This window comes from Acomys minous (assembly GCF_964271855.1).
Source record: "Acomys minous genome assembly, chromosome: 9".
In the NCBI taxonomy this organism is placed as follows: domain Eukaryota; kingdom Metazoa; phylum Chordata; class Mammalia; order Rodentia; family Muridae; genus Acomys; species Acomys minous.
In genome coordinates, this window is record NC_140490.1 from 94,494,404 (window position 1) to 94,566,492 (window position 72,089).

Consider the following 72,089-nt stretch of genomic DNA (forward strand, 5'->3'; position numbering starts at 1 on the left):
ATAAATTAATAAAATATATTCTAAAAAGTACTGTTGATGTGACAAGATCTAGAGGGATAACAATTGAGATGTAATATGAATAAATTAATAAAATATATTCTAAAAAGTACTGTTGATGTGACAAGATCTAGAATCACCTAGCAGACCATCCTCTGGGAATGTCCATAAGGATGTCTCCAGATTGCTTTGGTTGAGGTGTGAAGACCCACCCTAACTGTGGACAACATTGTTCCAGGGCCTGGGGTCCTGGACTGAAGAAAAGGGAGAAGATGAGATGAACACAAGCATTTATCTTTGTCTTCCAATTGCAGCCACTAAGCCAACTTAGGGTCTTGACACTGTACCTTCCGCGCCATCTCAAGCTGTGTACTCTCAAAGTGTGAGACAAAAAGAAAATCCTTTATGTTGCTTTTGTTGGGTATTTTCCTTTTATTTCTTTCTACCTTCCTTTTAAAAAAATATAACAATGAGAAAAGTAACTAATGTATCTTCAGAATAATTTAGGTCAGAAATATTCAAACTTAAATTTACATCAAATCTAGAAAATTTGTTAATACATATATTGTTGGCCTCTGTTTCAAAATCTGTATTTCAGTAGGGCTCAGTAGTGGCCTACAATTCCCATTTCTAGCACATTCTGAAGCGTGGTCTGTGGACTGCATTTTGGTTCATCTGCGTGTGTTATAACTGCAGGCAGCATCTCAGTGTTCCAGAAGAGCTTGCCTCTGTTGTTTTAACTCAAACACCCATGGGGGGTATCATCCGAGTTCTAGGTAATATGCAGATTTTGAGCAGGGTGCTCTGAGTTTCTTGTATGCCCCCAGGGATGTTCAGTTGCCTGGTCATTTAACCTATACTGTAAAGACAGAGAGAGTCAAAGAACCATCTGAGAATTGGAAGTACTTGAGGCACTTTCCAAACATATATTGTTCTGGGTCTTGCCATTGAAATTCTGATTTAATATGTTGGGATGGGGACCTAGAATTCACATGTGCCTGTATGTGTGCACATGCATGCATGCATATGTGTGTGTGTGTGTGTGTGTGTGTGTGTGTGTGTGTGTGTGCGCGCGCCTGTGCGTACGTTCACTTGTGTGTGTTCACTCACATGTAAATGTGCATAGGGAAGTCAGAGGTCTATATCAGATGTGCTCTATTGCTCTCCATCTTAATTTTTGAGACAGAGTCTCTCCCTGAACCTGAGACTTGCTATTTTGGTTACTCTGACTGGTCAGTGAATCCATGCAATCCACTTATCTCTGTCTCATGGGATTCAAATCCCTAGCTAGTGTTGAGAGCCTCTACTGTGGGTTTGTTCATCCTCATTTCTCTAGCATGTGTGTCCTCCTGCCCTTCCTCCCGGAAAAACTTTTGCTTAAAATGTAGCCAGACTCTCAACTATCTATCTTGTTGGCTCTTGATTATTATTCAAGCTCTCTCTCGATTAATTAAGACTTCTTATCTTTTAGACATGGTCTCATGTAGCCCAGGCTGAATCTAAGTTTTCTATATTGCTGAAGATGATCCTGAACTTCTGATCCTCCTGCCTCTACCTTTCAGGTACTGGTGTAACAGAGGTGCACACCCCCATCCAGTCTAGGTTTGGTGAAATACTCTGAAGCTATTTTTGAGTAGACTACTATCTTGTAAACTCCTCAATAAGCTCCCCGCAGGGGTAACAAACATCTTATAGTTACCTTATACTCTGGGGGGTAATTCCAGCCTGCCTTTGTAGCCATATCTCTTTTTGGATTGAATTCTGTATCCTTAAAAAAATTCAATGAAATCAGTGCCTTGTACATATGCTAATGGGTTTCCCCATTTCTTGGCTTTTGCTCAGAGCGATGATCCAACTGGTAGACCCTTTACATTCAGGATAGGACCATCCCCCCCTTTCTTTACAGCCTTCTCTGGTTCCTTTTAGCTGTTATCATGTAGTTTCTTCCAGTGCTTTGTTTTTGAATTCCCAAAACACTCACTGCCCCCCACCCTACCCTTATATTTCTGGAATTTGCTTTCTTTTTCTCACCCTCTTGTCGGGATTGTAAACTCTTTAGTGGGGACAGGCCATCTTGTTGCTCATTTTTGTGTCCCCTGCAAGACTTACTGTACTGTTTGGCATGTAGTAGGTATACGAAGAATTGTTACATTAGATCCAATCAAATCATCTGCTTCCATGCTAATTTTAATTGCCATATGATAGCATCTTAATTCCACATTTAGAGAACCCTAAGGGATTTTCTCTAAATAAAGATTTTAGAATGCTCCAAATATTTCTCACATTGTGAGACGTAGCTTTCATGATACTTCAAAAAATCTGCAGCTTTTAAAAAGGTTTGTTGATTTTCTTTTTATTATGTGCATGGATATCTGTGTACAGATGCCTGCAGAGTCCAGAAGGGGCCGTTGGATTCCCTGGAGTTACAAGTAGTTGCGAACCACCTGATATGGTGCTAATATCTGCACTTGTGTCTTCTGGAAGAGCAGCAAGTGCTCTTAACCATTTTTTTATGTCTCTAGTCCATAGATTTGCAGTGTTTTAATTGTGATATCTTTGTGCTGTTAGCATGTAGGCTTCCTTGTGTTCAGAGATGGGATGGGCTCCAGTATGAAGGCAGAGGTCACATTCATTTCACTTTCAAAAACTCATTATATTCCTAAAATCTTTGGAGAACATTGGTAATGGGCCAGGATTCTGGAAATCCGGTCCAGCTCTGACACTTCATCCCTGTCTGGATGTAAACCTCTGTGGTAGTTAAGTGGGTAGTGGGACCTGGGAGGAAATGACGTTTCCAGCAATTAAATCATGCCCAGGGTAGTGGCTCGCAGTCCTGTAGGAACAATTATAAGGAATTCCCTCTCATTTGGCACAATGAGATGTGAACACTTTCTAACACGCTAATTAGTATAGTTATCATTTTTTTTAGCCAAAAATGTCAATGTGTAGGATTTAATTAGTCTGCTCAAGGATTGTAAGATAACTGCTTAGTTTAGTCTGTCTGTCAGCATTTTCAGGATTTGGAAAGATGCCAGGAACTATCACCTACACATTTGCATAAACTTTTCAGCAATTCTAGGAAAATTACTACGTGCAGTGAGTAAAGTTCTCAGAAATAAAAACCCGGATTAGATGGATGAAGGAGTTATGAACAAAAGAATGCGTGGTTAGTTGAAAGTGGATGTAAGCATGGCCTTGCTGTTCTGTTGTTCAGTTCTTTTGTATGTTCGAGGCTTGGCGGGTTCGGGTGGGTGTGGTCCCTGCTTTAGGATTCTTTGCTTTTGAGTAGCAGCATCTTCTTCCAGATGGTTAGCATATGGTAATGTATTGGTAGGATGTTCAAGCCAATGCAGAGTTAGGGGAGATGCTTTCTATTCACCCCTGCAAAATTGGGGTCCAAAGAAGATCATGGAAAATGGATGGTGACCACTTTGGGATTATGCTGGTTGAAGGAATGTATAACGAACAGGTTGTTCTCTTAGTCCTCCAAGGAGGATTGTTTCACCTTGGCTCATGGAAGGAATTGAAGAGTTCCTCTTCCCTATTTATGTTCAGGGAGAACTCCAGAACACTATCTTAGTCAGAGTGAGGGTCTGTGCAGATAAAACAATTGAGCATTGAGGTAAAAGCAGGCTGGGCTATTTGGACCCAACGGCTCTTAAACACGGTAAAGGAACAGGCATGGAATCACAGAATAGACAGTGTGAATTGGAGACAGTTATTGGAGGGAGGTGTCTCTGGGCTGAGGAACACCAGGATTTCCAGCAGTCACCACTAACTAGCATGCAATGGGTTCTCTCTCAGAGCCTCCAGAAAGAACGAAACCTGATACCAGTGGGACTTGTGCGTTTGCCCTCAACGTTGAGAGACTGTGTTCTAGTTGTTTTAAACTATCACATTTGCAGTCATTTGTTCCAGTGCCCCTAGGAAACCAATACAGCACTTATGTTTATTCTTTGCACAAGAGAAGTAGGACACCTTAATTGACAGCCTCATCATAACCGAAGGCTGTGGCGTAGATGATTCTCTCCAAAGGAAATCTAGTGTTTCTCAAAGAAGAGAGCCAGGGTGGTGGCAGGTTGGTGTCTCCTACCTATCCTACATCATAAAAGGCTATGTACTCTACCTCATCCGTATTTCACTGAGCTGCCACAGGGCAAGGGTGAGAAACGGACTATTGTCATCACCTGCCTCAAGCAAGATTGGAAGCTCACCCCTTCACATTTCCCCATTTATAACCAGTGATGTACCGAGTCTTTGGTGGGGGTGGGGGGGGAAGAATTGGTGGTGGTGTGTGGGTGGCAAAAGATCTCGGAAGGCAGTGCGTAGGACAAAGCCATCATTTATATGGGTCAGGAGGAAGATTAAAGTTCACCGTTGTACTAATTGAAAGCAGCTTAGACTAATGATTCCAACCTCACGGCTGACGGGGACATCGTGAAAAATGTAGGTTGAACATAATCAAAAGAGCAGGTTTTAGCCCACATGTAGAGAACGGATGATGGGCTAAATGGGAACTGTTGTCTTTGTGTGGGTGATTCGAGTTTTTTTTAAAAAAGTTTCCTTTAAATTATTAGGCATTTCATAGTTGGGGAGGTTTATATATGTTTATTTCTATTGCAACTATAATAGCAACTATCAGTATCTATTGGAGATTTCCCATGTGCCAGCAACCATGTTAAATGTGCTCTACATACATGGCCTTGCTTAGTCCTCAAACAGCTTCATGTGGTTAGTGGCTCTGAGTCTTGGATGTGGAAATGGAATTTCAGATAGGCTTTTAAAAATTTTATTTTATTAATTTATTCTTATTACATCTCAATGGTTATGCCATCCCTTGTATCCTCCCATTCCTCCCTCCCTCCCATTTTCCCCTTACTCCCCTCCCCTATGACTGTGACTGAGGGGGACTTCCTACCCCTGTATATGCTCATAGGGTATCAAGTCTCTTCTTGGTAGACTGCTATCTTTCCTCTGAATGCCACCAGGTCTCCCCATCCAGGGGACGTGGTCAAATATGAGGTTTTATTACTTATCCAGGGTCACATAGCTGGTAGATGGTGTGATGCGTCACTCTCTGAAGCCTTGACACCAGAACCTACTTTTTCTGGTTTATTAATAGCTCTTAAATATTCCTTCATTATCACTGCATATGTCATTTCACTAGAGAGTTGTCATCACAGGGACCGAGGAGATGGCTCAGTTGTTGAAGTGTTCGCTGTGCTGAGTTCAGATGCCCCAGTACCCAGGTGCAGTGGGCAGTGGTACGCATCTGTAACACCAGCTGTTGGGGGTGCAGAGACAGACAGACATTTGGAACTCACTCCCTGTCCGGCCAGTGAAATGGTAAGATCTAGATCCCATGATAGAATCTGTCTGGAGAGGTGGAAAGCAACAGAGAGGCGTACACAATGTCAACCTTTGGCCTCCATACACACTTGCACATGATGCACCTGTGTACACACTCCCATGGGCACACATCACGCACATGCATAAAATGAACCATCACCATTCTCTTTTGTCATTGTAGTAATCTTTCCTTCTAAAGTCTAGCGTATTTGCTGGAAAGTCTTGAATGCTGGTAGATCACCCAGAGCTTTCTTTGTGCCGTGCAGTGTACTGTCTGCCTGCTAAGCTAATCTCTTTCCTACTGGGGGATATGTATTATACGAACTGGTTTAGCTAGACTGAAAATCAATCACCAAGGCTACTGATGATGTTAAAAAAAATCAAAAGCAGTTAGCATACAAATGGAAGTGATTCCCTATAACTCTGTGCGGGACAAATTTCCCATACCACACCAATAAATCAAGGCTGTTGAGGCTCTGTTATAAAGGAAGATAGATTGAACAATTTTCCCGTTACAAACAAGCTGTTTTGTACTATGTACCTATCAGCCAGTTATTCAGGTCTAATTTAAGGATGCGCAAGTAAACACAGACAAATATATTTAAATACACTGGCATCGGAAGCAGCCAAAGAGTGCTGCTCTGCGTGAACACAACCGGATTATTTTTGTAATCTTGAAAGTGCCTTTTGCAGAACTGTAATTAGAAATTCTTTGTTGCAAAAACATAAGCTGCAAGAACCCTTTGCATCTATTTTTTTTTTCTTCCTTCTTTGAGGTTACATTTTGGCTGTTGTTTGTTAATGGAAGACTTCCTGAATTCTTACTGGAGAACACTGTCTCCCTGGTGCTGAGTGACTTCCCTGTTTGGGTTTTGGAGATACGGGTGAGACAGGTAGATAATGCTTCTGGTTTTCATGGCCCCCCTGGGAAGTTGGCTGACTAGGGGGGCTTGGGGATTCTGTCAAGCGCTTCAGTAATTTGTGTCAGTACTCGGGACCATAAATTAATGCAGAGGATGTGTCTCTTAACTGGTCAGAATTGTCCTCTCTTCTAACTTCTCAGAGTTGGACCAAGACTCTCAAGTGTCCAAGGAAGTTTGTGACTGATGCTCAAGGCAGGAGAGTTTGGGGGCGGGGCCACAGTTTTATACTGGTCCTGTTAAAAACCCTGGGGACACTGGAAACAGATGACCACTGGTGGCAGCTCTAAGCCTTGTTACTGCTTTGAGGTCTCCAACTCTGGCCTCAGACACGTCCTGACTTTATGGCATGGTGCTGTGAATAGAACTCAGGACAGAGATTTTAACTGCCTGGCTTGTATTCCTGGCCTTTTCAGATACTGGCTTGTCACCTTAGGCCAGTTTATCTCCATTGGAAGGGTTACCAAACTTTACTTCTCTATCTTAAGAGTCTCTGGCTGGGCCTGAGAATTACCTTGATAAAGGATGTGTTGACATCACGTGTACTTGGGAGCCTTCCTAGGAGAATGAAGATCCAAGGAAGTGATGCTTGTACCACAGCTTCAACATAGGGCGATGATTGTGGAGAATGAGCTAACTCACGCAGGATGGCTGTCAAGATATTTTTACAAGCTAATATTTTTTCTCAGCTTTTCCCTACCATACACAGTGATCAAAAAAAAAAGTGTTTTTTTTTTCCTGGCCCAGGAAGGCAGATTGTTATTTTCAGATCCCTGGCTTTCAACTGTCTCGAGTTTGAAAAAGTCCTGGTAACAAGCTGGCATATTTGGAGGGTCATACTCTGCCACCTTTCATTGAGATTTCAGTCATGGTATCTACAACCTGCTTGCAACAGTATATAACTTAAAAGGCTCTTTTGACATTTAAGTGTCATTTTCAGAGTGACACTTGTGACTTTCAGAGTCATTAAAGTGTTCCCTGGCACACAGAGAGATTCACTGAAGAGTGTTGCCTATTACTGTGCCAAACAAATGTGGTGGCACCAGTGGAGTTTGTTGGTTTTATGTGTCTGGCATGGGTTCTCTTTCTTTCCCATCTCTGCCTTGGCCTTTACCTGAGACTCTCCCCTTTCAGAGATCAGTTCCTCTGCTTTAGTAGACGGCTTACTCTGTCTTCTCCCTAAATTGTGGCCTCGAGATCTGGGTTTGATCAATCAGACCGCTGCTTGCCTTCCTGACTACAGTGATTCTGTCAAGGTTGGTTGTGTGATTCAAGCTGTCCTCGGCCTTTGACAGAGTATCGAGAAGAAACAGTGGAACTCATTAGGAGGTGAGACATCAACCTGTGCTGTGTGGGTAGGGCCTGTCTCAGAGAGTGGAAGAGAGACAGCCTGAGAGAGACAGTGAGTCTTAGAGAAGCCACCCAGACAGACAGACATTTCAGACATCAGCACCAACAATCGTCCCCTTGCTTGAGCTTGCCAGATGTTATTAACGTGTTTATGTCAACAATTCTTGTTGACACTCGTTATCATGGAGCAAGTATTAATAGCATCCTTTTCACTCTTAGAAGTGTTTTGATAGATGTACCCTCATCTTATTTAAACCAAAAGCGCAGACTCATCCAGGAACACTAGAACAATGCTCCATAGAGTCTCAGTCCCAAAAGCATCTCAAATCAGTCAGCATAGGCTGCACTGTGCTCTCCCACTGCGGTGCTCGAAACAGACAGGTCTCTCCCTCTCTCTGAAACCAGTGACACCTTAGGGCCCATTTTGGACCCAAATCTGCCATGTGATTCCCTTCAGTAGAGCTATGAGAAGAATAGGACAGTGTTCAGGGTCCTTTCTTGTCCTGGTAAGGACAATCTGGACTATTTCAATTAATCAGTTACTTCCCAAGTCTGTCCGTCTGTCTCTCTTTTCTGACTACTAACTCGTGTGGACACACAGACCTTATTTCACCCAGGCCTCATAATAATGTGCTTATACAAAGACATAGACACACAGACACATACACAGATTCACATGTAGGTAGACATGTGCACAGACATTCATACAGACACACACACACACAAACACATGTACACACACAGACACATGTGTATATACACACACGAGACACACACACACACACACACACACACACACACACACACACATCTCTACAGACAGGCAGACACACCAAGCTTAACCCTTGGGATGGATATACGAGATATAATTTACTTATGTGGAAAATATTCTTGATTAGCTCGCATGGATTAATGATCTCCCTGGCTAATACTTTTAATTACATACATTTGCCATGTTTAAGCATGTGATGTTATGTAATCATGTAATCCACACAATTACATTCTACAGTGTGTCAATTTACATCTTTTTCTTAATTTTTCTTTAAAAAATTAAGATATTTATTTATTTCATGTGTACGAGTGGTTTGTCTGTATGTATATATGTGTACTACGTGCATGCCTGGTGCTTGTGACAGTCAAAAGGGGCCACCATCCCCTGGAACCGGAGTCATGGGTGGCTATGAGCTGACCCATGGGTTTTGGGAACTGAACCCTAATCCTCACAAGAGCAGCAAGTGCTCTTAGCTACTGGTCCTTCGCTCGAGCTCTGACATGCATTTTTCAATGAAGAAAGTAAAGCAAATATTGGTAGAGTCAGGATCCCAGCTCAGATGTGTTTGATGCCAAACCTCTCACTTCATGAGGTGATGACGTTCTGTTTACTGTATGTGTTGGACATCACCCTTTGTCTTAAGCAGGGAGCCTTGCTTTCCATTTTCCTATCCCACCTTAACCAGCTAGGTGATCACAAACAGGTCATTTTACCAAATGAACCTTTATTTCCTTATCTGACAAATGAAGGGCCCAATTAATTGACTCTCAAGGTCTCTTGGAGCCCAGTGATCTCTTTGATTTTTATGTATTCAGACATGGGGTCAGGAGTTCAGTTTTTCTTCAATATCTGAATGTCTAAAATCTTCTCTTTGGGAAACACATTCTTTTACGTACAGCAGACACCGAGGCTGCCAACTGCAAATCAAGAATAAAAGACGGGGGTGGGGGTGGGGGTGGTTTGTGGGGGTGATGAAGGAGAAGAATTTTCTCTTGCTAGATATTTAGAAAATGGCAAATTTGCATTGAAAGTATATTATTAGTGGTAGAAAATAATGATTAATGTCATTTCATGTTCCTTTCACAAGTCATGATAGATAATGAACAATGATGGCACTACGCATGATTGCTGATCCTTATGACATTCAAAACAGACTTGAAATTCTTATTCCATAGGCATGGCTGAGTTAGGGCACTATATTAAATTCAAACTTAGGGATCAAATTTAAAATTCAAATGCAGATCCTTTTTGCATATCTATTTTGACACAGCATTACAAATCACTCACTGTAATATGAATTAAAGATGGACTTTTTGCACAATGGGAGAAAACATGAAAAGAAATCCTATTTAAATTTTAATCCCTTTTTACCCTTTTCAGATTTCCTCCCACATTCCCCCTAATATATCTGCTAATTATCAAAAGTATTGCTGTTTAAACAGTGATTTGTTCATTCACGTTTTTATTATTTCCTGCCAGTAGCGACTGCCAAGAATCAGCATTGATGGACTGAACCATACCGATTTCATTGTGATATGCGTGAGAGAAATTCAAAGATTTAATTTATTATTTTACATTTTTGTGTGTGTGTGTATCTACGGATATATGGGCACAAATGTGCAGGTAGCCATGGAACCCAGAAGAGGGCGCTGGATCCCCTGAGGTGGGAGTTGTAGGAAGTTGTAAGCGTCTCAACATGCTTTCTGGGACTTGAACTCTGGTCCTCTGCAAGAGCAGAAAGTGCTTCCTCCCGCAAACATAATATTTGTTAATTAGGAATTCATACAACGCGCTCTGGTCAAACCTGCTCCCCGGTCCTCCCACATCCGCCTTCCCAGCTATGTGTCCCGGTACAATTCATGTTGCCTGCACTCTCAATGGAATGTGGTCAAACTCCTGGTGGCCGGCCTCCCAAAGACAAGCGGGTCTCCTCCCACCCTCCCGCGTGACGTCATCAGCCATGAAGAGCTACACTTCAGCATCCTTTATCCCAATTTTTGAAAGACTCTCGTCAATGGCTTCCTTCTAGACTGTTTCTTTTCTTTTTCTTTTCTTTTTTTTTTCTTTCTTTCTTTGTGGCAGGAGAGCTTGTTACAGAAGCTTTCAACGTCTCTCATTCTCAGTTATGAGTCTGCCGTCATGGACGGGCAAGAACTCAGCAAGCACTCTTACCCACTGAGCAGTAATCAATCCGGCCTCTTAGTGAACAAACCTTAGAAGTACTTTGTGCTACGTACGGTTTTTGTATTTATCGGATGAGGGAGGGATGACATCAGAGAGTGCAGGGAGCAAGTATGCTTCAAACACTAGAACCAGTGAAATGTGCAAAGGAACAAATTAAATTGAATGTTCAGGTGCATTGTCGTTTTGGTTGGGGGAGTGGAATGAAAAACAGAACCCCATGCCACCCCTACAAGAATTAATCAGATTTTAATTACTCCACATGCAACCTGAACTCCTTTGCACATCTATGCAATAATCACTGGGGCGCCTTCCATTCAAACAGCTGAAAAATTTCATTTTCTGTACTGTCATATGGTTCTCCGTTAATTATGTTTGGACCTTGTAATTTTTTTTTTTGTAATTTCATTTCACATCAATAACTTATTTTAGATTTTGGTTCCTAGATGTCAATTAAATTTATTACTTGAGATTTTTTTCTCTCCATTTCTTCCCAATCAGTACCCTTCTTTGCATCCATGCCTTTTGTTTTGTGACACACAACATTTAAGCGAGGTGGTCTGTATGCTTATGGTTTGTACCAGTGGGGACACAACTGGAGGGAATGGTTCCCTCTCCTTCAGGACCCACCAGTAGCCACCTTTCAGTAGATTGGCTATTGATAGGCCCGGTCTTCTCAGGCCCATAGCAAGGAGCTGCTGGAGCTATGAGATTGTCATTGCAACGACCATGTCATGCTCCGAGGACGGCATTTCACAGCTGTTCTTGTTCCCTTTCCGACTGTTGCCCGAGCCTTAGAGTGTGTCTCAGAATGTCCCGTTTTAGGGTTTGGGTATTGCTTTTTAAATAGAGGAGGGAGATGTGAAAAATTTTGTGCAAGGGGAAAGGATGCCGATCTCAGCCTCTCAGGCCCCTGAAATTGTTTGTCTGGTATTATGGGAATAGAGTTCTGTGAGTTCAACTCTTCTCCTTGCTTTCATCAACCTGGGAGGCTCCCTGAGGTTAAAGGCACAGTTTGTCAGTCCGGAGATGGAGGCTGACACTTTGGCCTCATTAGTGTGGTACGGTAGCAAAGCGAGAGAACCTCAAACCTAATTTCGCAGAACAGCCAAACCCATAAAAAAAAAAGGGCAGGGAGAGAATATCTGAGGCGCTTTCAATAAACCTTTGTTATTGAACTTAAAAATTCTTGTTGAAAACGGCTAGAAGTTTTTCGTCTTGGTATTGGTACTTCCGAAGTTGCACCTAGGAACACTTGCAAACTTACTGCACAAGGTCAGTAGAAATAAAGAGACAGGATTTTTTTTAAAAAAAATCTATCTCGGCGTTTCTTCTGTTCCTGTAGGTCCTGGTTCAGCCTTCAGTGAAACCAACTCTGGACTCATCAATGAGATATTGAGGGGAATATGAATGAATGAATCTTTCTGAATCAATAATTTGCACAATCACACAAGGATATTTGGGAATTATGGAAGTGCAGGGTCAAGCAAGTCCCTATGCCAGGCTCCCCAAAACTTTAACATCCACTCAGACAGTGCGAAGACTTGTGTACTTCCCTCTGGTTTAGGGCAGTTCTCACCTTCAAGGGAGAGAATATTGAAAAAAGTTAAAATTTATGAATAGTGAAAAAAATTACAAACACAATATAGTTACTTTAAAATCCAAGTTTAAAACGTTTAGATAGAGTTTTGAAAGGCAAGAGACCCCTTGGTCCTGGGTATAGGGCCCATTGTTTCTTCGGAAATAGCAAATCCATTCTCTTTCACTGTATGTATCACATAGGCAAACCCAGTAAGTCGCTCCCGACTTGGTTTTAGCACTCTATCATGAGAGGGAGTTATGCCCTTCCGTGTTAGCCCTGGTCACTAGTCTCACCATTTTGTCTCAAACCAAGGCTACGGGGTCATGAAGAGAGTATTGAAGCCAGACACCAGAGTAACAATATATTATCTTGGGGTTCTAATCATGTTCATGTCTCCCACATTCTAGGCACTGTGCCTCGTGTTGGGGTGCAGCGGTGAGAGAAAAACCAAGCACAGAGCTCATCGTCTAGTGAGATATGCTATTGTATAGCTAGACATATTGCAAATTTGAGCAGATACATAGGAGAAGGAGACAGTAGTAGTGGGGTGTAAAAGTGCTGGGGTACACAAGGGTCCTCCCTAATCCTGGCTAGGCAGGAGCTCCCTGTTCCTAAAATCTGTGAGGTCCTTTGCTGTCTTTCATTTTCATGGTGGATAATGTATTTTAAAAAATTCTGCCCAGAATAATAATCTCACATTGCCTAAAAATTTCAGAATATTCTTTTAGGGCTGATGGCACCATGACACCTGAGTGGAATAGGTTAGGGAAACGAAATCATAAAAATGTAGCTTAACACATAAAGAATTGATGACGAAGTAAGTATTCTGACGGAATGAAGGAATACACTCCAGTGACACTTTCGTAAAGGCAGGTGGTGAGAAAGGAGGGCAGGCCAGGTTCTCAGGCCACACAAAGTCTTCTTTACCGTGACTAGAAATGAGTTAGAGACTTCCTCAAGGTTTTTGCAAAATGGAATAGTATGGTCTTTCTAGATTCACTGGACTTTATATATCTTAGATTTTGTATGAAATATAGACACTTGTAGATAAGTTTTACTTTGGGAGGGGTAGGAAATAAGAAAATGTTCTGTTTTACTTTGTAGGAGGAGAGAACTTGAAAGGGAATTTATAATGAGACACTTCACTTCGAAGGGATTCCTTTCCGGCTTCCTCAAAGGGCACTTTCACTTTCAGTAACTGCAGGGGTTGAGGAGGTGGGCACCGGTCAGTTAGCAAAGTGTCAGCTACATAGGCACGAGGGTCCCAGCACTCACACGATAGCTGGGCGAACACCTGTAATCCCAATGCTGGTGGGACAAGAGCATCCCTGAAGTTCACAGGACAGTCAGCCTAGCCCATCAGTGAGCTCCAGGTTCAGGGTGAAACCTGTCTTAAGAAGTAAAGTGTTTGGTGATTGAGGAAGAGACCCAGTGTTGATTTCTGGTCTCCATATGTATCCAGACAAATATGCACGCACACCTGCCTGTGTGTGTGTGTGTGTGTGTGTGTGTGTGTGTGTGTGTGTGTACCCCCATATGAACACACACCACATACAACACACACACACACACACACACACACACACACCACATGAGTTTACATTTCACTGTTACAGAATGTTGCTCTCTCGCATACCAGTGTCAGAATGGATGTCACAGAGTGGCCAATCACGTATGTTACAAAGAAAGTATTTTCTAGATTTTAATATTGACAAATGACACCTTAGGAAAGTTTTTTGTTTGTTTGTTTTTGTTTCCCTGTGTAACAGAGACTATCCTTGACTCACTGTTGTAGACCAGGCTGGCCTGGAGCTCACAGCAATCCGCCTGCCTCTGCCTCCTGAGTGCTGAGTGCTGAGATTAAAGGCGTGCGCCACCATGGCTGGTGGGAGTGATTCTTAATATCCTCAAATTATTCTGTTATAGACATCTGTAGATTAAAATAAAGTAGAGAATGCCAGATTGCCTTCTGTGTTTATAGCCATAGATTAATGCTTTAGCCTTCATCACTGCAATGGGGTGTGGTTAGAAAAAAAAAAACCACCAAAAAACCAACCCTAAGTTGCTCCAGTAAATAATCTCTCACCCACGGTCAGGTGAGAAATCCTAATTAAACTTAGTTGGTCACACATGAAATGAGTAAGAGGAGGATTGTTGAGGAGAAGGGCACTAGTGGTAGAGAGGGGAGAAATGAGAGAAGGAACAAGCAGTAGAAATGACTGAAATTCATTATGTGATGTAGGTAACTGTCAACAATAATATATAAAAAGGCAACATGGGCTGGTGAGATGGCTCAATGGGTAAATGCACCTGAGAGCTTAATTTCTGGGAGCCAGATAGAGGAGGGAGAAGTAAAACTCATGCAAGACATCCTCTGAACTCCACTTGTGTGCCATGGCATGTACAAACTTGTGTGCATACACACACATGCATGTGCGTGTATGCGTACACACACACACACACACACACACACACACACACACACACACACACACACACAAACACACCCAGAAAAAAAGATTACAGGTACTAAGACAAGAAAAGCAATTTAAAAAAGTAATGGAATCAGTGAAAATTGGACACACAAAGACGTTCACAGTGTATTCAGTTATTAGAATTTGTTAATCCTCATAACAAGCTCTGGGTCAGTGTTTTTTTAAGTGCTTTTCTTCTTTTGCGTTGTTCACATTTCTTCTTCCTCTGGGCATTGACTTACACGTATGAGAGACTTGCTATCCCACATAGCTCACAGTCTCTTTTATACCCTCCCCCATCTCTGTTGTTTTTGAAACCAAATCATTCAATTTTACCAATGAAAACTCAGGAGCCAGATGCTGGGATGAAAACTTGCCAGCTCAGAGAGAACACGTAGCTGACCTTCCTACTCCATTGACATCCTAGAAGGAAAACAACAACAACAACAACAACAACAACCACTGCCTTTCTCCTTCTTCATGCTGTCTTACTGCCCTTCAAACTGAATGTCACTCTTTTCTACTTCCTGTGCACCTCTCTATCTGTCTTCTGGACTTCCTCTCACTCTCCTTGTTTTTCCCCCATGTTCACTTCCTGTCAACTGGTTGCTTGCTCCAACTCTTGACCTAGGTCTAACTTCATTTAATCTTGTTGATTGAAAGCTCTTGGATTAAAGGTGTGTGGTAGGACTGAACCACACCACAATTAGAAATGGTTTTCTTCAATACACAATCTTGGGGTTCACAGTGTGATCAAATATCTGGCAGCACATCTCTGTCCTTCACATTAGCTGACTGCCATGTTTTTTTCCCCTTCAATTTCATTAACTTTTTCCTCTATTAGCTCACTTTCCCCTCAAGACTATTTAGATGATATAGTAAAAATTTTCATTTTGATATTTCATGGACTTCACTTCCATAATTTCTGTATTTTTTCTAGTCTACATTTCCCTCTCAATTTTCAACTTTTTGTTATAATCATACTTTCCTTGAAATTCCAGAGCATATCTATGGTGTTTGCTTTAAAGTTCTTTGCTGCACCATCTGGGACACCTTGGGTTCTGTTTCTTTTATTTAAAAATTTTTAAATTTATTATAATTTATTCAGATTACATCCCGATTGTTATCCCCTCACTTGTATCTTCCCATGCCCACCATCCCTCCCTCTTCTGCCATATTCCCCTCCTCTAGACCTCTGACAGAAGGAAACCTCCCCCACCATATGGCCACAGCCTATCAGGTCAGGTCTCCTCTGGATAGGTTGCCTGCCCTTCCTGTATGCCTGTGGGCCTTAGATGTATTTTTTTTTCTTTATTTATAGGCAACATTTTCTGGCTTGATCATGTGTTTAATTTTACACCAATGATGAGTATATGCTTTTCAGAGAGCCTTGGTACTAGTTATTAGGTGTGGAATTCTGTTTTGCATAGAAGTTGGATTATTGACTAAACCTTTTGGTCCTACCAGGCTTAGTTTCTTTTTCTTTCTTCTTTTGCTTAGGTTAAATCTTGCAGCTTTGAAATCAGTCCTAAATTCTCAGTTTGTCTTGTAGTTTGATGCTTATCCCCAACATACGACTTTTCTAGTGTTTCAACTGGAGTGCCCTAGATTCTCATAAAATATTTAATTCTGGCTGTACCAGCCTGGTATGATCTATGCTCTCTCTCTCTGTAAAGCTCTACTAAAAAAATCCCCACCAAGCTACCGTCATAAAAATAATAGCTCAGTTAGCCAGGCGTGGTGGTGCACGCCTTTAATCTCAGCACGTGGGAGGCATAGGCAGGCGGGTCGATGTGAGTTCGAGGCCAGCCTGGTCTACAAAGTAAGTCTAGGGCAGCCAAAGCTACACAGAGAAACCCTGTCTCGAAAAACCAAAACAACAACAACAACAACACTACAACCAGAAAACAAACAATAATAAACTGCAAGGGTCTGGAGAGATGGCTCAACAGTTAAGAGCACTTCCTGTTTTTGCAGAGGATCTGGGTTTGGTACCCAGTACAATCTAGTTCTTGTCTAGGAGCCCACAATTAACCTCATCTTCCTTTGAACCATATTTATCTGAGCGGCTCCAATCCCCTGGTCCAATCACTTTAGCTTCTTGGAACTGGAGTCATTGCTGGAGTGAGACTCCTGGTGTCCACTTGGCTCTACACGTGTGTTCTGAGGATCAAACTCAGCTTGTTAGACTTGTGTAGCCAGCGCATTCGCATCCTGAACTAACTCCATGGCCCCACAGTGGCATTCCTGACCTTAAGAATACTCCTCAGTTCTGCTCAGGCTCCTTGAGTTAGAAGATCTCTCAAACCCGGATGTAGAACCAGCTTACACGTGAGGTGAGCGCTCCAGCAACCTTTTAGGTGTTTTAGGGGCACGAGACAGCTAGCTTTTTTTCAAAGAATAAAGCTCTGTGCTGGCTGCCATTTGATGCCTTAAACAGTTGCTATTTATACTTTGTCCAGTTCTAGTGTTGACATCAGCAGCTGGCGAAGCCTGAAACCAATTAGTCTATAACGTTGGAACCAAAAGTCTGTCCATCAAGGTTGCTTTGCTCTAAGTTGTACCAAAACTGCATTTCTGACTTTTTTTTTACACTCCGAGACTTCAGCAATGCCACTACTATGAAAATTCCTAATCAGAAAGTAATTTTGATCTCACAGGCAAACCTCAGAACCATGGAAGATTCTGGTTAGTACAAAAGGAGGCTGCCTAACTAAGAACTAACAAAGACCCTCGGATAGCATTTTCTCTCAACGGCTCGTTCAGGCACAGTGGGTAAATTGACCAACACTTCCGAAGTTTCAAATCAAGTTCCACAAATGTAAATGAGGCTTTCATATTTGTAGACATGCCTCTGTGATTTCACATAGCGTTTTTTTGTTTGTTTGTTTCAGAAACAGGGGCCCAGATGCAACCCAGTTCATGGAGCAGTTACTTAGTATTCACAAAGCCCTAAGCTTAAGATCCAGCATCGAATAAAATGCCTGGTGATGCATGCCTTTAATCACAACACCGTGGGATGGAGAGGCAGGAGGATCAGAAGTTAAAGGTCATCCTTTAATGCGTGATTTTAAGTCCTGTCTGGGCTATAAGAGACCCTTATCTCAAAACAAACACAAACACAAAAAGTACCGAAAAGCATTGAATAATAGAAGAGGAATCTTGTTCTCTTTCCCTCTCTCTGTCTTCCTTTATAGACCAGGATGAGATCAAACTTCTGATTTTTCTGCCTCAGCTTCTCACGTGCAGGCATGTGCTTTATGCCCGGCTCGTTCATCTATCTATCAATCTATCTATCATCTATTATGTATATAAACTCTCTTTCTACCATCTATCTATCAATCATCTATCTGTCTATCGTCTATTTCTACTTATCTATCTACCTAACCCCTTTTACCTACCTGTTACTGCTTCTCTCTCCTTGTAGCTCTTTTTAACACTTTGAGACATTATTATATATATAAAGTATTTTGAATATTATGTTATTAAATTATATGTAATTTTCACAAAAACCCTTTAAGGTTAACTAACTTTCCTAATGTTACCTAGCAACAAACTTAGCTAAATCAAGAAGCAAATCTATATAGTAATATAGGATCGTATTGTTGCTATAAATGATCCAGGTGCAAGGGAGATGATATCATCTCCTGAATGGCAACAAAACTGCTCATGCTTCTGCACGCTAAATTCTTAGCGTTCCTTCTACCTCTTTGGTGAGTTGTGATTTGTGAGTCTGCTTATAGGGATGACATCAATGGAAGCCACTAAATGTGTCCTCATATTTCATAGAAATGACTTAAGATTTGTATATGTGGGAAGAATTATGTTGTTTGAGAAGGGCTGCTCGGCACACCTCAGTTTATTGTTTGCTTGAGGTTATAATGCCCCCTCCCCAAATCTGTCTTGTCTCCTATGAGAATCTTTCAGCAAGTGATATGCTGTGAGAACACACTAACTTAAGTGCAAACATCTGTCCTTAAAAAACCCAGGAGTCTTTCTTTAGCATCTTCATTATCCCACAGTCATCTGTCTTAGTTCAACCTTAAAACCTACGCTATCACTTACTTCTGTGCAAAACAAATAACAAAACATAACCCATATGCCCACAGCCCCTGTATGCTGACAGTATTTCCCCATCCAATGAGTCAAAAATGATTGGAACATTAATTTATTTGGGGAGTTTTATGCCAGATTCTCCCTGAAAAGAGAATCAGTTCATGGTTACTGGTGTGAACTGTAGCAAAAGATTCCCACTGCCTGTGTCATATGGCTAGACGGTGCCTAAGAGTATTGGGTTCATTTTTAAGATGTCTCTCATATTTTCAGCTTTTGTTTTTCTTATTTTTTTCCAGATTATTCACATGTTTTTTTTTCCTGAAATTCAACAGTAGAGAGAAAACAGGGTTAGATGATGTCAGAGAAGCAAGTTGAGGAGATAAGAAATAAAAGCTAAAGCGGGAGTCAGAGGTGAGGTTATTATGGAGGTAGAAGAGACATCCATGTCTGTATTTCATCTGTGTATGAACAGGAGTCACTGGAACAACTTGCTGGTCCATTGAAAAAGGCACATGCCCTTGATCGAAATCCGAACTGAAAACGGTGGACATGCTTCGGGTGTTGACTGAGCCTTAGAGATTTGGTCTGTAGAGGCATGGTCTGGGTGTTGAGGTGGGGGGGGGCACGTGTGATGGGGCCTTCTGGGTCTGGGTGTTGAGGTGGGGGGACCCACGTGTGATGGGGCCTCCTAGAAGCTAGAGCATGGCTCTGTTCTCTCAGTTCTCATGAATGAACTGGTGTGCTCCTGCTGGGATTGGAATAGGAAGGAATTGGTCCCCAGAGAGGAGGCTGTTACATAACATGTAAGCCTGACCCTAGGCTCTCCATTGCTACCCAGGTCACTTGCTGCTTCTGCATGCAGTGGTTTTCTTTTAAAATCTGCTGTCACATTGTGACATTACCAGGATTCCTGCTAGAAAACTGGTACCACGTTAATTTGGACCTTCTAGCCCATGTAATCACGAACCAAATAAACCTTTTTTTTCTTTACATATTACAATATTAATAGCATCAGGTAATTTACTATAGCCACATGAACATGACCAAAACAATGATACGTGTATTTTTCTCTCCTTTAACTAATTAATGGAAATATCTTGGGTAAGAAGCTAAGTGTCAAAGTGTCAGTTGATTTTTGTTTGCTTTGATTGATTCCCCAAAACTGAGTTCCACCACTTCCCACTGAAAGTCAAAGCTATGATGCTGTGGAGGCAACTTTGGAAGGATATTTCCGTCAGCAACCCTAAGAGGCAGAGGCTGGGATTCATTTCCCCAATGGCGTCTCTGTGGCAGGGACCATGTCTTTTGCTGTTGTTCTTACTTCCTCCTGCTTCTCAGAATGAGCTGCATTCTGTATCTGTGGACACAGTTTGTGTCTGTGGACAGAGTTGCAGACTTAGAAATGTAGAACACCAAGAGATCAAGAAGGGCTTGGACACCATGAGAGGGAAGGCTCAAAGTGGGGGGAAAATCCCCTGGTAGGTTTGATGTCTTATTTTTCATTTCAGAGGAAACTACCGTAATGCCGCTGTAGTATACTATGTACTTTGAAGAGCTCTTTTATAAGTGTGATCGAAGTATGCATTTCAGATAGTAAATTCTGTTAGTCGTTCGTTTTTACATCATTTCCTACTCGTCCTTGGCATGTGGTGATATCTGACTGAACTAGATGCCAGCCAAATTCATCTTACCTTAGCTGTGTATCTTCTTAAGTGAGACAGACATCTCATCCTTAAAATGTTGTCTCTCTCTCTTTTGAAAACTAAATTCTGCAAAGAGGTTTCTGCATATTTTCAATGGGAATTGAGCATTCATCTGCATATATATTTTAAATATTCTTTTGGGAACCTTAATGTGGAGTGGTGAACAGAATTATTATTTTTTTCATTCAAGGGACATTGAATCATAGGGGAAAAAAAATCAATTGAGGGTAACATCATTAAAAGCCAACTTGGTGTTATATCATTAGCTTCACAGAAACTAAAAAGCACAAAACTACCGGTAACAACAAGGGTAAAAGTCCCATTTATTTTTACATTTCTACTAAAAAAGAGAAGTGTTGGGAGTGGAATAGATGAGTAGGGGAGGGCGAAAGAGGGAACGAAGGCTTCGGGTCCTTTGGGATTTTCCAAAACTTTGTAGCCCTCATAGAGAACAGAGTTTGATGGTACTTCATGGGGTCCACGTTCCTAACCTAAATTTTATACTGTGGACTGAATTCCACCATTAATTTCTTTGTTAGTTATATAACTGAATCAGGTCCCCAAGTTTCCTATATGACTGATGTTGGAGGATAGTAAATCATATTCTCTATTAATTTTGGTATTCTGTGGCTTCATTTTTTTTTGTACCACGTGTAATACTCCACTTTGAAAAGCTTACTGCTCTAACACCTTATATAAATGTGATTACAGTGAATTTTAATGATCTGTTTTCACGTTGTCTCTTCTATTGCACGCAGAGCTCTTTGAGCTCAGGGACTATATATACACATGTGTGTATATATATATATATATATATATATATATATATATATATATATATATATATATACATACATACATATATATGTATATATATACACACACATACATACATATATATGTATATATATGTATACACACACACACACACACACACACACACACACACACACACACACACGGAATAATAGGCCAGTTTGTTGTAGTGAGAATTTTGGTTTCTTTAAAAACAACCAGTTATGCTGTGTGAATATGTTTTTGTTTTAACCTCAGGTGTGGGATATGGGGTTGCTCCAGGTTGTCCGTAGCTGCTAACTATGATTTGCCCAGTGCACTAGCAGGGGTGTGATGTTTGACAGCTACAGATAGTTTATGTTCGGAATTCCGGGGATTCTACAGAGGGTACAATGCCAGAGAGGGCCAGGGTGCTGTAAGGAGGAAGAAGGCTGCACCCCTAACCTGTGCCCCCCCCCCCCCACGACTGCTCCTGGTTGTTGTTGCAGTTTGACAAGAAGAAGAATTTGGAGATACTCTGAAATGAAGATTGGACTTACCCCCAGTACCCCTAACCAGCAGGAAGTAGTAAAGAGACCTATGCTCCCCTCTCATCATTAACCTTCTGCAGCTCCTACCTGGTATTGTGGTGTTGGAAGGGATTAGGGTACAGAATGTAGAGGTATAAGAATCCAACACGCCAACAGTTTGGGGCCCTGTCAACAGCAGGATGGGTTGTTTGTGAAATACAATGAAGTCAGCTCTCTTCTTTTTCTTCTTCTTCTTCTTCTTCTTCTTCTTCTTCTTCTTCTTCTTCTTCTTCTTCTTCTTCTTCTTCTCCTTCTCCTCCTTTCTCCTTCTTCTCCTTCTTCTTCTTCACTTTAAAAAACTTTTACTAATTCTTTGAAACATTTGTACAATGTGTTTTGATAATATTCACCCTCCCCAAACTCTTTAAAGATCCACTCTCCCTTCTCAGTACACTCAATTTTATGTCCCTATCCCTCCCTTCCCATTAAGACCAGTTTGTGCTGCCCAGCTATTTTTGGATGCATGACTTTCCCTGGAGCAAGTCAAAGTCATCCATGATGCCATGTCACATCAGTACCTCCTCCCCCTTTTGTTGTTGAATAAGTAAATATGTAATGAACAAATAGTTAACAAGCAGGGGCACATATGCAGCTTGATAATGCTGTCAGTGATCAGAGAAACAGATTTAAATCACAATGATATAATGATTTTCACAAGACAGCCTTTTTTTTTTCTTTTCCAAAACAGAAAACCAACATAACCATCATGTTTTAGAAAGGAAATACTCACCTGGATGTCTAGTACATTGTTCTGTAGAATGCAAAATTTCTTGGGAATCTACTTGGTAATTTCTTAAATGCTAAAAAGGTATCTGCCAGCTCACTTCTTACATGTGAACTGTGAAAGGGTCCTGGGATTGAGACATCCTTAATGAACATGGTGGCTGTACTTTGAATCTTGTATGTCTCCCAAAGCCCTTATGTTAAAGGTTTGGCTCCCAGGGTGGTGTTTTTGGGAGGGGGGAAAGCTGTAAGGGTAGAGCCTAGTAGGGAGATCTTAGATTTTTAGGAGCATGTTCCTGGAGTAGTTTTAAAGTTGTGGTGGATTGTGGGGGTCATGATGTGATCAGAAGGGCTTGTCTTTTGCTTAGTTCTAAGTGACATACAAGTCTATAAGCCTCATAAAATATATACCCAAAGTATATAATTCTATGAGGGATACCATAAAAATACCACAGACTACAAGTTTGCAGAATACATTTTCCTACAGGTCTGGAGGTTGGAAAGGCAAGAAAAAATGTTGGGGGGAGCATGATTTCTTCTGAGGCCTTTTGTTCCTGACAGAAGGCTGTATTCTTGCAATGTCTGCATACAGACTTTCCTCTGTTCATTTCTTATGTCTCTTTCTTTTCTCACACGGACACCTTTTATGTACTCTACAATATCATTTAATATCAATATACTCACAGCCTGTACTATCTTTTTAAATATTTTATTAATTTATTCATATTACATCTCAGTTGTTAGCCCATCCCTTGTATCCTCCCATTCTTCCCTCCCTCCCTCTTTCCCCCTACTCCCCTCCCCTATGTCTGTGACTGAGGGGGACTTCCTCCCCCTGTATATGCTCATAGGGTATCAAGTCTCTTCTTGGTAGCCTGCTATCCTTCCTCTGAGTGCCACCAGGCCGCCCCATCCAGGAGACGTGGTCAAATATGGGGCACCAGAGTTTGTGTGAAAGTCAGTCCTCACTCTCCACTCAACTGTGGAGAATGTCCTGTCCATTGGCTAGATCTGGGTAGGGGTTCGAAGTTTACTGCATGTATTGTCCCTGGGCCCAGATCCACCTGTCATAATGTTCTTCTTGTATGTTTCTAGGACCCTCTGGATCCTTCTATTTCCCCATTCTCCCATGCTTCTCTCACCTAAAGTCACAATAGAATGTCCTCACCTCTGACCCACTTTCCTGGTAAGTGAAGACTTTCATGGGACATGCCCCTTGGGCTAGTGTCTGGGTATAAGTGAGTATATACCATTTGACTCTTTCTGCTTCTGGGTGAACTCACTCATTATGATCATTTCTAGTTCAATCCATTTGTCCACAAATTTCGGGAATTCCTTATTTTTAATAGCTGAGTAGTATTCCATAGTGTAAATGTACCACAGTTTCGTTATCCATTCTTCTGCTGAGGGGCACTTAGGTTGTTTCCATGTGCTGGCTATTATGAATAAGGCTGCTATGAACATGGTTGAGCATATGTCCCTGTTGTGTGGTGGAGCATTTTCTGGGTATATTCCAAAGAGTGGAATAGCTGGGTCTTGAGGAAGCCCTATTCCCATTTTTCTGAGAAAGCGCCAGATAGATTTCCAAAATGGTTGATAGCCTGTACTATCTTTAAGTACTGTTATATTGGGGCTGTGTCTTTAACAGAACCTTTAAGGGAATCAAGTGGAGTCTAAACCATAGGTTTAAATAAGAGTTTCTTTTCTTTTTTTAAAATAAGAGTTTCTTACAAATAAGCTGTGAATTGAATTGCTGAAAGTTATCATGTTGTTTCAGGATTCTACAGAATCCAGTTCACGTCTACTATGAGTGTCTGCAGAATGCTTATCTGTGTACTTGTGGCAAATGTCTTTTGCTAACAAAGTCTTAATTGGCCCTTCCTCTTGGCAACCCTGTGACTCATATTCTTATCTTCCGTTGGTTAAAAAGTAAACACATGACCCATGTTATGCTGGTGCAAGATTGTGATTTGGTGAGAAATACACATCCAGTTGTCCTCAGTTATTGATACAGGAGCTTCTGAAATTTCTGGAGTTTCCTGAATGATGACTGAAAAAGAGACTCCTTTGGTATCCACATTCTTTTTTCTTTTCTTTTTCTTTCTTTCTTTCTTTCTTTCTTTCTTTCTTTCTTTTCTTTCTTTTGAGACAGGGTTTCTCTGTGTAATAGCTCTCTCTGTCCGGAACTATCTTTGTAGAGCAGGCTGGCCTTGAACTCACAGAGATCCACCTACCTCTGCCTCCCAAGTGCTGGGATTAAAGGCGTGTGCCACCATGCCAGGCCACATTCTCGTTCAATCTACCCAAGCTTATGCTAATGAAGGGACTTTTGGGTTGCCCTAGATAGCCTTGGAATGATGTTGGTTGCCAAGAGAGCTAATCATATAGTTACAAATAGGCCTAGGATGGGCTGGAGAGGGAAGCAATCGCTACTGAATAATGATTTAGTCAATCAAGCGCACATATTGGAGCTTCCTAATGCTCTTGAATGAACAGGGTGTGGTAGGCTTCTAGGTTGGGGACACCAGAAGAGAATGGAATTATAGGACATTTGGTTGATGTGGGGAATAGGCAATTGGTTGGTAGGAAGAAGAAACTCAGGAATTTGGAAGCAGGAGAGGAGTTAAAGCCCAGACAGTGGATTACTTACTTTTGCATAGCTGTAACCAAAATTATTGAGATAATTTTTTTTTTCCAGAGGACTTCCATGGTCTTTTGTCCCTTTCATTTGGGCAGATATCACCTAGGAGCACGTCACGTGGCAAAATTTCTTAACTTCATAGAAGACAGGAAGCAGCGAGTGAGGAAGGGACTGGAAAGTAGGGGTAACCTTCTTCTAGCTGATAACACCACCAGCTTGAGGCCGCGCACGAACGCGTGAGCCTGTGGGAGACATTTCCTATTAGAGCTGTAACAGGCTGCTTAGATAACGCCCTCCTGAAGTCTCACTGGTGTAGTGTTTGGGGCCAAAACAAAATGGCTGAGTGTTGTCTCCCTGGAGGGTGGTTCACTGAGCACCCGACCATTGCACCCTGCCTCTTAGGCTTGCCCAACTCTTGTTCTTCGCCATGCACATTGGCTTGCCCATCTTCACCTGGCTCCTGCTCTTCACTTTGGTTTCCCTTTCTTTCCTTTTGAATCAGTTCCCTCAATAATTATGTTTGCAAGTAAGTACCCAGAGTTTGTTTTTGATGCTTGAAATGGCAGCAGGAGCCGCAGCAGCAGCAGCAGCGGTAACAACATTCTCACAGCCACACAAGGTTTACCATCTTTATAAATCTCTGGTCTTCCATCTATGAAAGCAGCTACTGGGTAGCATCTCTGAAATTAGAGACAAAAATGCTTCGTCCTCAGTGCCTCACCAATGTGGCTCTGAATGAGTCATGCTGTCGAGTTGCTGTATAGTTACATAAAGGAAGAAATAGACTTTTTTTAAAAAAAAATAAGTTTTCACTTTCATTGGTGATTTTGGAAAATTCCTGCTTATTATCATTTTTAATGCATTCGGCTTGACTCACATTCTTAATTTTCACTGCTATTTTTGTGAACATGGCACAGATTGGAAACTCATGGGTCTTTTTTTTTTTTTCTCTCCTGCCAAAGTAGGATCTGGATCAAAGAACCTCAGTCCCACAGTCCCAGAGGGATGGCCTACCAGGTGCCTGTCCTTTGGAAACTGACTGTGATTATATGTAAGCAGTTAAAGAGTGTGCCCCTTTGTGTACAGACACAAAGCAAGGAAAACAGGAAGCCAAGTGACAGGTGTGAAAGCAATCTGCTTAATGAGTAACCAATCCTTCTGGGATAATAAATAGTTAAGGCATTGGAAGAGGGGCCCACAGATGTCGGCTTCTTTATTTTGACTCAGGAAAAGGCAAGGAGAACAGAAAAGCTCCCATAGTGACTTTGCTTCCCCAGCTGTGGCATTGGCCACCTCCTCAGCCAGTTGGGGCCAAATGCCTTCTGAAGAGAAAGAGCAGATTTCTTATTTTATTTTATTTTTTATTTTTTGAGCTTTCTGGAAGTGGAAGACTGACATAGGTGTCTGTAATGGCAGGAATGCCAGCGTGGGCAGAGCTTCAAAGAGAATTGGGAACTAACAGCACTGTTCACAAGTGAAAAACGGAGAAGTAGAACAGGTTTTGGGGCTCGAAGCCTTGTAGATTCTAAACTTTGTCTTATTTATTATAGTCAAACATTTTTTCCCCTTCAAAGTTTAAATTCGCTTTCAAAGTAGTAGAGCCATTTACATAAATTGATTTGTGGAATGATGTCAAATTCCTGAGCGGGAAGGGTAGCCATAGATCTAGAGTTAGGACAAGACAAACTGTTACTTGTAGTCCTTAATCAGGTGATAGATTCCTGGGGCTCCTCTCTGCCTCCCCCCCACCCCCCGGTCTCTCTCTGTCTCTGTGTCTCTCTGTCTCTCTGTATCTCTCCCTCTCTCTCTGTGTGTAGACAGCCCCAAAGTGTCCGAGACTACATACAATGACAATAAAGGACCAAGGATGATGTTGATGCTTGGCTTTCACTTGGTTTTAGATGGGCACTTTTGCTGAAAACTGTCCCTTCAATATTGAATAGTCACCTTTATTCTTCTGATTTCAAATTCAAAGTTGTATTTTCACAATTAATAGTTTCCGTGGAATTCTAACGAGTCACCTCACGTACCAGTTAAGGTTTGAATTTTGGGAATTTGCTTTTGATGTTAGTATTTCTCAGAAAGGTGAAAGGCTTTTGAATAGTCTTTGTTAAAGACACGTGTTTTTTCCCCCTTTCGAGAAACCGAGGGCTTCTTCATTTATTCGACATCTGAAATTCAATTTAGAAGCCTAGGCCTACCTCTTTCTTCCAATAGTTTTCTTTTGTATTTTACTTAAGCTCATTGCTTGCGGTTCTCAAACCCTTCCAAACCAAACTTGGAAACATTTAATTCCCTGAATTAAAATATAATCTGCTAGAGATATGAGTGGATCCTGCTTTTCTCCCCAGCTCTTGATGGACATGGTGAGCAGAACAAAGCAGGGTGCAGGAAAACAAAGCCACACACCTAAGGGGGACTCCCTTTGACTTTTAATTTTGCATTGGGTCATGTTCACTTTTAATTAGAAGGAGGGGGGACAGGTTAAACTACGTGTACATAGGTTTTCAGGCAGAAATGATCACAGCCGACAAAGAGCCCGTTCTCACCTGGACCATTAACATTTTGTACCCACAGACCCAGGTAGCATTCCTGTTTAGTTTCTGCCCAGCAGAATAATTGACATTTGTTTTGTCCCCAGATAATTTCCTCAGATTTGTGTGAGAAATGAAGAATATTTAGTCACTTCTACGATGTTTACTTAGCTCCTTCATTGGAGCTGGGGTAATGAGAGGACCTTAAAGTTAAAAAGCAAGCAAGCAAACAAAAAGCAAACAAACCCCAACAACCCTCCAAACCCCAGAAAATGAAAAAAAATCTGTTTGCTGATCTAACGGTGTGTTGCTAGTCAAAGTGGATTAGCAAGCCAGCCAGCTGGAGTCGGGTTCTGAGTTGTCCATCCTTACTGTACCATGCCCATTCTATCAGAAGTTGTCCAGTCAGTTAGAAAAGATTTCCAGTAATTTGAAAAGGGACTTTACAATGAACAGGGCAGGCAGTGAACTGTGATCTCTTGCCAGAACAATTAATCATTGTTTGTTTACATGGCCTACTTTTCACTGTAGAGTCATACACTTTTTTTTTTTTTAAAAAAAAGATGGATGCTTTGCCAGCATGTATGTCTGTGTACCAGGTGAATGCCTGGTACCCATGGAGGGTGGAAGACAGCATCAGAGCTTCCGGAAGTGGAGTCACAGGCTGATGTGAGGCACCACGTGGGTTCTGGGAATTGAGTGCAGAGCCTCTGGAAGACCAGCCAGTGCTCTTAGGTGTTGAGCCATCTCTCTAGTGTGGTCATACACTTCACTTATTCATGACCTGTTCACTGATACTCCATGGGAAACAATAGTCCTTTATTTATTCCAATGAGTCAACAACCAAGCATGGACCGTAAACTGTGACACTGCACCAGGCTGAGCCCAGGGGTGTGGTCACGAAGTGACTGAGCATTCTAAATTTCTTGGTGGTCAAACGAGACAAAAATAATCATCGTTTGAAAGAGATGTACTTTGAGGGGGGGAAAAAGCATCCAACCTTTTATTGTATCCAGTGTGTAATAACACGGCTGGAGACTGATAGGGTGCCGGTCCAGCTTGTGTTTTACCTGTTAGAGGAGATTAATAGAGAGCTCAGAGGGGCTCAACAGCTAAACATTTTGCTTATGTTCTAATTGGAAAACTGAATTTAGTTTTCTTGACAATTAGGAGAGACCAAAGTATGCGTTTAAACTGAAATTAAAATGTAGGAGTCAACTAGTTTGGTTTCCTGTGGTACTGTAGCTTCTCTGTTGACTACATCAAGTTGGGTGGTTTATGATAATAAGAATGGCCCTCTATGTAAGAGAACACATTCTTTTTTCTGTGTGTATGGAAAAAAAAAGCAGAGTCTTTAACTCAGGAGGGATTAAGAATTGGGTCACCTTACTCATTTTCTTCGTACTGATGGAATACAGGTCACTGGAGTCTAGCTTTGTTTAGCTTTTCTTGCTCCACTTTGACAAAGTGATAAAGCACCTAATTACCAAACTTCTCGGTAAACAGAGATGGGAGAATCACCTTCTCAAAATCACGGAGATGCACCTTTTCTAGTACATCAAGGGGCCACCAATTTCCGAATTTGAAATTTCGCCTCTGGCACCAGAGCTCATGCCTATAATCACAGTTGCTGAGAGGTCTGGGGGCATCCTGGGCTAGCTAGTGAGCTCCAGATCAGGCTGAGTTCCAGGGTTAGACCTTGTCTACAAAAAAGGTAATATCTTCCATTTAGAGACTGAATGAAGAATTTCCGTGTGCGGGGAGCCAGGTTTCTGGTTCTTCTCAGTCTAGGTACAGGAAGGTAAGAACTCTTCTTGGCATGGGAGATTTTTGAAAATGCTCCAAAAGAAACTCATTATGTGTTTCCTGAAACAATAAACCAAGCATCGGACCTCCTGTTCCGTGAGGCCCGAGGATCCCTGCTTAGTTAATTCTGTGGGCCGTGTTCTCCTGATGTCCTCCAGCCCCTCTGAGGACTATACTCATGCCTCCCGTGTCCAGTGGGGTCCCTACCTCCAAGGAAGAGGGACCCACTGGAGACCTCCAAGTTAGACGTTTTCATGGGATCCGTCTCTTAATTCTTAAGAGAGAATCTCTGTATTCCGCACCTTGGTTCCCCTCTTTGCCCCTGGGGATTTCTGCACAGGTCTCCCTCAGTGTTTCTTCCTTGAAGCTGAGAAGTTAAGTGTCCCCCAGTTTATTCTTCTCTTCTTATCATAGACCATCTCCTTGGTCGATGCTATGCTTTTTTTTTTTTTCCGATATGAGCAGTTGGCCACGCCCCCAAATACATCTCTAGTTTTTGATTCTTGCGTCATCACTGGCAAGCCTTGACTGGCACAGCCAACTATTTGCTGGTTGTTTTCACTTGTGTGTCTGTGGCAGAGAGAGGATAGGTACTTACTGAACCTCGCTCCTCTTTTTGGGGGGTACACAAGAATACAATGGTCTCTCAGCTTCCTAATGCTGAGACCCTTTAATACAGTTCCTCAAGCTGTGATGACCCCAATCCCCAAAATGATTTTCCTTGCTACTTCCTAACTGTAGCTTTCTACTGTTATGAGAACCCTGAGAACCATAATGTAAACATCACATACAGCATGCCGGCTATGCGATCCCCAGAAGGGGTTGCGACCCACAGGTTGAGCACCACTGCGCTAGGCTGCTTAATTTGGGGTCAAATTGGCGAATTGACTTGAATAGGAATAGGCTACAGCAATTCTACACGCCTCTCTTAAAATGGCAGATTCACAACCCTCTGAGCCCTAGGATTCTCAAGTCACAGCCTGAAGGGGAGCGGTTTCCTGGGAGAGCAGTCCACACTGCACAATGCTTCAACAGGAGCAAGCAATCAAAGCGTAAGTCACTGAGACTTGCTGATAGTTCATGCCCGTAGCAGAACTTGGCCTTTCTTTATACGTGGAGTGTGTGAAGAGCTCTGCGAGCTGCTTTCCACTTTAAGTCACTAGATTTACAGATCCATACCCCGTCCAGATGTGGCGAATAGTCAAGCCTTGTGGATTTTAACTTCAGCATCCCCCCGCCCGGCGAATTGGCTTTAAAAAATAATTCAAGAATCACATCACTGCTTCAGGCTCCTGCTATTTCTTACCCAATTGTTGACTTGAATTAATTGAAAACAAACTAGGAAACCATCCTATTAGGATAGTCAGCGAGCATGAACCCAGTGCCACAGTACATTTAATATCTGGAAGTAAGTAAATTTCCAGACCACCAATAAGGAGGGTGGGGGTGGGGGGCTGCCCAGCCTCTGGCCCGTGTCTAGGAGGCTCATATACAAGGCAAAAGAGGACCCCTCACAATGCACCTACAGATCAAGGAAGCTTAATGCAATTAGCTACGGGACACCCAGACACTTCTTAGCCGCAGTCTTCCATTTTATCTTTTCATCCACTCACAGATGCTTTTGATAAAGGGTCAGGAGGCCAGCCGCTTACTGAGCGCAGATCAAAGCTGCAGAGACAGTCTGGCAGGGGTCTTCCCGCTAAGCCTAACCTTACCTGTGAGAGTCAGTTAGCTCAAAACATCCCTAATCATCCCTGATCCCTCTCCGCATCTCCTGCAGAGTATGGGACTGCAGTTGACAGCTCCCCCAACTCTTCTCTTCATTTACGGATGCTCCCTTTGGAAGAGTAACCCTCGCTCCTCTCTTTTGAACCAACCTATATTTCCTCTCTCACAAAAAAGCAAAGCCAGCCTCCCCCGCCCCCCAACCCCCACCCGCTTGGTCAGGCTCCTCTTCAGAGAAGCCCTTCCTGTGATAGCACTAGGCAGGGGTCCTTCGGTCCCTTTACTCCTCCTGGAGGCGCTCTCCCCTCCCTCCACCGCACCTCAGCAGGTGTTGCCTTCAGATGACCCAAGTAACTATCAGCAAGATCACTTAACTTGGGAAGAGCAGGGCACGGGGGTCATAGTAAACTGTGAATGCAGTTTGAAGTTGAGGAGAAGGGGAACTATTTTAGAGGCAAGATGAGGAGCAAGACACGTAATTCTTGGCTGTGAGGGTTAATAGCAAGTGTGGTGTCACTTTAAGATGGAAAAGTTCTAGGCATATGTCCTTACAGAGGTGGTGATGATAAGGTGTGTGTGTCAGAGAGTGTGTGTATGTATGTATGTATGTATGTATGTATGTATGTATGTATATGTATATATATATATGTGTGTGTGTGTGTGTATGTGTACAAATGCATGTGTGAGTGTGTATGTGTGTATATATGTGTGTGTATGTGTGTGTATATATGTGTGTGAATGTGTGTGTATATATGTGTGTATGTGTGTGTATGTGTGTGAATGTGTGTGTGTATGTGTGTGTATATGTGTGTGTATGTGTGTGAATGTGTGTATATATGTGTGTATGTGTGTCAATGTGTGTGTATATGTGTGTGAATGTGTGTGTGTGTGTATAAGGTTGTAGTGGTAGCCTTTAAGAATGTGATTCTAGTAGCCTTCTGAGAACAGTTCCTCACAATCAGACTTACAAGAAATAGGTTCTCCCAAACCCCATCATAACCAACTGGCTTTTTAAATTTTGGTTAGGGTTTGATACAAATGACCCCGTGTTGGTTCTGATAATTCTTATATTTTGTTTTTGTTTTTAAAAATGAAAATCACTAATGGCTAAGCAGTTCCTAGCTTTCTTTCTCATAGAAGACGAGAAAATTCTCATTAAAACCTGGAATGACAGCAAGGAATACAGAACAGTATTGAGGTGTCTTGATGTCTTAGTTGTAGGTACTGTGGAAAGGTCTGTGTCTACTGGAGATGACTGAATTCACCTTGCTTTCACTCAGGCATCTGGGGCCATGTCTGCACCTAAACTGTTTTCTATAGAAATGTAAAGCCTGTCCCATTGGCCATTTTCATCATCGGCCCTCTGGAACCTTCCCTCTGTGCTTGCCTCCTGACTCAAAGCTGAACTCAAACTTTGCTCCTTTGAGTCTGACATCCCATGATGGCTCTAGGACCTTCTTTAGACAGACTGGATGGACATGGACCCGCAGACAGTGATGTCCTCTACCTGAGCAATGGGGTTGTTTTGTAGCCTCTTCACAATCACTGGTTGCAAAATCTGACATTTTTCTCCTCTTAGAGAGTTTTAAAGTAAGCCAAATATAGAGACTCAAAGATTAAAAGTAAAAAAAAAAAAAAAAAAAAAAAAGATGACGAACATTCTCTCTAAGATCTTCCCACAACCCATAACCCTGTGCAGGTGGGGTGTCTACCTTGCATGAAGCTGGCTCCATGCAGAATCTCATTACGTGTCACAGGGAAAGAGATATGTGCTATCTTTCAGCCCCTGAGTGTTGCCCATATGTAGAAAAAGCAAGGGCGTAAAAGCTGAGAGCATAGATGGCAAAGCATCCCTCTGTTTTCTTCTCCTCTACAAAGTGTGCGGCCAGGTACAGTTCTGCTTCCAGGCTTTGGGCATACGGTTTTCATGGTAGGAATACTTCTCCTCATCTCTCCCATCTATCTTTCAAGTGGGGCTCCCTCTCAACAGGCTCTCCCCACTTTCTCTAGCTGCAGAAGCAGTCACTTCTTTCCTCTGACTCTCGATTAGCACACTTAGCAACACTGCACTTTTTAAAAAAATTTTTATTATTAATTTATTCTTGTTACATCTCAATGGTTATCCCATTCCTTGTATCCTCCCATTCCTCTCTCCCTTCCATTTTCTCCCTACTCCCCTCCCCTATGACTGTGACTGAGGGGGACCTCCTCCCCCTGTATATGCTCATAGGGTATCAAGTCTCTTCTTGGTAACCTGCTGTCCTTCCTCTGAGTGCCACCAGGTCTCCCCCTCCAGGGAAAATGGTCAAATATGAGGCACCAGAGTACGTGAGAAAGTCATATCCCACTCTCCACTCAAGTGTAGAGAATGTTCTGACCATTGACTAGATCTGGGTAGGGGTTTAAAGTTTACCGCCTGTATTGTCCTTGGCTGGTGCCTTAGTTTGAGCGGGACCCCTGGGCCCAAATCTGCCTATCATAATGTTCTACTTGTAGGCTTCTAGGACCCTCTGGATCCTTCTACTTTGCTATTCTCCCATGCTTCTCTCATCTAGAGTCCCAATAGGATGTCCTCCCCTCTGAATCTATAGCAATCTCAGGCACTGAGCAGCACGTGGTGAAGTGGGCTACCCATATCATTTCACAAGGCGGTCTTGACCACCGCAGTCGGTGGAGGGGGTCTCCTCTAGCTGAGATTTGTGTATTCACAGTGTCGAAAAATGAGTTCTTCTATCTTGAGGCCAGTATGAAGATAATAAAAATATTAGCCATCTACACTTATCTCTGAGGCAATGTGAGGTATAAATAAGTAAATAATAGTTGAGCTTGTGCTGTCAGAGGAAGACTGTGTGGAGTCAGCAGGTATAATGATTTATAAACAAAGAGCTCTCTATTATATATGGATATTCTGCTGTTGTCAACCCTGCCCCCCCAACCATCATTTTTTTTAACTAAGGAGCTGAGAAATGCTTAGCAGTGTGGCCAGTATTTCTGTTCTGGGCTATTGTTCTTTTTTTCTTTCTTCTTTGTGCATGCAAATTGCACTAGCTCTTGGCTCTTTTTTCTTCCCTGAATGCACCCGGTAGACTTGATCTTTGATCTCTCATCTGTCTTAACGTGTGGTTTTCTTTTCCAGGGGTCTAGACGCCATTTACAGGAATTACCAAATCCTTGACCTTTCATTCACTCTCAGATCACTCCGCTTTTCCTTCTTCCGAAGAGGTAGGAGGCCCCTTCTCCATGTCCCTATATCACAGGAATTGCTGCCTGGTGGAACTCTGAGCTGAAACTTGATTCTCCATTTGGGTGCTCATGTGTTGGCCAGAACACCCCCACTCCTCATCCTCCTCCAGGAGGCATGGCTCAGGAGGCTCCCAGCGAGCTGTGGTATGCTCCTGTCTGTCTCCAGGGAGATATTTGTGGTACCCTTTATCTCCTCTATTAGACGTAACCTCTTGAAGATGTCAACAGCATCTCACTCCATTTGTACCCTCCAGGGCTCCTACCAGGGTTGCATAAGATAGATGCTCATGAAGTGCTTAATGGATTGGATTGCATTAGCTATTACTCTGAGTGCACACACACACACACAAAAAGGGGTGCTGGAACTCTGAAGAGCCTTAATTCACCTCATGGGGCTACCCGGAAATCCTGTCAGGGTTAGTTTATACACTCCGGCTCTCCACGGGTAATGCCAATGCCAATTAACGCCGAGCTTCTGTAGCTGAGAGAAAACACATTTTCACCTACAGACTGATAAGTTCCTTCTCTGCTGTATACTAAGTGATCATAAAGCAAGAAGACCCCTGGGATTCTCCTCTATTTGGGCGAAGGCAGGTGTGCTGGGGGAGCTCTGTGTTTGTACACAAACATGGAGAGCAGGGCTTATTTTTGCAATTACTCGCAAAGGCTGTCCATGCTTTCCAGCATGTAAATTAGGACTTGAAGGAAAACATCTAATTGCATTTCGCTCCAACTAATTGCCAACTCAAAATTTTAGATTAGTGTGCACACCATACTTAATTTTTTTTGTTGCTGTTATTAATAACACACTTAGCTCAGTAAGAAGGGAAATAATGAGCCGGAATGAAAGACTTGAGGGCCGCCCCACTAAGAAAATGCTTAGGGTGATGCGGTAAGGAACCAAGGAGAAATGTGTCAAATCCATGGCTGAAATGCCAGACAAAGATCGCCTGTATGTTGTGCCTCTGAGTTGGTTTGCTGAGAAAGGCTAGAGAGGAAATGGTAAGTGGGATTTGGAGTCATTGCTTGTGTTCCGCCACAAGGAGGGGCCATGGTTACAACCATGAACGCGTTGTCCTTGACTTTGTTATAGTGGTAGCCTTTCCTGTGTGAAAAACAAAACCTGCTTAAAAGGCCTTCTCAGAACTCCCGCGCCTCACATCCGGAGAGAATGGTATGGTCTTTTGTGAGTAGTATAAATGTACTATGATATCCTCGTGTTGTTAAATGAACATTACAAAGCATGACAGCATCACAGTCACACACACAAAATAAGGACACGCTACAATGTTGACTGGAAATGAAAAAAAGAAGCTTTGTCACATGTCACGGCAAGGTAACTGGCAGTTGCAGAATGCTCCTATTTTTTTTTTTCTTCTTTCCAGCAATCATTATTCTCCAAAGGACACAATGAACTTTTTGTCCTTCTAAATACAGAAGAAGTGGCAAAAAAAAAAAAAAATATACATCTCTAAAACTCAATTTAGCAATACAGGTTTGCAAATGTATTTACCATGGAGAAGACTTTATTCAGAGATGGTTATTTCTGGGTTGCTAAGCAAAGAGGCAGAAGGGAGCCTGGCTGAACTTTGGAAAAGCAAAGGAATAAATGTTGTTCTGACCAGTCAGACATCTGCATTTGCCATACCATTCTCCAACTGGCACCTGATATGCCAGGAACGGTGCTAGATGCACTAGATGCACTAGATGTACTGGGTACCCCAGTGAGAAGGCTCAGCAAGATGTCTGTCATTGTCAAGTTTCCAGACAGGTGGAGAGCAGATGTTACACACACAAAAAAATAGACATAAGCAAATATATGCCTATGAATTGTGTTCAGTGCTGTGAGAGAAAGTACAGGGAGCGATTAAGACCACCAAAGTTGCATCTAATTGAAATGGGGAAGGTTCGGGGAAAACCTCTCACAGAAATAACATTTAAGCCAAAACCTGGGGGGATGAGGAGTATTTAGTGAAAGCAGGGGGAACAGATCTTTCTAGACAGATGGGAAGGACAGGTGCGAAGGGCCCCCGCAGTTGGCACATCGTAGAGAGTGGAAGGTAGCTCTTGGGATGGAGCTTGGTGATGGAGAGGGAGAGGGAGCGATTTGAAATCAGCTGGGAAGACTGACTCCCCACCCCCTCAAGCCATGACAGGGAGCTTAAGTTTTTACCTCCAAAGAAACAGGAAGCTGGCTGTGGATGGGGCGGGGAGATGAAACTGGTTTAAAGGCACCTCAGTGCAACACGGGGGTGGGGTGGGGGTGGAGAGATGGAATGAGTAAAACCCAGGGAACCTGTTTGAGAAAAAAAAAATGTCCATGGGGTTGATGAGAAAGTGGGTGGGTAGTTTTCCTCTTCCCTCTCTGTGGTGATTTGAATAAGAATAGGCCCATAAGCGCAGAGATCTGAATACTTGGTCCTCAGTCCCCAGTTGATGGGGGCTGTTCGGGAAGTATTAGGAGTTGTGGCTTTGTTGGAGGAGGTGTGTCACTGGGAGCTGGCTTTTGAAGTTTCAAAAACTCCATTCTGTTTTCTCGCTCTCTGCCTCCTGGTTGTGTCTCAAGATACAAGCTCTCAGGGACTCCTCCAGCACCATGCTTGCCTGCTTACAGTTATGTTCCCTGCCAGGATGGCCATGAACCCTAAATTCCTCCCCCCTCCCCATGAACTCTTTTTTCCTCTAAGTTGCCTTGGTCATAGTATCATATCACAGCAATAGAAGAACAACTAAAACACCCTCTAATCTATTCCGGGTCATCCTGGTGCTGACCAAGATGTGCTTCCCCAGCAACCTGGTCAGGGTGCCTTCTGCGGAGCCGGAGTCATCGGGAGGCTATGGATGAAGACTGAAAGGGATTTTACTCCCTGTCTCTCCTTGCACAGTGAGGCATCATCAACTGTTGCCTGGTGTCAGTTGCTTCTGGACAGAACTAGCAGACAGTGCTGCTGTCCACGGGCTCAGGTCCTACAGCAGACTCTTCTCTAGGTTTCATGGTTCTGCTTGGCTTCGCCAGGTCTTGATCTCTAGCAGCGTTGCCTTCCTTTCTGAGCTGTCAGGCTCACGCTGTTTTCTAGTTTGTATGATCATCCTTTGAGCGGCCTTGAACTCCTCCAACGCCTTTGTAAAAAGGACTCTATCATATCCATCTGTGCAGGGCTTGCACTTTATTTTCCTGAAATGTACTCTAACTGAGACAATGATGATGATGATGATGATGATGATGATGATGATAGCAACAACAACAGCAGCAAGAACAACAGCAACAACAACAACAACAGTTTACCTGCTAACTGATAACAACGTTGAAGAGCAAATGGATGGATTTGAGACAGTGTTTGGAATTCTGGGTGAGCTGAGTGAAGAAGGTAGGGTAATTAGAGCTGTGAGCTACCTATGTGGAATTTCCTAGAACCTTGAGCAGGATTGATTGATCTCTGGCCAAATTTCGCCAGTCTAGACTTGGCCACTGGCTCACATCTCTGTACTCTGGGAGAACCCTGAAAGCCCTCATCAGTGGTCATGACGTAGCCAACAATTGGAGTCAAGCTGGGATTACTGCACCCGAAGTCTCCTTCCTTGACATTCTATTTTCTAAAGTTGAAATCTAGATAATCTTCCTAGGACTACAGAGCAAAAAAGAACTGAATAAAACTCTGTGCAAGAGTCTGTCCTTAACATAAGCCAGCAACTCTTCCTTTGTTAAGAAATGATGTTTTACCTAGGCATTTCCTAGCTCTCGTTTCCTTTTAAAGAAAGATTAATAACCCGCCGTACACTGTGTGCTTAAAAAAAAAAAAAGCACACTATCGCAATTACCATCTGTTTTCCTAACCTCTGCTCATCTCTGGACCTCTGTTCCATCACCCATGACTGGACTGCTTGTCTGTGTAGATGATCTACTCTTCTTTTTCCCTGCCTCCCAGTTGAATCACCAGAGGACTTGGGGGGTCTGTGATGCTACAGGATGCGTGGGGGAACAGAGTAAGACACTGATGACTTCCTGATGTGGCCAACAGAAGCCTGGTCATTGGGATGACAGCAAGCCGTGCTGTGTCTGTTGCCCTTTCTTTGAGTCTCTCAAGCTGCAGAATGAGCCTTCTAGGAAGATTTTTGGAGTTTCTTTTATAGCATATTTATGCATCTCCAGGCTCTGGAAATGATGGCCAAGAGATTAATCTATATATACGGGTGTTATTGGACCACTGAAATTGTTTTAAGAGCTCTGGGCCTGTGAGAATTCCCTTCCCCTCCTCCCTTCCCCGCCTCTCTCTTTCCTTTCCCCATCCCTTTCCTTGCCGTAGCAACTCATCCAACAGGAATTGAGAGCATGTATCATTTGATTATTAGAGACAAATGACGTCAAGCGTTCTGAAGTTTGTAAAAAAAAAAAAAAAAAAAGTAGAAGGCAGAGATTTAGTCTGAAATATCCAGTGTATTAGATCAGGAGTGAGGAGACCAACTTTTTTTTCTTTTTAAAATAATTTATTCAGATTACATCCTGATTGGTATCCCCTTACGTGTGTCCTCCCATTCCCCCTCCCTCCCTCTTTCAGCCTGTGACATATGGTCACAGCCTATCACGTCTCATCTGAATAGCCTGCTTTCCCTTCCTCTGAGTGCCACCAGGCCTCCCTACCATGGGGAAGTAATCAAAAAGGGGGTGCTAGAGTTCATGTCAGAGTCAGTCCCTGCTCTCCACATGACTGTGGAGAATGCACTGTCCATTGGCTACATCTGAATAGGGTGTCTAGGTTTACTGGATGCATTGTCCTTGGTTGGTACAGTAGTTTGTGCAGGCCCCTCTGGGTCCGGATCCATCAACCTTGATGATCTTCTTGTAGAGTTTCAGGACCCTCTGGGTCTTTTTATGTCCCCATTCTCCCATATCTCTCTCACCTGGAGTCCCAATAGCAAGTCCCAGTATCTGTCCCAATCCCCCGCTGAGTGAAGACTCTCAGAGGACATCCTGTTGGGCTAGTCTCCAATTATAAGTGAGTATATACCATGTGTGTCTTTCTGGGTCTGGGTTAACTCACTCACGATGAGGAGACCAACCTTTTGATTTCAGGGACATTCTTTGTTAGCTGAGCTCTTGAGCAGGTTGCACAGCAGTAGCCACCCTGTCTCAGTTTTTCTGTCATATGAAAGGACTGAGTTCTACATTCACCAAGCCCCTTTGCTATTCTATGCTAATAGGCCCAGTTATGATGGCCTCAGGCACAGGTGAGTATTTTGGCTTCTATCTGCTTAAACAGTTAAAAAGGGTCCCAAGGAATGTTTAAACCACCTTTTTTGATATTTACCATACACTCAATGAGATGGTGTTTTCTGACCAAGGGCCCGCAAGTTGCCTATCTGTTACCCACTGAATTTTGGGTAGACCAAATTTTAATTAGATTTCTCTGCTCCCCTTGCACCTGTAAACTTTAGCTTTCTCCCGAAGTTGAGTGAACACTGAAGGACTAAGGTATGGAACGTGCCCCTTTTATCAGGGTCATCCTGAGACTCAGTAAGCTATTAAAGGAAACATTCCATATATATTTTTAAAAAGATGTATTTATTGTTATGTATACAGTGCTCTACCTGCATGTACACTTGCAGGCCAGAAGAGGGCATCATATCACATTATAGATGGCTGTGAGCCACCATGTGGTTGCCGGGAATTGAACTCAGGACCTCTGGAAGAGCAGTCAGTGCTCTTAACCGCTGAGCCATCTCTCCAGCCCCACATTCCATATTTAGGTGTCATAGTTTTGCCATTTTCTTGCCTCACCTGGTCACCCTTCCCCCTGGCAGGGCTTCTGGGAGCCTTGGCATACTGTATTCCCTTATTTGAGACCTTGTTTCAGGTCTCAGTTTAACCACAATGTAGAAACACTGAATGAAAAGTCCAGAAAGGAGCAATTTGTGAGTTTTACATTGCAAGCTGTCCTGAATAGTATGATGAAAGGTTATAGCTCCCTGCACTGGCTGAGTGGGAGGACATTACCCAATGTATGCAGGACACAGTGTCTGTCCAATAGTATTTAACCATGTCCATTAGAAGGACTGTTGAGGAAGTCTTTGTGATTTTGGTATTTCAGGGACCTCTTGTATTGAATAATGTCCTTAGAGCAGGAGAAAAGTGATGCTGGCAATTTCATCATAGCATAAAATTATAATTATCTTATGTTGTGATTAGCTGTTATCGTGCCTAATTTATAATGCACCTGACTTATACATTAAACTATCATATGGCCTGTTTGATGCTGTCAGCAGTTTCAACCTTCCCTGGGGACTCTTGGGGGCTCTTCCCATATGGATAAAGGAAGTACTCTCTGAGAAAAGCTTTTCTCTTTCTCTTTCCTGTTGGAGTTTGATTCACTGTAGGCCCTCAGACCACAACCTTTTCTTTATTGCAATCGTTTATTCTTGAAACAAAAAATTCTTTACCTAAGTCTAGTTTCCTTTTTATTTGCTTGTTTCAAAAACAAGACAAAAGGCTAGGATGAGCAGCGTGGCATGGCTGTACATCTTTGCAAATCTCCTTAATGCCTGGCTCTCTGCTGTCTTCGGATTTCGTCTGCTATGCTATGTTGCTGGGGTTAGATAGTGGAGAAAGTCTGGCCTCCCAGACTTGGAAGAGGACGACATGAAAGAGCCTTTGAAAGGATTTCAGCATTCTTGGCACCATACTTCAAAGGCCCTTCAGGAAAACTCCGCCACGTCTGCCCTTTCAGCTCTTCCAGGTCTCCCCACAGTGGGCCCCTTCTCCATTCGGCTGTCACTTCAAATGCCATCCCCCTCTCCCCCCCGCTGAAGTAGCGTATTTTCCCTCCCATCTTTAGCTCTCATTTCATGCTTAGCCTCTAGTATTTACTGCCATTTAAAGTGAGAATGTGTGCCTACGTGTGTGAGTATGTGTGCGTGTGTGTGTTTTGTTGTATTTTTATATACTCATTTATTTTCCTCTTCCCTCTAGAGTGTAAGCTCCTGGAGGTCAAGGATTTGTCTAGATCGATCCTGTCGAGATATCTCAGCGGGCATACAGCCAGTGCTCAGCAAATGCTTGAAGAGTGTGTCACCCAGCATGCTATAGAAAGCTCAGTGTTTCACTTAGGAGTGGTGTCCGGAGATAGGATTGCAGAAGTCATGCCAGGGGTAGGAATGCGGTGAGGTTGGGGGAATTTTTTTCTATGAAAGAGTCAAGAGGATACAGTAAGCGGATGTCTGGGGCCGGTGAAGATGATGTAGCTTGTAATAGGCTTAAAGAAAAAAAAATGTTATGCTCTCTTCCGAGGTTTATTGGAATGAGCTGACGAAGGCAGATTAAACAAGAGAAAAGTTATGTAAGTTTATTATTATAAAGAAGGGAAAATTGCAAAATGGGGGACTGTACAGGAATGTGGTTACCCTTTATCCTGGCACAGCTCAAGAAGTACATATTCCTTGAAGAGGACAATTGGACCCGTGAGGAGAAAGTAAATGAGTTTTAAAGGAAACTCAACGGGTTCAAAGAACGCAAAGTCTGCCACAAAGCTTGTTAGGCTGTGGCCACACAATGGATTATAATGATTTCCTATGGACTAGAACTGGAGAAGAATGGTATGTGACAGAAGTCTGTTGATAGACTGCCCTGTTTCTTTGACAATGGGGCCTTAATCTCTTTCCTTTGGCTAATACTATCTTAGTAAGTAAGAAGACGGGGTATTCATGTCGCTCTTTTCCGTGGCTCTGGTCAGGTAGATAAGGGAAGTTTGCTGAAAGCCATTGCGTAGCTGGAAGGTGGAGGAACCAGGAAAATCCGGGCCACCTCGGTGTTGAGGTAGGTTCCAAGGCCTCTAGGCATGCCAAAGCCATAGCTCTTTGGGGTATCATTTTTTTCTAAGTCCCGATGCCAGGGTACCGAGAGGTTAGTGCTAGCATCAAATGCAGTACCTGGGCAGGACCTCCAGCTAAGGGAGGCACCTTACCCTACAGAAATGTATTCTTAACCTTACCCTACAGAAACGTATTCTTAACCTTACCCTACAGAAACGTATTCTTAACTGTGCCATCCTTCTCTGGAAAGGATGAGAAGAAAACCGGGAAGCCCAGCTAAGTATATCTTTTGCTTTTTACCTCCCATATCCTATTGCTGGTAGCCTTCTTCAGTGCCTTTCTGGAACCTCCAGTACATCCCTCGCCACCTTTATCCACCTCAAACTCCTTCATAAAATTCTCAGTGCCCCTTGGTGACCAGAGGACGTCGAAATGCTTACTGCCCCCTAGTGGTTATGAAGAAGGATGGCCCCAGTTCATATGGGCATGCTAAAGAGGATAGAAGGCACAGAGCAGAAACCTCTGGAAATGATCCCGAGGTGGAAGAATATTAATTCCAAAGATGAGTTTCAAACAGCCTTGCCATCTCACCGACAAGCTAGCAGTTTATAAGTATGATCATTGTACATGTTCTTTTCCTAGTCATCATGTTGACTGATTGTGTGTGTGTGGTGTGTGTGTGTGTGTGTGTGTGTGTGTGTGTGTGTGTGTGTGTGGTATTTATGTGTTTATGTGGTATGTGTATGTTTTATTTTTTTAACCCTTGTACTTACAATGGAGTTATAGAGGTACAATGGAGTTATAGAGTTACCATGGAGATTATAGAGAATTATATGGCAAGAGATAGTGATAACGTGATCCTTTTACTCAAGGACCAAAGACTCAGTGACATTCTGTGGCAGACAGAATGAAATAACCCCTAGTAACACTTGCACCTGAGTAGCCCCTTCCTGTTGGAGGAAGGTGGTACCCGGAGAAGAGGCTATTCCTCTTGTGATTATGTGATGTCATATGGCAGAAAGTGCTCCACTTTTACAACCCAAGTCCCCGATCATCCAGCTAATCAATGGAGACACTATTGGTTAGACCCTGCCCTAACTTAGTGAGCCTTTCCTTCAAAGGAGAGCTGCAGGTGGCATCTAGGACATGAAGGTGGTTCCCAGCTGGCAGCCAACAAAAGACCCAGAACCTCAGGCACACAAGTATCAGCAACTCAGTTCTGAGCAAAACCCCCAGGCTCCAGAAAGGAGCCCAGCTCAGCAGATTCCATACTTTCTCCTGACAACACGGTGAAGGACTCAGTTGAGCCATCCCTAGCTTTCCAATCTACAGAAACAATAAACGGGTGCAAGTTGAAGATGCTAATTTATTGTGTTATGTTACAATGGCAATAGGAGCCAAATACAGAACCCAATAAACATTTATCTATTTAACTGCCCATACCAATCACACTTTGGAGCCCTCCTTTGATTATGGATAACAATGGTAACACAAGGAGGTAGGCTGATGAACTAACAATTCGGTAGTGTCATTATACGGCAACCCACCGTCCGGTCACCCACTATACGGTGACCTGCCATACTGCGACCCACAGGTTGTCCTCTGAAATGACTTACTGATACTGATTCTATCAAGTCACATAGAAGAACCATTACTACAAATTTCCTTTTTAATAATAAAATACCATCCGTTCTCTTTTCTCCAAACAGGATATAAGTGCTTTCAAACCTTTGACTAATTCTTTCCACGTGTTTTTCCGATGAACACCTCCACCTCAGTGCTTGGGCTTTCCCTTGTCCTGTCTTCTCTTTTCTCTTATGCAGCCCCATCCACACGATGGTCAACACGAGCTTCAGAAGGAAGATGATACCCATGATATCCTTCCTCTCCTGCGGGCTTCTCGTGAAGTGAAGACTCATCTGGTGAAGCACCAACTTCCTATGTGAATGTGCTTTGGAAATAAGGTCTGCGGGAGAGCAGTTTTCACTAAATGACATCACGAGGATGCTGTCTGATGTTGTGAGTCCTCGTTAGACATAACAGAGAGATACTTCTCTCTCTGTGTGTGTGTTTACTAAGGAAGGAGCCCCCACTTTGAACCGAATTGACAGGAACCTTGATCGCGGCCTTTCTCAGCTCAAGCCTAGAGACATGAGGCACCTTGTTAGGCCACCCAGGAGTTGGTGTATTGTTACGGCCTGCTGAGCTCAGCTCAAGAATGTGGCTTTCCACTACCACCCCTGGGATGAAATTGAAGTTGTCCTACATGTCAGCCTTTCTTTCTATCTTGCTACTCTGCTCATATCAGCTCCATCTTTTTTTTTTTACAGCCTCATTTGATATTCATTTTACTTGTTTTATTATTTTTTTAAATTTTTATTATTTAATTTATTCAGAGTACATCTCAATTGTTTTCCTCTCCCTTGTATCCACACACTCCCTCCCATTTTCACCCTATTCCCCTTCCCTCGGTCTGTGACTGAGAGGGCCTCCTCCCTCACTATATGGTCATAGGCTATACATCAAGTCTCATCTTGGTAGCCTGCTTATCTTTTCTCTGAGTGCCACTAAGCGTACCCACCATGGGCAAGTGGTCAAATATGGGACATCAGAGTTCATGTCCCTCAGTAGAAGAATGGATAAAGAAACTGTGTGGTACATTTACACTATGGAATACTACCCAGCCATTAAAACCAAGGAAATCCCCAAATTTGTAGACAAATGGATGGAACTAGAAAAGATCATACTGAGTGAGTTAACCCAGAAGCAGAAAGACTCAGTTCCATCTTCTTTCCCACCGTAGTCTTCACTTTCAATGAGCGGCTTCTTCTCGGTATGTCCAGCCCTCTTAGAGTCTCAGATCAAGTGTGTGTCCCTTGTGTAGATTCCTGATGGGAAGGACAGGTCTCTTTGTGAACCACTGAGTCTCAGTGGCCACCTTGCTGTGCGGTGCATAGGCGGTGCACAACACACTTTGGTGAAATGGACAGAGGTGCCATCTTTTTACTTTATGTTTTAAAATAAGTATTAAAGATAATGGATTTCCATACATAGTTTGATTTTGTCCATCTCCTTCCTTTGCTCCTGCAAACTCCTGCTCTCTTCCTCCTGGTCCCCTTTCTCCACCCAGTGCCTTCCCTTGGCTGTCATAATATATAGATTCTGTTACTTTCTCTTTTCCCTCCCTGACCGTTCCTTAAGACTCTTACCCCCGCCCCCTCACGGCTCTCTTTCCAGTTTCACGACCTATGCCCCCACCCACACATAGACACACATATGAAAATTAAAATATAGGATCCACATAGGACAGAAACATGTATCATTTGTCTTTCTAAGTCTGTTTCACTTACTATAATAAGTTGAAGTTACATAATTTTCTTACAATGACTGAATAAAATTCCACCATGTATGGACCACATTTTCTTTATCCCTTCATCTATTGATGGACATCTATGCTGGTCTCACTTCCTAGCTATTATGAATAGTGCTTTAACAAACACAGTAGGATTTCTGTGGTAGGATTTAGAGTTCTTTGGGTGTATCCCTAGAATTGGTTCATTGGAAAGCTAGTTTTGTCTTTGAGGAACCTCCATAATGATTTCCACAGTGGCTCTAACTCTTTCTACTCCCACCAGCAGTGAATGAGGCCTCCTCTTTTCTTATATTTTTTTTCTGCCAGTAGTTTTTATTTGGCTTCCTTATGTTAGACGTTCTGACTGAGGTGATGTGGGATGGGATCTCAAAATAGTTTTAATTTGTATTTCTCTGATGGCCAATTAGAGAAATCTTATAGAAAATGCATACTGGCCATTTGTTTCTTCTTTAGAGAATAGTCTGTCTAGTTCATTGGACCATTAATAGATGGGAATATTTAGTGTGTTATTCTTTGCACTTCCTTTCTTTGCAGCCCTGTCTGGAGTTTAATGGGCAAAAAACCTTTTTAAAAAAAATTCTGTAGCCTGTCCAAAGAGCTGGCATCTGAGTAATGCTGCTTCTTGCTCTAGTCTAGAAGGGCACATGGAGCCAGCAATCTACTTTCAGCACCGAGGTTATCCTATGTGACTCAAGACTTTGAGGGTGACTTTTAATAGTGACAAGGAGTCTAGCTCTCTGGAAGTTGCTTCAAAAAAATATATGTTCAGAGAACACACATTAACTTTTTAGTTTGTTTGTTTGTTTCTGAGACAGGGTTTCATAAATACCAGGTTGGCCTTGAACTCCTGTTCCTCCTGCCTCCACCTCTCAAATACTAGGATTATACATGGGCTTTCCCATGCTCGGCGCATGTGAGGCAAGCACTGTGCCAGTTGAGGTACACCCAGTCCAACTGATCATCTTTAAGGCAGTGATTGGCATGGGAGCTTTCTAAACAGTCTAGTGACATCCCCAAAGAGGTTTAGGATACAGAACCAGCTCGAGAGCATTAACAGCAGGAAGTTGCCTATTCCATGGTGATATCTTTGAAAACAATGCTAATAGCATGGTATGAAAATACCGTAGTGAAATGTTTTTCCATTTTTCTCAAGTTCTCTCCCACTTCCCAAAACTTATGGCCTTGGGTAAGAATGCTACCGTGCTTTTAAATTAACCCTTCATTTTTACTTTCTCCAACTAATGCTTTTCAGGATTGTGAAAAATCTTCCTGGAAATTTATTTCTTACTGAGCATATTTTTTTTAAGTGCTGCAATTGTAAGGCTTTGTCAATATATGGAAATGGGGAAATTGTTATGGGATAAGATCTGTAAAGTTGGAGGCCTGTGAATTGTGTTTTAACACTTTACTAAGTTGCTTACACCCAAGTCTGAATACAGACACAGTGGATTTATTCCTGCTGGAAGCCCCAATATCTGGATAAGTAATGAACAAAATGGGGTTTTCTGGGCCATCTTGTACTCTTTGCTTTAGGGAAAAATGTATATTGCCCTCTAGATCACAGAGGAGACCTGCCTCATCTGTTCTCTTAATATTTTCTTTAGTAGGCTTCTTGTTGTTCCAGAAATTTCTGTACTGCAATGAAGTATTTGCCAGAGTAGCCAGTGGTAGACTTAGAGCCCCCTCCACTCCCCTCTCTAACTGCACCATGCCCACTAATAAAGCTGGCACAAATACCTTCTTTTAGAGTCCAGGATGCAGGCTCTCTTGGTCTTCATAAATCCTACTTTTCCCACAAGGCTTTCTCTGCCTGCATCTGCCATTCTTTGGGTTTCAAACTCAGTGCTAATACGGGGCCAGAGGAGAAAAGCTTTGCAGTTTGTGCCAATATGGGTAGTGGGAAGTAGAGAGGACTGCGTATAGAAAAAGGTTTTCACTCACCTAATGTTAAAATTGTTCCAAAACTCTCTAGCATCTGGGGTTGAGCCTCCGTGGAGCCGGAGGACTTGTATTTTGCCTGAGTCCCCACACCTAATGCTTCTGCCACTTAGTATTCATTTTGGTGGTTTAAATTTCTGGGACCTATGGACATGGGTGTTTTTCTCAGCTAGACTAATCACTCCAAGAAAAGAGACTGTGCACCCCGTGTCTGTTGCATGGTAGCTGCCCTGATGCTGCCATAGGCATGCAGCAGATGTGTGCTGATTTTACATGCCCTGGCTGCCTGACTGACATGTCAGTGCGCGTGTGTTCATGCTGTTTGCTGGCTACTGTGGCTTGCTGCAGTATAACTTTCTGCAGAGTGTGTGCTGCTGGGCGAGGGGATTGCTGGGTGAAGAGTTCCATGGCCAGATAATTTTGGGAAAAGCTGACTTTAGCAAGGTTAAAGTTTAATGTTTTCCTTTACTGCAGGTTTTTTTTAATAGCCTGGAAATGTTAATGAGTGCTATGCATTTTTAAAAGGGGGGACGATAAAAGATGATGATCGTCAGTCTCAACCCACTGTATCTCAAAAGCACATTTCTAGACTCTGGTTTCTCTTTAGATCCTGTAAGCCGTGGGCTTTCTCCTAAAAGCACATGTCCTAGGTTTCCTTACAACTAAGGTCTTGGGTGACAATTCTTTTTTACCAGTCCCATGGGTTCACATGGGGTTTGGAGCGTGAAGAGAGACAGGCTGTTTTCCTTAGCGTTGTTAGTGCTGGGAATAGGTGCCATTAGGCATGTATAGACAGTTTGAGCTTTCTCATGTGATGATGGCAGTAGTGGCTTCCAGACTTCTGCGTGCAGCTATGGTGAGAAGGCCCCAAGCTGAACAGCTCAGGGGAGCCTCTAATTTCTGCCTCCCCAGCGCTTCCCTTAGCTGTCTCTCATATTAAATTTCTTTTTTGTTTGCAACATTTGGAATGGGGTCTGTCTCCTACACTGCAGTACAATGATACAAGGGACACAGAATGTGCGATGACTTTGTTTTCACAGCATAACTCAAGGTCATAGTTCCTCAGAACAAATTTGGGGAAATTGCCTATGGAAAAACACCGAAGAAATCAATATCAGGAGGTCTGAGCTAGAGCCATGGGTTTACCACTTACTAGGTTGGGGAGGCAGCATCTCCTATGAGTCTCAAGCTTCTTTTCCTTACTTGAAATATAAGGACAATAATTCCTGCCCTGCAGACCTCACAGGGTTGTCAGGAGAATCAAACGGAATGATGAATGTGAAAGTGGTCTGGAAACTGTAAATTGTTATAGGAATGCAAGGCATGGCCATTAGTCATGCTGCCATCTATGAAAATGAATGTTAGATTCATAATGCAGGGACAATCATTCTCATAAGCATTGCCAGAGTTGTCTCTGCTTCCTGGAAAACACTGGTGGTTTGATAGATTAATCAGTTGGGAATGAAAATGCCACCAGCCTTGCCGAGTAGACAGGGAACCAGAGGGAACATTCCTGGCCTCCCAAAGGTGTCCGCTTTGGAACACAGACTTCACTTTCCTCCCTGTCCTTTCTAGATTAAAGCCTTTGGGGCAAGGAAGTCTCCTAATGGAATCCTTTGCATCTTCAAAATGGGACTGAAGGAAATACAGGGGAAAAAAAATGGTCCTTCATGTGATTTTCGGTCGGAGAACAGACAGCCCCCACCATCCACGCTGGTAATCTCTAAAAACTGATTTACATAAATTTAACTTTGTAATATTGCGGTTATGTGATGGCATTAAAATGACAGTGTGACACGAGATGCAGTCTCCGATGTTGATAATGGTAGCTGAGTGTTGAACCAACAGCTGCTCGAGTGGAGGCGACTCGCTCTTATCAGCATTCCCTTCCCTTCGCTTCCCTTCCCTTCCCTTCCCTTCCCTTCCTGGCAGCGACTTGGATATTCAGTGCTTGCCCCCAGTGTGCTGAGGTCCAGAATCAGAGAGAAGCGAGAAGAGTTGCTTAGTTCAAAAGTCTCCCTTTTCTTCACAGAAGAAACCTACACGCAGTTATATGTCTCCTTGCCATAAATAGGAAATAAACCCCACTAACAGATTTCAGGCTTTTTGAGGCAACAGACATAATTTATGATCACATCTCAGCATTGTGAGTGTAGCAGACTCACCAAGTCCCTGTTTGGCAATGAGTGGACTGAATCTCGCCTTGGCCTCATAGTTTTTAATCATGCCACCAAGAATATTTGGGGAGTTAGTAAAAAAGGTGATCTATATGATTTGAAGATAAAGTAGTGGGTATGGATGAGGTGTTCAGAGTTATATTATGTCTGTTCTTTGTTTCCCCTTTTCTTCCTTTTTTGTTATTTTCCTCTATTTCCCCCACCCCTCTTTGCAATAGCGGATGCCTATGCTGTCCCAGTTATGCTTAAGCCATAAAGAATACACAGTGTCCTCTCATAGTAGACCAACAGGCCTGTCTCTCAGTCCCCACGGCCTGCTTGCTGCTCTTGAAGATTCTAGACTTCATGAGGCTGGGGCCTGGTCCACACTGCATACTGATGTATCTTGCAAGCCGAACACAGTGTTCTGTGCATAGTGTTTGTCCAGTAAGTATTTAGTAACCTTCGGGGTCATTTTTAGGGTTGTATCTACTCATCATCTGTCTTGTGTGTCCATGTCTTATTTGGCTCTGCTGTTCCCACCCTACTTGTCATAGGGTCGCCTTCGGCTGACTCTGATGATGTACTGACGACCACGTGATCACAGTTTGTCCCAGTCCAGGAGCCCCGCGGCATCAGCTAAGGAGTCTTCCAGCTGTTGGAGAATATGGCTCTTTGTGGCGTTATAGCTGATTTAGGGAGAAAGAATATCTATATAACTGCATGACTAATGGAAGTCAATCCAGATCAAGAGCTATACAGATGCTACAGAAGTTCCCAGACAGTGAATAAATAATGGGGATCTAGGATGACGTCGGGGGTCGGGGAGGAGACCAAGAAGAGATGGAATTTGAAACTGCTCTTCAGGGATGGTTAGAGTTTAAAGAATCAGGGGGGGGGGGTAAGGAGAGAAGGCCCCTCCCCTCACACTTTAGAAATAAGGACTTGCAGAGGCAATGAAGGGGGAATAGAAACTAGGCCGCTAGAGAGACACACGAATGCAAGGCCGAGGAGGAAAACGCAACCTGTGCCCCATAAAGGCTTATTGGAAACATGAGAAATAAGGGGGCAGCTCATACCGTGATGGGTTTTGACGGGTCAGTTTCTCACCACGCCACTGTATTCTATCAAAACATCCACTTTAGGTGTAAATTTTATCCACGACAAATACTCTCTGCCCTCTCCGATTTTTACAGTTAAAATTTCTAATACAATGTTTTCTCGGCATCCTTGAGCAAATCGCTTCCCCCCCTGCCCCCCCCCCCATCCCCAAGCTTAAAAGCCACCACCCACACTGGTAAGTCTACTGGGAGCTCTAACTGGGAACTCTCTGTGGCTTCTCCCTCTACGCATCTTTTAGATACTGTTATGCCCTTGGGCCCTCCTCCTGGTTCTTTTCCAATATTGACCATTTGCCTGTGGGGACCTGAAGTAGACTTAGGCTTCTAATGTTAAGACACATATTTAGGGATCACCAGCATATCAGGGGAAAGTGAGGGCAGAAGTTAAGGAGAGTGGAAGGAAGAACCAGGCCAAGATAAGGGAATTTGGCTTCCTGCCAGATTGCTGCCATCCATGGGCATCCTACCAAGATGGCTAGGGTAACCAAAGTGCTGGGCAGGACTGGCTTGCAGGGACAGCGCACACAGGTGTGGGGTGGGATTTACGGATGACACCAGCTGCTCTATCATCCGAAATGCCAAAGGCCCGGTTTGGGAGCACAATGTGCTCACCCTATTGGAGTCAGAAAAAGAGGCTTAGAGTGCTGACTTTGTTGCTGGGTCCTGGATATCTCTACCACCTATCCCATGGGATGACCTGCAACTGTTAAATAAAGCGTTTGTATTATTTAAAACAAAGCAAAGCAAAGCAAAGCAAAACAACAACAGAGATAAGGACATTTGAAGGGTAGGCAGAGAAGGAGCTGGGCTGTAAAGGAAGTTGAAGCAAAGGATGCTGGGTAGCCAGAGGCTACTACTGTAAGGCTAGTGAAATAGAACTCGAGGAAGGAGAAGATTTAGCAAAGGATGCTATTGGCGTTTTAAACAACTTAAGGACCAGGAAAGGCCTATTGAGAAAAGAAAGAACTCACTAGCAAAAATGGCATTTAGGTGGTAGAGAAAGACATCAAGATTGTATAGACTTTTTAGTGGGTATGTATGGAGTTACTTTACTATATTTACTATATAGTATGGGTGTTAGAAAACAGAGTCAGTTGGTGTGGACAGGTATTTGTTGAACTATTCTGTGAGGAAAGAGAAGAATAGGATGGCAGAAGGAGGAGGACATTTGACTTCAGCTGGGAGGAACTCGCTTTAAGCATAGCGAAAGGTAAAAAGCTATTAATTTTATATGTCGCCAAGTTCACAAGTAGTCAATGGAAACAGACAGGAAAGCGTGGAGACCCGCATTAAGGGAAGCAGAGCCTGTGAGATTCCAAATTGTCTTGTGTTGTAGGTTCATTTCTGTTCTTTAAGTTTAATATATGTGTGGTGTTTCATTTCATCTCCTCACAGCGGTGCATCGTAATTTAATTTTTTTTCTTGATGTAGGTATAAATAGAGATGCTAAGGCACATTTACGCATACAGGGTCATCACTAGGTACATGCACTAAATATTAATATTCCAATATCTGCTTCCCAACTCATGAGCCAAGCAAAAATGCATTTTTCACAGCAATGTTTTTTTTTTTCTTCTGAAGCACAAACTTGAGAGGGATCTCCATTTTCACAGAAAACAGTAAGGTTATTATTATTAGAAAACACGGTTAGCACAGAGCTGTGTCCTGCCTTCTGTTTGGTCGGGTCGGCACACTCAAACCAACGTATCTAGACGTATTCGATGCTAATAGCAACCCTGTGTGGCTGGATCTGTTTATTTGTTTGTTTGTTTGTTTGTTTGCCTTTGATGCTTTTGCTCCTCACACCACTTCTTTCTTCTTCAGAGGTTTGCATGGGTCTCTCTCCTTGTGGAGATGGGGCGAGGGAGGCTTCATCGGACCCTGATGACCCACACCTGGGGAAAACCAAAACACAGCGTTTCCTTGTCTGCAGTGACTGGCTCCTTGGTTCTTTGGGGGGAGGGGCCTCACTCTGGCCTCGAGTGGAGTCATGGCGAAGGAAGTCTGCAACTGTGAGAACTCATGAAGTGTGTGTGTAGTTGCCGTTTTCTTTGTTTCTTTCTTTTTTATTTGGATTTTCGAGACAGGGTTTCTCTGTGTAGCCTTGACTGTCCTGGACTCGCTTTGTAGACCAGGCTGGCCTCGAACTCACAGCGACCCACCTGCCTCTGCCTCCCGAGTGCTGGGATTAAGCCATCTTATTTCTTAAGAGTCCTGCCAACCCCCCCCCCCCCCCCACCGTGGGTCACCTGATGCAGAGGAGAGCAGCCTCAGATGAGGGCAGAGGGAGCCTTGCTCCCAGAGGCATCGGTGGGTGCGGTCTTGCTTCCAAACGTGTGTCTAAAGCATTGCCCTGCATGCTCTGTCAGTCCAAGCCAACAAATCACATCTTGAGTTGCATTTCTGCTTCGTGCAGGCTCAAGGGCCCTAAGAGAATCGGTCACTTGATTTCTGCCACGGGCACGCATGTGACCGTGTGCAATTCCAAGCCCCATGAGTAAAAATTGTTAACTTCATTTTATTGATAAAGGCCATCAGACTGCTAAGTGATGGAGTCGGGGTTGGGAATAATTCTGTTTTGGGCTGAAACACTGCCCCATCATTGCTTTCTAGGGCGTGGCTAAGGAGGAATGTATGCTTTGGGGACTAAGGCTCGCTTTGCCCTGTTGCATTTACTGTGAAGGTAACAATGGCAGCATTTCATTTTGCCCTTGGTTCTAAATGCACTTTATTTATGCTTTTTGTGTCCTTTACTTCTTCTTCCTCCACATGGATTAGTGACTCTTCTAGACTCATAACAAAGCTAATAGGCCCAAGAGACACTTATTAATATGATATATGTCCGCAGACTCAAATATTTAGGCCTGAGCCTGCCATGCATATGGATTTGACTTTAATGTACCTTATTTGTAGGAAAAGCAAATGAAGCCTTAGCGCTAGCAAGTAATGTCGGCTCAAAATACATGTGTGCAACGATTGCTTGAGAACCCAATAGTATACGTCAAAATATTTACCATTGGCCCGCAGGAATGACTCCCTCGCCAATTTTCCTGAGCCGTTCATCTCTGCTTGGACTGGCGCTCTTAGCTTTAGCTTTTCTTTTGAGTGTCAAGTAATGAGAGTGACAGTGTGCACACATGTTTATGCAAGTAGATTTCAGAAGTCCTGGCTGGGAGGTGCTTCTTCATCTTCTTCTTTTATTTAGCAGTTCTTTATCCTCACCAAGTTATTTACTTTTTCCTGGGGATTTTCTTCAAATTTTGTTTCGAGAAATAATGGGTATGAAGCCTCCACTAAATTATTTACTATCGAGACATTGTACGCACTCGTGGAAAGGTACGAGAGGAAGGACTGGGATTTGCTTTATCCCAGTAATGGATTAAGGTGCATCAGTGGCTCTCAATATCTGAGAAACACAGAGGAAGATAAAAGGATCGCAGAGCAAGAAAGCTTCTGATTCCTGGTGCTTACTTCTCACTCCTTCCCCTTATTTCATTCTCTACGGACCCCACCACCTTCCTGCGTGCCTAATTTATATTTGTTTATGTTAATGGCCTATTTTTACTCCCACTTAAACATAAGCTCCAGGAGGACAGGGTTTTATCACAAGGTTTGGGGAAGGAACAAGATTAGGAGAAGTGCACGACTCTTGAGCATAGACTCGGAAGAGGAGTGAGGACCTCAAAGAGAGCATCCTCGGCAACATCCAGGGTCTGGATGAGGGACATCTTTCTTGAACTTAGTTTCCATTACTTTTTATTTGCTTTCAAGATACTTTATTACAGAGGCCACATTAAATGACCTCTATATTCCTTCCATGTAACAAAGTATTCCCAAAACAACAACAACAACAAAACTGTTTTGTGACGTCACTACCTTAATGTCCTGAAAGTGAAGAGATGAGGATGCTTCAAATTTTGTGCAGTTCTAGGGGACTGTGCACACCTTTCACCGAGGACGTTGTGATGCCCCTGTCTTGTCAGATCTCTGCATCCTTACACCTCCTGGCCCGCCCTGCACCACAAGCCCCAGTTGGATATAAGCTTGGAAGTTTAAGTAGCTAGCAAATAAATAAACACTGCAAGTGCCTAACAGACGACACATACGTCCACTTTGGGAGAATTGCATTATGGGCCCAGCAGCTCCTGCAGAGCTCTTGTAGTTACAGTGTTCACTTGCTCCTGTGGTGTGTACATATTTGCCTTTGGCATGGGCTTGGATAGAGTATGTGAGAGTCTACGTTGAGGCAAAACTTCAGCTTTTGTTTCGTTTGGGCAGATACTTTTATTCTCCACCCATGAAAGGAAAGGGTTCTGTGGCACATTCAAAAGCGCCAGGGCCCTTTGCTGGAAGTATTAAATACAGATGCCGAGAGCTGACCTAGATCAGAGAGCACAGACCTAATTTGCAAGGACTTTAAAGTAGGCCCCAGAAAGAAAGCTAAAATCTTTAGAGTTTTGTGTTTAAAAAAAAAAAAAAGAGATTTTTATAGACAGTGTAATCTGATGGTTGAGAGCCACGTGTAGACGTACATTGGCTTCTTTTTAGTGTCATGTAAGGGTGTTTAGGCTTGTATGTGAGACCTCTTAAAACTCAGCACACACATATAATACATATACATATATATACACATAAAGATACACACACACACACACACACACACACGCACACGCACACACACACACACACACACACACACACACACACACACACACACACGTATGTATATAGCCAAGTAATGGAAAGAAGAAAGAGTTCTAAAAGCCTAAGAGGGGTTGAAAGCTAAATATATTTCTTGACATTTCAGGGACTTAACTGAATGTTAATCAGCCTAACCATATTTAAACACATAGGGTTTTTTTTTTGTCCAGTTTTCCAGCATACTCATATTGCTGTTTTATTGTAATATGTGGGATTGCAAACTATGCTCTTCTTGTTGTTGTTGCTTGACATAAAATAGAAAGAAAAGACGCATGACTGGATTTCATTTGGGTCTTCACTGTTTAAGTGGAATGGCCCCGAGAGTGTACCCTGTTTTTGCCCTCTGTGTAGTAAATGTCGGGCTTAGCAGTCAGGATGCTCTACCAGTGTGTCCTAAACACGTTTCTGTCTCTTGGCCAGTCAGGGGGTGGGTAGGGGGCAATAGCATTTAAGGGTTTAGAATACCCTGTTTGATAAGAACGTCTTGGCTATCTAGGTGGTGGTGGTGGTGGCGGCACATGATGCTAACCCCAGCAGTCAGGAGGTAGAGGTGGGCAGAGCTCTGTGAGGTCAAGGCCAGACTAGTCTATGGAACAAGTTCCAGGACACCTGGGGCTACTCAAAGCAACCCTGTCTTGAAAAAAAAGCTAAAACCAAAAACAAAAGAATGTCTTGACCAACCTGTAGCCTTTGAACCGCACTGGATGATTTAAGCTGCTAATATGGATGTAGGTGTGGGAGTTTGAGTCGTTTTTTTGGGCCTTGAATGTGTAAGAGCCCAATTCACAAAAATCTTTCACATGCATACTGCGTGCATTCCAGGGAAGGAAGGCTTGCAGACCCTTGGTGGCTAATACTTTATACACGTTTTGCTCAACATCGCTCTCCTTCCTAAGGGAGGGGCTGTCTTTGCAGTTAGCTTTGCAGCTGCGTGTGTGCCCAACGATGCCTATGAACAACTGACTGTTATCTATACACAAACTATTAGGATATTTGCTCTGCTTATGGGGCCATCCTCGTGACGATGCTTTTAAATGGGAGAGCAGAAGCCTACGGTCTCTTTTCTGGAACATGGCCCATGGCAGATGTTACTGAGTGACAGTCCAAGCGTACCTCTGAGCGAGATGCTGAAAAACAGAGAGAGAATCACTAACTTCTTCTTGTGCAGTGTCTGCCTAGAATATGTGTGGCCTCTTGAAAGTGGCAGCTTTCAAAAAGTCATTAAGCTGCCACCTGGAGGAGAAACGTGTGACCTTTCGGTGGCCTGTGTATCGTGTTTTTTGTAGGGAGGTGTCAATCATTATTGGACTCATTAAAACCATCCTCAAAACAAATGTCGATTTCCCTCACTGTCGTCTCCACAGACATGCATTAGACTTACACTCCGATGCCAAGGAATTTAATATATCTGTCCTCTCTCTGTTGGAGGAGGAGGACAGATATATTAAAAACAAACAACGAGGATGACAAAACCTCCCAGGTGACACTAACGCACAGCCAGCACTGAGAACCCAATTCTTTATCTTCCTCCCACAGTAGACCCGATATCTACTCTGGATTTGAGATTGTGGTGGACTGGTGGGATAATAAGCCAGGAAGGCCTGGCTGAAGCAGAGAGAGAAAGCTGGAAAGCAAGGAACAGCCAAAGGAAAGACATACTGGCTAAGACTTTGAGGGGGGGGGGATGATTCCCACATGTCAGATTAGGCAGCTCTCAGTGTCTCAGGATTCTGCAATCACTTAGCCCTTTAGTCTAGTCATAAACGTGTACTGGTCACGTTACACATAATGGACCATCTCCTGTGTCAGTTCTTGTGTGTGTGTTTTTTCCCCTCTCTCATCCAATTCCCATCTTTCTGTCCCCTTGAGCCCCATTCCATTTTATTTTCACTCAGGAATAGGCCTGACTTACCTACTCCAAAGGCTTCATTCTTCACTCTCTTAACTCCAGTGTTAAATTACCTTTCTGTAGTAGAGGTATTCCCAAAGTGGGTCTATGGAGTCAACAGCATCTTATGTGTCATCCCTTGGCTTCTCCCATAAAACCCGTATATGCTTTTCTTTGGTAAAACTTTTTAACATCTGGATGCAATCAAGTCACGTTCACTCCGTATCCCATTTGAAATCACATCTAAAAGTTATTTGATTCAAGTCTTTTTTTTTTCCACCCCAATGAAATGATAATGCAAAAATAAGTCTTAATATAAATGCAAAATAGGGTTATTTTTAAATTATCGTATCTTAAGCTTTAAAGGGAAAGTGCAGAAGACGCTTGTCTGAGCAAGGCTCATCCTTACGCATATCAAGTCCCAAACGGCTTTCAAAACCTGGAGATGAAATGCAGGTGTCTTCGGATGCACGGGTGTATCTTCTACCCCTGAGAATGTTGTAGGCACAGCTGTTTTTTTTTTTTCTTCCTTAAATGAGTAAGGGGATGTGAGCTGAGGGACGGGGCAGCATTAAAGCAGAAGCAAAGATAAGAAGGTGAAACTCTCTGTAAAAGGACAATTGGTAACTCCCCGTGTTGTGGTATTTTCTCCTCTGCTTTGCCTTTGTATTTCCACACTGTTTGCAAGGGGGGAAGAGCGGAGCTCCCAGCAGTTCCAGCTCTATATTCACCGCCTTTTCCAATTTTCCACAACTGACTCTCAGTGGTATTTGTCAGGCTAAGAATTTTCTTCCTTATAGCAGAATGTTAGCCCTTCCTACTATCACAGGTCGCTCTAAACCAGCTTGTCAAAACCAGAACACGTTTTTCCCCCCCCTTTGCCTGCAAATGTCTTTTCTCTTCCGACCTGGTTCGTAGCACTGTATTAGCTCAGATACTCAGAGTGCACACCCCAGGTCGCACGCACGTGATGTTTCTCTTTCTTTCTCATGAGCATATCCAACATTCTTACAGTCCCTGCTCCCACAATGCCTCCCGGTTCTTCTTTAACTTTGCTGCTACTGCAATATGATCTAAACACAGGTTCCTCGCAATTTTCATTGCCTGTACAACTGCTCTAGTTCTGTAGCTGGTTTCTTAGCTTCCCAGCACCCCTTTTTGTTGCAATCTATTGTCTACAGTAGAGAGACAGTATTTCTATTTTCATTTATTTTCCTCTTTCCCACTAGTGCTGAAGATCCAATCCAGGTCAAATGCCCCACACTATGCAGTGGCATCTAAGGCCCTATGTTCCTCTTAGACTTAGACTGTTCTTTTCCTGCCTGTACTTTGTAAAATTTTATTTCCCCTGTGAAGATGGTCCAGTATATCCTCCATTCTATTCCTACTGCGTAGAGTGTATTAGTTACCTTTCTGCTGCTGTGATAAAAAAAACAAAACAAAACAACAACAATAAAAACAAACCATGACCAAAGCAGCTTAGAGGAGAAAGGCTTTACTGTCTTATGATTGCAGAGGGGATACAGGCTACCTAGCGTCGTGAGGAAGGGATGGCAGCAGGAACATGAGGCTGGCCTGGCAGTCTGGAAGCACAGAGATCACATTTCTTCTCTACTCAGGAAGGAGAGAGGGGCGTGGCCTATGATACCTCAGAGTCTTCCCCTAGTGATGTGGTTCTTCTTAGCCCCACTAGGGGCCATGATTTCAAATACACTACAGGAGCCTGGCTGGTGGGGCATGGGGGTGGGGTGGGGGATGCACTTTTCTCATTCAAACACTGCCTAGCACGAAAACCTCTTTGTGCCCATGACCTATGCCCTGTAACTGGATGGCTTCTGTCCACATTCACACTGGGTTTAGTGACTGTTTGCTTTGGCCAGTGGGCTAGTAACACATTTGACTTAAGCACGGGCATGAAGAATTGTTAGTTTCTGAGTTTATCTTTCATTTTATCCTCTGAATTTTCTCTGTGTCTAGAGGAACCCTGCTGGTGAATAAGTCACATGCAACAGAGTCAAGCCCACGAGGCACTGGCCATCCACCATATGACTATAGATACAAAATTGAGCCAAGTCGAGTCAGCACTAAACATGTGATGCTTTGAGACTGAGTTCGGGATGTTTTGTGATGCAGCAATAGCTAATCAATGCACCTACCGTGCTTCTTTCTAAAATAGACCCATGCTGCCTTAGAATGCTGACATTGTAACATTTATTCAAGCTAGCTCTTTCATTGAATTAAGTCCTTCTAAGTGATGGGCTACATTTTAATAGTCTCAGTATGTAGCACATAACCCACCCCACAGGGGCATGTAATGCATATTTACTTAATAATTCAAGGAATCTAAACACATACTAACTCTCACCTCCTTTCAATTGCTAACAAAGGAGCCGAGTCAAATTTTCTTATTTTTCACTTTGCTAATTTTCCCTCAAAGATTCATTAAGAAGAGCATATATTTCAGTCAATAATATGTGCCTTAGAGAGAAGGGGAAGGCTTGCTTTATACAATACATGTTAAAACTGGTGAGAATTTTATTTCTTCCATCTTATATTTATAGTTTACGGCCTTTGTCTAGAATGACAAGGAGACGCAGTCAGTGAATTCAGGTCTGGATCATAGCTTGTGACTTCCCAAGGAGAGATCACGTGCTGGATATTGGCTTTGGAGAGGGCATTGTCCTCCCAGGTTAGGCAATTACAGCAAGGAAGGCGGAAGTGCAAGAATGTTGGGCAAAAATCAGAAATTGCTGAATGTCTTTCTTTCTCCCTTCTCTCAGAACAAGGGCAAGATTTGTGTGGTATTTCAACTTAGCCATCTTTTCTCTTTGTAAACCTCAATTTGATTGCACAGAGCTACACAAGCTTTTGTTGCCATACAGAGAGGTAAAAGGAATGAAGTGTAATTTGGATATTTTTCAGAATGTATGTGCAGACACTTGACAGAACGTATGTATTTATGTACATATGTGTATAATCTTCCTCAAAGAAACAACACACTGATGTAGTATTCTTTGTGTTACTATAATACAGCACCATAGAGGGTAGCTCATAAAGAAAATGAGTGTATTTTTTACAGTGCTAGTAGGGTGCAAGTTCAAGCTTGGGGGCAGAGGAACCACATCCTGTTGCTGGGTAGAGAGCATCACATAGTTAGTAAGAGAGGATGCAGGAGGAAGCACCCTAGCTCAGAGCTCTCTAGCTCTTCTTGTGTCATAAATCCATCCCATTATGGGGGTCTACTGTCATGACCTCATTCCCCAATGACACTCTGAAATACCATCATCTTAGAAATGTGGAGAATAAGTTTCCAACATGTAACTATTTGCGAGGAGGGAGGGGGAGGAGGAGAGATACATTTAAACCACAGGACTCAGTGAACTTGTTTTTCTTACTTATGAAACATCCAAGTAGTACCTGCACCACTTATCGACTGTGGCCCTGCTGGTAGAACATTGTGTACCCAGTAGACATTTAGTGAATTCATTTACCATTTCTCACTCAGGCCTGCTTTTCTTCCCTCTTGAGCTTTCTGAAACATTAGTCATTCCTGTCTCTAATCTCCCCGGCCCCAGAATTGGTACAATATTTGCTGCGTATTGACACTTGGACACTGACTAATGGCATCGTCTAGGGAAGAGCAAGTATGCTCATGAACTTCATTTCTCTTCCGCCTTCCATTGCCAAGGCTAATTGCTTGTTTAAGTAGATGTGTCTGACTTGAATAGCAATTGGAGATGCTTTGGGGGGTAGGCTGAGTATTGACTTTCACATGCAGTGACCAAAGGAAATTCAGGTTAATGTCTCAAAAAACTTCTAGTCAACGCAGAGGCCATCTTTTATGTAAAGAAATTGGCTTTGACAACAGACAGACCAAAGCTTTGGATCAGAAGCTCACGGGAGCAAGTTAGGTAAAGGAACTTGGTTCATGTGGGTAGGAATTGTGTTAAGGTGGTTGGCCGCTGTCTAGACTCTTCTTCTCATCAAGTCTTTAAAGGAAAAAGTGGAAATTTAGCTGACTGCTCTTCCAGAGGGCCTGAGTTCAATTACCAGCAACCACATGGTGGCTCACAACCATCTATAATGTGATCTGATCATACTGTATACATAATAAATAAATCTTTAAAAAAAGAAATTTAGATTTTATTTGAATGTGAAGTTGGTTGTTGACAAGTAATGCAAGGATACGGGCTAGTCTCATGGCTTTTGGGCTGTTTCCTCTAAGCCAATGATTCTCAACCTCTTGGTTGAGACCCCTTTGGGGGTGGAGTGACCTTTTCACAGGGGTTGAATATCATGTGTCCTGCATATCAGATATTTACATTAGTATTCATAACAGTAGCAAAATTCTGGTTATAAAGTAGCAGTGAAATACTTTTATGGTTTGGGGGTTATCACAACATGAGGAACTATATTAAAAGGTTGCAGCATTAGGAAGGTTGAGAACCACTGTTCTAACCTAAACAGGAAGAGTTTATAGATTTTCCAAATGTTCACTCCTCACTGTACGAATTAAGGTTATTCCATTTTAATCTGCACTAGTAGCATCACAGCATGGGATAAGAAATCACCTGAGGGAACTTTAAGCTGAGTTTCAATAAGCACAATCTATAGAATGGAAAACTTGCTCTGGAATATCTTCAAATATGTTCTTATGACTGTAGACTCCAAGTTGAGAATGTTAGACATTGAAGGCTTCTGCGGCATGCTCCCTCCCCCCACCAATGAAGCAGTCTAGAGACGAGGCCATTAAAGAGAGTCCTTAACAATTGTGATAGGTTAACTCACTCATTATGATCATTTCTAGCTCAATCCATTTATCCCCAGAAGCAGAAAGACTCAAATGGTATATACTCACTTATATCTGCATATTAGCCCAAGGGGCACGTCCCACGAAAGCCTTCACTTACCAGGAAACTGAGACAGAGGAGAGGACATTCTAGTGGGATTCTAGATGAGAGAATCATGGGAGAAAGGCAAAGTAGAAGGACCCAGAGGGTCCTAGAAGCCTACAAGTAGAACATTATGATAGGCAGATTTGGGCATAGGGGTCCCGCTCAAACTAAGGCACCAGCCAAGGACAATACAGGCGGTAAACCTTAAACCCCTACCCAGATCTAGCCAATGGACGGAACACTCTCCACAGTAGAGTGGAGAGTGGGATATTACTTTCTCACATACTCTGGTGCCTCACCTTTGACCATGTCCCCTGGAGGGGGAGACCTGATGGCACTCAGAGGAAGGACAGCAGGTTACCAAGAAGAGACTTGATACCCTATGAACATATAGAGGGGGAGGTAATCCCCCTCAGGAACAGTCATAGGGGAGGGGAGTAAGGGGAAAATGGGAGGGAGGGAAGAACGGGAGGATACAAGGGAAGGGATAACCATCGAGATGTAACAAGAATAAATTAATAATTAAAAAAAAAAAAGAAAAAAATATAATAAAAATTTTAAAGATTGTTAAAAAAAATAAATAAATAAATAAATTGGCTCCTCCAGTGGAAAAAAAAAAAAAAAAAAAAAAAACAATTGTGATAGGGCCAGATGTAGTGGCGCTTGCCTGTATTCCCAGCACCTGGGGAGCCAGAGGCAGGTGGTGTGAGTTCAAGGCCAGCCTGATCTACAAAGTGAATCCGGGACAGCCACGGCTACACAGAGAAACCCTGTCTTGAAAAACCAAACCAACCCAACATTGTGATAGGGATGTTGGGGTGCAGTTCTTCCCACCTGATGGCTTCTGGTGGGTAGGGGTGGGGAAAGGCTCAGCTTTCTTTAAGGAGCTGGCCACTGGGAACTTGACCCTGCTCCAGTGGGTCTATGGGCAACACAAATTGGACTTGGTGTATTTTTTCTTGTTCTTTTTAGGGACGGGCACAAAGGTAGGGGTGGACCTGGGAAGCCTGGGAAATGGGTATGATCGGTCTGCATTGTGAGAAATTCTCAAATAATCAACAAAAATATTATGTTGGAAAAAAAGTTGCGGTGCCCTGTGTTGGAATCGGATGGGAAAATGCTACCTTCTGCAGGCCAGGGACTAACTAACTTGGGGATAGTGGCATAATGACTCAATGAGATCGTCCTCACAAGGCCAGCTAAGGCCTGGGTACAGCTGTGCCACAGCGCAGTAGCTTGGAAGACCCTGCAGAGGTCCCTAAAGGAACCTGGAAAGAATTTATATCTTACTCCCAGGAAAATATCTTTCCATGTGCTTCCTGGTAGTGTGTCTATAGGATGTTACGTTAAAGGTGAGTTTGTGGTGTAACTGTGCACCATGGTGTCTTTTTCTGCTCTATAATGACATAATTGTGCAGTTGGTAAAAACCAGGGCCATGACCTATAGTGAGGTCACTATAACCTGACGAATAGGATCCTTCCGCTGGTCTCCAACATCTCCACCACTATCCCAAGCACTGGGCACTGAAGGGTTAAGTTTATCTTTCCCAATGGCTGGGCTCTTTCCCACTTGCCAGTCCCCCATCTAGACTAAATTTAAATATCTTGTGGGTTAGTTGCTTTGGAACAAGGAACTCTGTGAACTGGAATGACAGGACTTCATGAAATATAGCATGGCTCAGAGAGTAGGATGTGGTATTCTCACTGCTGTCCTTTCAGCAGCGAGAGGCGGGAGTGAAAACTGACAGGAGTGGGAACAACCGGTATGCTACAGGAAAGCCAGAGGTCTTTTTGTTCCAGTCCCAAAACACAGCAGACACCCCAAAGGACATTACACGAGGGTCATCTTACATTTTCTTACTGGAAAATTGTGACCGGCTAATTTTAAACACAGATTCTGTTTCTTGTTCCTTGCAGGGATGCAGGGTCTGCACAAATTACCCTGTGGTAGCTGTGAAACAGTTAGAGAGTTCCCCATGTTTGGTGACCTCAGAGTCACACTTCAAGCTGTGCTATGGTCTCTTGCTAGTCCAGCGAAACATATATGAGTCGTGACCAGCTGCAGAGCCAGGAGGGAGTATTTTAGTGTTTTAATAATCTGGCTCCATTAGTTTTTGGTGGTGGTGGTGGTTGCTATCCATGTTTCTATTTTCGTTTCTAGTTAGGACCACCGAGAAAGCTGGATATTTTTTGCAGTTGTTTTGCGAAAATGTCACTTGCAAAATCAAAGGCTTGCGAAAGGGATCACACTTGCCCAGTTCCACAGGCTGTCATGTGCCTGCCCCTTAATGACCACCTGAGAGCCTGGCCAGGGAATGTGGGGGATGCAGGAAGCGAGGGAGAAAGTAATGAGCCCACAGAGCTAGGCGTTCACAAACAAGCCTCTGCTGTAATTGCTTCCTCCTGGTGTGGCCACGGTGGCGGCGGCAGACATTTCTGACCTTAGCCACTGTGGTCCACCTTAGTAGCAGGAAGCCAGAGGGGGCTGGAATCACCAGAAGCCAGCAAACAACACCCCATTCTGATGAACATCTAAATCACCTATTACAGTCGAGAGACAGTTAGAGGTTGAAATGGGTCACCCCCTTAAGTTCTATGGATGTTCACATCTCTAGTGTCTGAAAAGGTGGCCTGTTTTGGAAGTAGAGTCTCCACAGGATTGACAAGTTAAGGGAAGGTGAGGCTGCGGTCTTGGTTCAGTGTGCCTGGTGTCTTCATAAGAAGAGAGGGGACGTAGGCCGACAACGAAGACGGCTTTGTGATGATGGAGGCAGAGGTGGGAGAAATGAATCCATAAGTCAAGAAGAGCAGGTCACCAGAAACTAAGAGCCAAGGAAGGAGTCTCTTGACAGTTTCCACAAGGAGTGTGGTCCTGACGAACCTTGAGGTTTGGACCTTTTGTCTCCAGAATTTATTAAAAATTTTGTTAAGTAATTTATTCAGATTACATCTTATTTGTTATCCCCTCACTTGTATCTTCCCATTTCCCCTCCCTCCCTCTTTCATCCTATTTCCCTCCCTAGGTCTGTGACAGAAGGGGACCTTGTCTTCCATTATAAGATCACAGCCTATCAGGTCTCTTCCTGGTAGGCTGCTTCCTCTTCCTCTGAATGTCACCAGGTCTCCCCAACCAAGAGGAAGCAGTCAAATAGGGGGCACCAGAGTTCATGTCTGAGTCAGTCCCTGCTGTCTACACAATTATGAAGAATGTGCTGTCCATTGGCTAGATCTGGATAGGGGCTCTAGGTTACTGCATGCATTATCCTTGGTTTGGTACAGTAGTTTGAGCTAACCCACCTGGGTCCAGATCCACCAGCCTTAATGGTCTTCTTGTAGGATTCTAGGACCCTCTGGATCCTTCTGTTTCCCCATTCTTCTTTACCTTTCTCACCTAGAGTCCCAGTAGGAAGCCCCAGTATTTATCCCAATCTCCTGCTAAGTGAAGACTTTCAGGGCACATCTCTGTTGGGCTAGTGTCCAATTATAAGTGAGTATATGCCATATGTATCTTTCTGAGTCTGGGTTAACTCACTAGCTCACTCGCATAGTGACTCTCTCCCTTGCCTAGACCTTCAATCAGAGGCCGGGAGAACTCAGAAACACATATCTCTGGAGTCTTACTCAGAGTTAATAGCTGGGGCTGGGCAACCTGGGTGGGGGCGCGATGTCACTCAACTGTTTCACTTTCCAGGCTCCTCAGTGTCACTGGGGGTAGCAGCAGTGGCATCAGTCATCACAGAGTGGTTGTAAGACTGAGTGAGGTGAGTCGTTGCTTCATGGCTCCCTCCCCCACACCCCAGGCCTCTTCCCTGAGCCACAGCTTGTGCTGTATCTACAGCCATACAGGTCAAAAGGAAGAAGCACCAAGACAAGATCACTATAAACTCTGAGAAAAGCTCAGAAAGAGGAGACTAGGGACTGGACAAAGGATCATGGGGGTTATTATGGGTAAGACATGCACGCCATCAACATTGCCATCAACAGGAGAAACTGAGATGACACGAAAGGACAAGGAGGGGTTAACAAGGTGAAGAGTTGGAGAAAGAAAGACTATGTGAGCTGTGGGAGTCATATGCACAAAGACTGAGGTAGAAAGAAGACAGCCCTGGGATCAGGCATGTAGCTTGGTGGTAGAACACCTGCCTGGCACGCCTAAGGTCCATGGTTCGATCCCCACAAAGGAACACAATAAGATGCAAGTCAGATTCAAAATGTGTTGGTGATGAACAGATGGATGGATAGCTACTATACCAATGACATAAAAATTGTTTAGAACATTACTCAGTTATTGTCACCCAGTGTCTGTGAGTCAGGAATCTGGGTGGAGGTGCCTTTTCTGTTTAGTTGCTCCAAAGCCAAAGTTAAAATGGCGTAAGGCCATAGTTTCTATCTGGGGAGTCTCTCATGGACCCCCTTGTCTGTTTCACCCCCCCCCATCCCTCCCATGTGGTTCCTTCCACTTAACACCAGCAATGGCAGGTTAAATCCCATTCAGGTTCTGAGTCTCTTGATTGACTACTTTCCTGTGCCTTCAAAGGCTCCTGTAGCTAATTGGGCCCATATGGGTAATCCAGGATCATCTTTATTTTTTATTTTTTTAAAAAGCCAATTGATTAGCCCCTTAAACATGTTTGCCGTAATATATTCACAGGTGTGGGAGCTCATCAAGTTCCCAGTCTTGTGGAGCGGGGCGTGGAATCTTCTTGACGGGCATAATTCTGCTTAACACATGCTGTGGTGACTCTGGGGAGAAATCTGGGTGATGCAGGGCCTTATGGGTCATAGTAAAGATTCTGAAATTTAATTTAATGGCAATAATTATAGTAATTACTATTACTCAGTAACTACTATGTATGACATCTATTTATTAGCACTCAGCGCTCTTGGAACATTATAAATACAATCTCATTTGGTCCTCCTCGTAGCTCCTGTAGAGAAGTAAGGCCGCACTTAGTTTGCTGATCAGGGAATTGATGCTGTAGAAAGATGTACCCATGACCATTTGCCTCCTGGTAACTCCATGTTTAAACCTGGGTTTATTTAGTTCCAGGTTTCATTAGCGGGCCAAAGAGGTGGCTCATTTGTAGAATGGTTACCTAGCATGCATAAAGTCCTATTTTGTTTTGTTTTGCTTTTCCCTAGCATCACATAAAGCAAGTATGGTGTCTGATGTCTGTGTTTCCAGCACTCTGGAGGTAGACTCAGGAGGATCAGGAATTCACACTTGTCCTTGGATACACAGTTAATTCAAATGAAATCTGGAGTGTCTCAGAAAAAAAAATCACACATGCTCAAAGGGCTGAAAATAAGTGACTATTGAGTGTCTTAGGCTTAACAGGGACAGGTCTACCAACCTTCCCAAGGCCCAGAGGACACCATAGAAGGTATGTGTGTGACAACTGGGGAGAACTGTGAAATCCTGTCTTGTGGACATGACATGGCTATTGTACTCAAGGACCTACTGCAACTATGGGTACTTACCAAAGACCCACACAAGATCAAGCCTGGACCAGTCCGCATTCCATCGGATGATGCTAATCGCACTCAGTGGCTTAAAAGACAAACAGCATTCCATCGGGTGATGCTAACCACACTCAGTGGCTTAAAAGACAAACAAACAAACCAAACCAAAAGGAGAGAATGGGATGGTATCTAGGAACAGCGTAGGGAAAGAGTTGGGAGGGTATAGGCTCACAATGTACTACATCAACTATACTACTACAAATATAAGATGTTGAAGAGTAAAAAAAACCTGAACTTCTACTAGCATCTTAACTTTAAATCCTACCTTATTTAGAAATGCTTACAAGATGTTGTCTTTGAGTTTTATTATTCTGATGAGACACGTGACCGTGGCGACTCTTACAAAGGGAAACATTTAATCGGGCTGGGTTGCAGTTCACGGGTTCAGTCATTGTTGACATATGTCAGGAAGCACGGCAGCACATAGGCAGACATGGCACTGCAGAGATAGCTGAGAGTTCCACCTCTGGGTCCGCAGGCAGCAGGAAGAGACAGGGAGCCACTGGGCCTGGCTTGAGCTTCTGAAACCCCAAAGCCCGCCCCCTCTCAGTGACATACTTCCTTTAACAAGGCCAAACCTCCAATAATGGCATTCTCTATGTATCTATGAGGGCCGTTTTTTTTTTTTTTATTCAAACCACTACAGGTGTGTAGTCTGAGATGTTGATTAGTGGTTGATGTGGGAGGGCCCGGGCCACAGTGCCTTCCCTGAGAACATGGGTCTGAGTTATGTGAGAAAGAATGTTGAACAAGCTGTAACAAGCAAGCCAGTAAAACCTACTCCTCCATGGTTTTCTACCTCCCTTCCCACTTGAGTTCTTGCCCCAACCTCCCCCAATGACTGTGATGTAGAATTGTAAGCCGAATATGCTGTGTCTTGCTACCATCACCACCCCCTGACTCCCCCACCCTACCCCCCACCCCTGCCCAACTTCCGCCAAGTAGCTTTTGGTCAGTGTTTTGTCACATCAACAAAAAGGCAAACTAGGACAGGTCTCAGTACTTGGCATTTTGATAATAAGAGCCTAACAACTGTTTGGAAGTGTTTCACAACAGCCAGGCAGGCTGTCCACGTGACTGGAGGTGAGGCTCGGTAGGACTTGGGACTGAAGGCAGAAAATGCCACCTGCTTTTATCCTTTAGTCCAAGTCATTTGTCTTCTTGTCCACCCTGCCAAGGGGAAGGTTCTTGAGCTCTGGCTCCCATCTGCCCATTCGCCCCACCAGATGCTGACAGCTGGATTTTCTGTTGAAGAACTGGTGGTCAGGAGACACAGATTACACCTGTAGAGCCCCATTCCGGGCAGTAGACAAACTTTCTAAGCACTGGGCTGGGGGGGTGGGTGGGAGGGGAAAGGGGCAGATGGATTTGGCTTCTCTAAGCAAGCAGGTGGAAGTAGTTTAAGGGAAAGAGGGACTAGGTAAACTCCATGATCGCCCCAGTCCCCCCAACATACACACACACACACACACACACACACACATACACACACACACACACACACACACACTGAAGCTGATGTGCTCTAGATTTATACTTTGCAAAAATGGTCAGCCCTGGTCCCCAGATACCTTCTGACTCTGGCTAACTCATCATTAGTTTCTAGTTCGGTGCCCATTGGGTGCTGTTTCTCTGTGCTCACTGTAGCCAGATATATTTGCTCTGGGATCCATTGCTGGATTCCCCCAGGCTTCAGGAGAGAATAAAGAAAGTGTGCTTGCTCCGCATTGCCAAAACCCATTTCTTCGCAGCTGCAGTGGAGAAACAGATAGCAACATATTTACGTACCACGCAGGAGGGAAAAGAAATCCACCCAGAATGAAACTTTGTTTGCCATGTTTCGTGCCAGTCTCTCCTATACAGGGGGTAGGAAGCGTTCCCAGAAAGAGAATGCCAAATGCATTTACAACAAACTAAAAAAAAAAAAAAAAAAAAAAAAAAAAAGGGCAATTCGCGGGGGAGCAAGATCTTCAACAAATGGAAGAGTATAAATGGTAATATTCCAGCAGATTAGCTCCCAGAGAAGCCCTCAGGCAGAACTGTAAGCCATTATAATTAAGGATTTGGAAAATATCAGTATTTAATTAGAGCCTCTTTTCTTGGTGAAATGCTGTTGTTTTGTTATAACTTCAGGTGTAAACAGCTAAACATACCCATTTCCAAAATGTGTTTTGCTGTAAGCCTAGAATCAGCGTTAACGTTAATTTGCTTATCACAGCTTCCTTGTGTGTTTTGTTTGTTTGTTTCCGATTCCGAGCTGAATTTTAAGGGCAATTTATCGCCACTTCCTACACGTAACTGTCTCCTAGTCCTAGGCTGTTATAGATACTTATCCATAAACACTGGTGAAAATGCCAATACTTTCAGTTCAACTCCATAAGCCCATTGCTGACCCACAGCCTAATTGAACCTAACTCCTCTGCTTTTTAACCATATTCCTAGGGGTCTCTGTACCACAGACATGGAGTTTTCCAATCCCTTCCCAATGTAATCAAGTGTCTGACAATGGGAAGATGCTTCCGTTTTAGCCCTTAACGACAGCATAGATTGGTTTATCCGATGTGAAAGGCTGATCGAAAACAAACAAAGAAGGAAAAATAATAATTGCATTGGGAGTGCCAAGTGCCTGACCCCCATGCTTCTTAGCCCCCCCACTTCCTTCACCTATAATTCTCGGCAGCAGACGAACTTTTATTTCCTTGCTTATAGAGAGGTGCGTGTGTAACTCAAAACGTTTTCCTGCCATGATAGAGAAGATGAGGCATCAATACTAACACTACAATTTAACGCTTCGGAGAAGCAGTGCGTCGTTACTCCCTCTGTAGCCAAGCACACTAATTAATATTTATTGCACCTGTCATGCCAGTAGCCACAGCCAATCAGTTCCCGTGGCACATCAGAGGGGCACGGGGCACCATATTTCTCTTCAGCACACATGTTTGGGTCATCAGCAAAGGCAGAAACCCCTTCTTCCAGCGAGACAGCATAAACTCCCTCCCTTCTCTGGTGAAATCAAACCGTTAATTAGGTTGGTGTTAATTTCAACCCTTGCTGGGATTTTTTTTTTTGTAGTAAATATGTGGGGTTGGAAGTGGGTGGGTAAAGAAAGGATGAGGGACAGCGCGGTGTCCAGAGTCAACTGTCTAGCCGAGCTATTAGAATAAGAACCCACAGCCCCTGCTTTTTATAAGACACCCCTTAAAGGTTACAGGCATGTGCATGTGTGTGGGGCGGTGTGGTGGGTGGAGGTGGCTATAAATCCTCATGAAGTTTAATCAGAAGTGGCAGGCCATCCAAGATTAAACCCACCCTGAAGACCGTTTACCTTAGAACTTTGCTCAACACTGTCAACAGAACTCCATCGCCAACAGGTAGCTGGCAATGGAATTAATTAAACAGGAGTGAAAGTAATAAATGAATTCAGATATTGCACCTACAGCAAGGAATTTGGCACTTGGAGCGGAGAAGTTTCCACGGTTGCTGTGAATCATTCTATAGCGCATCCGAGTGAGCCCAGCACGGCTGTGGAGCCACGTTTACTAAAAAAATTTAATTAAGAGAATGTGTAAGCCGTGTAGGAGAAAAGTAGGGCACCAAATGCTGCTTTATTAGGTTAGTTTACTTTTCCCTTCTAATTCTATCCAGAGCACCTGTGTCATCAGACACCACGTGACCCAAACTGCCAAGCTTTGGATTCCCGGGGAAGAAAACATGTGAACTTTTAACGGAAGATTATCTGGGCTCTTGCAGGTTTCCTTTGAAATAACTGCTCTCCTTTTGCGGAAGATACTAAATGGTGATACGAGGAAAACCATGGTGGTGATGAGAGTAGAGTAAAGGAGCCACCACATTCTGAGCTCATACGATGGCCCGGATGCTAAGTGCTTTGCATACATCACCTCATTACATTCTTACAATTCTTGGAGGTGCATTTTTGTTAAACAGATGAGGAACTGAGATATAGGGGGCTTTTATAACCAGTGTCACCAAGGCAGGGTCTGATACAAGTTCCAGAGCTGTCTTCCTAGATGCTCCCTTTCCTGTGGGATGCAGGCTTCTTTGCAGGGAGTGGTAGATACTGTGGGAAACGTCCATTTATATGAGCATTAGTCCTTCTTAGTGTGTCTGTAATCTCCCTATCCGTTGGTCCCCTGGCTTCTGAGTGAACTGTGCTGATGAAATTCTTCATGTCCTGAACTCTTTTTTAAAAATGATTTTTTTAAGTTTTTAAAAAGGATTTATTTATTTATTGTTATGTGTACAGTGCTCTG